General features: G+C 45.0%; 6 non-coding genes and 1 pseudogene across 6 annotated transcripts; 4 read left to right on the top strand and 3 right to left on the bottom strand.

Annotated features, from left to right (window-relative positions):
* Positions 1 to 3,272: 3,272 nt before the first annotated feature.
* On the top strand, positions 3,273 to 3,346 carry trnat-ugu (transfer RNA threonine (anticodon UGU)). The gene has a single exon. It is a non-coding gene; the product is annotated as a tRNA-Thr (tRNA).
* Positions 3,347 to 6,770: 3,424 nt separating this feature from the next.
* trnas-gcu (transfer RNA serine (anticodon GCU)) lies at positions 6,771 to 6,852 on the top strand. The gene has a single exon. It is a non-coding gene; the product is annotated as a tRNA-Ser (tRNA).
* Positions 6,853 to 11,875: 5,023 nt separating this feature from the next.
* Positions 11,876 to 11,964, bottom strand: trnap-agg (transfer RNA proline (anticodon AGG)). The gene is given in 2 exon segments: positions 11,876 to 11,911; positions 11,929 to 11,964. It is a non-coding gene; the product is annotated as a tRNA-Pro (tRNA).
* Positions 11,965 to 20,333: 8,369 nt separating this feature from the next.
* trnat-agu (transfer RNA threonine (anticodon AGU)) lies at positions 20,334 to 20,407 on the top strand. Its single transcript has one exon. It is a non-coding gene; the product is annotated as a tRNA-Thr (tRNA).
* Positions 20,408 to 25,683: 5,276 nt separating this feature from the next.
* On the bottom strand, positions 25,684 to 25,765 carry trnas-cga (transfer RNA serine (anticodon CGA)). Its single transcript has one exon. It is a non-coding gene; the product is annotated as a tRNA-Ser (tRNA).
* Positions 25,766 to 37,538: 11,773 nt separating this feature from the next.
* LOC137335581 (zinc finger protein 585A-like) lies at positions 37,539 to 54,860 on the bottom strand (annotated as a pseudogene).
* trnay-gua (transfer RNA tyrosine (anticodon GUA)) lies at positions 47,065 to 47,157 on the top strand. The gene is made up of 2 exons: positions 47,065 to 47,101; positions 47,122 to 47,157. It is a non-coding gene; the product is annotated as a tRNA-Tyr (tRNA).
* Positions 54,861 to 60,159: the final 5,299 nt, after the last annotated feature.

Genomic DNA, 60,159 nt, shown 5'->3' with positions numbered 1-60,159 from the left:
CGTGTCATGACTTGAAAGACCCACCAATTACCGACAGTATCTTTGAACGAGTTGTGTCAGCAAAGCCGTTATTGAAGCCGTTTTGCGTTTGTCAAACGTGTAGGGGACGATATTGGGATTGATAAAGGTCGATTTCAATTATTTGAAATATCACGATACGTCATGACCCGAAAATCGACTGTAAAATCGAGTTTTTCCTATCAGTCCTGAATTGAAGGGAAAGGCGCACCAATCAGATCAGGGAAACGAAGAGCAGAATAGGTGAATGAAACTTGCACGATTGAAAATCCCTGTTTGTCGGAAGATTCAGTCCCCAGTGGTGGAGAGGATTGGTATTTCGAGCAGTTATTCACCAGCCTCAATTTCAGTAATTTCCCGTTGCTGACAATGAGATGAGTCGAAATGAGCAGGTCCAACGAGCCGGTCTGTAACACAGGCTAATGACTCCGTGCAGCTCGTCACCCAGTCACTGGGCTCCATTATAGCCGCTCCTGTCAGCAACACTCAAAGAGAAATTGTAAATCTGAAACAGAAAGAGATAATGTATAAAACTTTATATCAACCACCAGGTTTTCCCTCTTTTCGGCTTTTAAAACAATCTGTTTCACAGTTTGTCAAACCCGAAACAGCCTCTGGGATTTGCTGATTGGAATTTCAATGGAAATTGCGAACGTCACTAATTATCGGAACAAATATACCCGCTGAGGTTTCGGGGTTGTTACTGGTTTATTTATATCAGTGAGTAACCGATTTTAAACTAGGTGAGGGTCTAAACATAAGGTAAGAGCCTGGGATAGACAAGCGATTCTTCAATGTATCAAGTTAAATTACACTGATTCCACCAACACTGTACATCACATCCCTTAAACATTGTTACCTGTTACTATATAAAACTGGTGAGGCTGGAAATGGAAAATAACTGAAAAAACCTTCATTGTATCAAACTTATTATTATTATACAAACAATGTACAGCCTATCCCATAAAAAAGACTCAATGTCAAACCAGTCGCCAGTTCCAAAGCTGCTGTGCCGGTTGTGTGATTTGCATCCGATTCTGACTGACTTATTATCAGACGCGCTCCCGTCCACAGTAAACGGATGGGGCCGGATCCATAAGAGAAAAATGAGGACCGAACTCCGCATAACCTGCCCTCATAATTTAACCATTTTAGCCCCGGTATCATTCTGGTCATTCTGCGCTGCACCCCCTCCAAGTCCAATATTTCCTTCCTGAGATGTGGTGCCCAGAACTGAATGCAATACTTTAAATGGGGTCTCAGCAGAGATTTCGATCTGTAACATTCTTCCCCCCTTTGAATACCAGCTTCCTTGAAATTAAGGCCAACATCCCATAAGACATTTAAATTAATTTTTCTTCCATTCCACTGGCTTTGAGCGATTTCTGTACTTGGACCCCTAAATCTCTCTGCTCCTCCACAGTTCCTAGCTTCTCACCATTTAGAAAATACTCTGATCTATCTTGCTTCAGTCCAAAGTAGATGAACTCACACTTCTCCATATTGAAAGTTTGAACAGACTGGGGCTCTTCTGTATAGAAAAGAGAAGGCTGAGGGGTGACCTGATGTAGGACTTTAAGATCATGCAAGGGTTTGATAGGTTAGACGTAGATAAGGTGTTTGCATTTGTGGAGGTGGGGACTCCAAATCATTGGGGCCATGAATATAAGGTAGTCACTATTTAATTCAATATGGCATTCAAGAGGAACACGTTTACCCAGAGAGTAGTTAGAATGTGCAATTCGCTCCCACAAGGAGTAGTTCAGGCGAATAGCATGGATTCGTTTGCAGCGAAGCTAGATAAACACATGTAGGAGAAAGGAATCTAAGGGTTTGCTCATAGGGTTAGATTAAATGGGGATGGCGGAGGCGTGTTTGCAGCATAAACACCGGCATTGTCCAGTTGGGCCGAATTGCCTGTTTCCGTGATGTACATTCTATGTAATTCTATGTTACTCCATCTGCCACAGTTTTGCAAACTCGCTTAATTTATCAAATAGCCTTGGCAACTTTATGCTTCCATCTACACGACTCACTGTGACACCTATCTTGGTGTCAGCGACACACTTGGATACACGGCTCTCTATTCCTTGGTCTACGTCATTTATATACCGGGTCTCTGTCTCCCACCTTCTAACCAACTCCCTGCCCATTTCATTAGGTTGCCTTAAATTCTACGCACTGTCATTGTCGTTAACAGTCTCTTATATGGTACCTTATCGAATACCTCTGGAAGTCAATATCATATAACAACCATGGACACTCCATTATATACCACGTTAGTTACATCTTCACAAAGCTCAACTAGTTTTGTTAGACTTGACTTACACTTTACAAATCCATGCTGGCTCTCCCTGATCAATTCATGTTTATCCAAGTGCTCAATCTCTCTTTCTCTAATAACGGATACTGGCAACTTCCCCACAACGGATGTCAGACTAATGGGTCTATAATTTCCAACATCATCTCTGCTACCCATCCCAAATAATGGAGTGACATTGAAATTGTTTCCATCGAAGGAACAATTCCTGAATCAAGAGAGTTTGAACGATCATGACTAACGCATGTACAATTTCCTCACCTAGTCCTCTCAGTCCCCTGGGATGGTAACCATCAGGTCCTGGAGATTTGTCTATCTTTAATCTAATTATTTTCTCCATTGCCATTATTTTACTTATACTGAAACCCCTTGATTTATTTACAGTTTTTCTCATATCTCTGATATGTTAGCCTCATTTATTTCTGTGACGAACGAAGCAAAGTAAATATTTAGCAACTCTACATTTCATGATTTTCAATTACAATATCACCTCCATCTGTCTTTAAGCGGCCCACATTACTCTCAGCCTCCCTTATTTCACTTAATATACTGGTAAAAATCTTGACTGTTGTCCTCATTTTCCCTAACAGGTTTATCTCCTTTTCCCTGTTTGGACCTCTTACGGTTTTTTATTTTAAGCACCAAAATAAACAAAGTAAAGTGCGTCTCAATAGTTCTTCACTTTCAGAGCGAGAATTGTCTAAACCGGTAATTTATTTAATGTAACAAACATAAGTACACATACTCATCCGTATATCAACGCATTGATGGAGACACAAAGAGAAACAAAACAAGATATGTCGGCAGCATCGGGATGCACAGGTGAACGGACAAACCAAACAGACAAAGATGAAACGGTCTGAACCCCAAACAGACAGTGACGTATCGCTGATAGATATTAGTGAGAGGAGGTGGGGCTGAGCTATCATGAATGGGCGCTGTGGCTTAGTTGGTTAAAGCATCTGTCTTGTAAACAGGAGATCCTGGGTTCAACTCCCAGCAGTGCCTTGCATAGCTAATTATTTTTACCTAATTTGTGGAATTAAGCGACAAAATGGCACTTTGGAATTGGTATTTGTTCAGGTTTGAGGAGGAAACTGATATCAGATTGACTCTTCTAAAACGCCCTTTCATTGTGCAGTCAGACCTCTCATAGAATGTGTCAGCAACGGGTTAACTTAAAGACACGTTCTCGTTTTTGGGCTCGTTGAGGTCAGGGTATAATTCACGATTTGAGGTTCAAACCCGGAAGTAGTCCTAATTTGGACCGAGACTTGTGATCTTGACCTGCGGTGAAAATCTTTGCAAAGAGGAAAATGAAGTCCGCAGATCACTCCACCTGAATCTCCCGACCCCGATGAAATATATCCCAGGCTGTTAACAGAAGCAAGGGAGCAAATAACGGAGGCTCTGGTCATCATTTTCCAATCCTCCCTGGTTCCAGGTGATATGCCGAAGGATTGGAGGACTGCTAAAGTTGTACTGTTGTATAAACAGGGAGAAAAGGATAGATCAAGTAATTACAGGCCAGTCAGCCTAACCTCGGTCAGGCTGAAGGTATTCTATTAAATCTACTCTGCACTTCCTCCACGGCCAATACAGGGAGGAGGGGACTCTTGACTGACAAGCCTCAGCTCCATCAGGAGAGGGAGACTGACCCACGCTTTCTCTTGCTTCTGGGATGTACCACTTTTGAAAAAAGAAGGTGAATTTCTCTATATCTTTAAACGCTCTGTCTCACTGCACATGGTTTAAAGTGTATTGTGGGACGCTGAGTGTCTCTGTTCCTGTAAACTCCCTGACTCACTGCACGGATGTTTAATGTGTACTGTAGGATAGTATGTAAGTATCTCTGTATCTTTAAACTCTCTGCCTCTCTGCACAGGTATTGAAAGTGTATTTTAGGATTGTGTGTGTGTCTTTATGCCTTTAAACTCTCTGTTTCACTGCACAGCATTGACAAGGTATTTTAGGATGGTGTGTGTGTCTTTATGCCTTTAAACTCTCTGTTTCACTGCACAACATTGACAGTGTATTGAAGGATGGTGTGAATGGGATGTGGGTCTGTGGGGCGAAGTGTAGCCGATTGGGAGCAGCGCCCGTTTGCGGGGTGAGTATTGCACGCTTGATTTTCTCTCTCCCTTCTATCTTTCTTTCTCTCTTTCTTTCTTTCACCTCCCTCTCTCCCATTCTTTCTTTCACTCTCTTTTCATTCCTCTTATTTCGTGCTTTGTCTTTCTGCCCCAGCACCTTTGTCTTTATCCTGTTTTTGTTCTCCATGTGTCTCTGCTGGATGATCCATAATTCAGACCTGCCGCTTCTTCCAGCTTTTCCTTCCTTCGACGATCATGGTCTATTTCATTGAGACTTCACTGCGGCCTTGCCGAATCTAACATTCACTTTCACATTCTTCCGGCTTTAAGTTTGCTCTCCATCGACCGCTGTTTCTCGGGGGCACATGTCCCGTTCGCATCAATGTTCATTTGTGCCTTGAAACCAGTCGATACATTTCGATCTGCTCCAGAGACAAGCTCTAAGAAAGCAGGGCTGGCATTCGGTCGGACAGCGCATACTTTTCCGTGAAATTTCCATGGGGTATCTTGTGACACGGGGGATGTTAACTGAAGAACTGGGTTTTGTTTTCATGGTCGTTGGCGCTTTTCCCCGAGCAGTTGATGTGCGGGAGAGACGGGCGGCGCTCCACAGCTGCGAAAGACGGCTGAAATGTGCATTTTTGGCAATCTGGGCGGTGCAGGAAAGTCGGAAATGTTCCGCTTGATCTTAATAGGTCTGTGGAAATGTCCGATTGAAAAGGAATGAGGAGAAATGAAAAGAGCGGCAATGGTGAAAAGGTGTCGATTACAGGAGGTTGGCCGTGAGCGAAAGGTCCTTTGAAAGCTCGGCGTGGAGGAGATTTAGTTCGGAAACCGCAGACTTTAAGCGCGTGAGGAAAGTAAAGTGCGAGCTGCGTCCTTGGGTCAAATTGGGTGTTTTCAGGAAAACAGCCATTGTGAAATCACGAAAATGAAAACAGAAAATGCTGAAAACGCTGAGCAGGTCAGGCAGCACCTGTGGTGAAAGAACCAGAGGAAACGTTTCAGCTGTATGAGCTTTGTCATCCGATCTCAATGGCTAACCATGTGCGTGAATAACTGCGCTGTCTCAGATGCTGGATTCCATCTCTGAATTATGAGGGTTCGAATCTCACTGCTGCCAGAATTTGTCGACCCTTCCATTTTCGCCGCCTCACCAAAAACCCTTCTTTGATCGGAAGTGCTTTTCCGCATTGCTGATTTACACCTGTTTGCACAATTCAGCTCAGTCTGGATTGCCACCCAACTGTTTCTTGGACGGAGGTGTTGGGACTGTCAGGTGTGATCTCGGTGAAGTATCAATCAATGTGCACAATGGCGCCCTGGTGAACCGAGTACCTCTTATAGTCAGTATAATATAAAATATATGGACCATAATTATGAATTTCTTCTTTTCATCACACTAGGATTTATTATCAGGGAATGGACATGAGCAGGTCGATTTACGTCACGCTCCGGTCGCTTCGCATCGCCTCCCACAAATAGAATAGAATCAAAGAAAGGTCACAGCACGAAAAGAGGCCATTCGGCACATCGAGTCCGTGCCGGCTCTCTGCAAGTGCAATCCAGACAGACCCAGTCCCCCACCCTTTCCCTGTCGACCTGTATTCTCTTTCGTTTCAAATACTTATCCAGTTCTTTATTGAAGACCATGATTGAATCTGCCTCCACCAACCCCTCGGGCGGTGTATTCCAGATCCTAAACACTCGCTGTGTCGAAAAGTTTTTCCTCATGTCACCTTTGGTTCTTTTGCCAAACACCTTAAATCTATGTTCTCTGGTCCTTGAACCTTCCGCCAATAGGAACAGTTTCTCTCTATCTACTCTGTCCAGATCCTTCATGATTTTGAATACCTCTTTCAAATCTCCTCGTAACCGTCTCTGTTCCAAGCAGAACAACCCCAGCTTCTCCAATCTATCTATGAAACTCAAACCCCTCATCCCTAGAATCTTTACAGTAAATCTCTTCTGTTGGGATTTGGCATTCACATCACCGAACCCCCACCATCAACATACTAGTGGTTATCATGAACCAGAAACATAACTGGACCAGCCACATACATACTGTGGTGACAAGAGCAGGTCAGAGGCTGGATATTCTGAGCCTAGTCACCCACCTTCTAATTCCCGAAAGCCGTTCAACCATCTACAAGGCGCAAGTTGAGTGAGTTGGAATACTCATGTGATGGTCATCGACCTGAAACGTTAACTCTGTTTCTATGTCAAAAGATTCTGCCTGATCTGCTGGGGAAAAACACATTCACAGTTTTCATTTCAGGTTGGCAACATAGCCAGTATTTTCATTTTGAATAAAGGAGCTTTTGCTTACTTCAGCATGCGACGCGATGGCCGAGAGGTTAAGGCGATGGACTGCTAATCCATTGTGCTCTGCACGCGTGGGTTCGAATCCCATCCTCGTCGTTCTTTTGTTTAAGTTTTCTTTCTCTCATTCAGTGCACCCAGAAGATCAGGTCGAAGTCCCATCCTTCTCGAAACGGCAGACGGTGGGTTTTGCATTGTTTGCTGAAATCAGCAACAGTTCCTTCCAGGAAGGTGTTGAGATTGTAAGATCGCGAAATATCAGAGTGTCCATTGGTGTCATTGTAAAAAGAGTAAATCTTATGGTCAACGTAAGAGAAACTGATGGACCACAATGAAGATTTATGACCGGATCATTCCGTGCCTGTGTCCGTTAAAAAGGGACGTACAGTTAGTCACGGATTATTCCGTATCTGTGTCTGTTTAAAAGGGGTGTGCTGTAAGTCCCGGATCATTCTGTGTGCGTTTTACCCGATTTTCTTGATACCTTTTTCCTTCTGAACTGAAATGACGATCCTCTCTCGAGAATAAGGTTCACCGCCTGCTTCGGGCAACTGGTAGGAAAAATAACAAAAACTGATGAGACCAAGTTCATTCTGCTGGGCTTCCATTCCAATCTCCGCACTCTATCCCCCATTCAGTCCCACCCCGCCTGGACATTGTAAGCTGCGATATTCATAAGGGAATGGAGAAGCCGAATATCACGGTTATAATTTCCTTGGTTGCTCAACACTGAATAGCATCAATTGCAATGATTCAGAAGGTAATCATAGAATCATAGAATCTTACAGCACAGAAGGAGCCCATTCGGCCGTCGTGCCAGTGTCGGCTTTTTCGAAGATCTGTCCAAATTCGACCCACACCCCAGATTTTTCCCCACAACACTGCAAATTAGTCCTCTTCAATTATGTCCAATTGCCTTTTAAATGATCGTATTGAATCTGCTTCCTCCATCCTTTCAGGAAGTGCGTTCCTGATCTTAACAACCCTCTGTGTGAAAATAATTCTTCTCAATTCCCCTCTTGTTCTTTTGCCAATTATTTTAAATCTGTGATCTCTGGTTACCGACCCACTTAACAGAGGAAACAGTTTCTCCCTACTTGCTCTTTCAAAACCCCTCATTATTTTGAATATCTCTATTAGGTCTCCCGTTAACCATCTTTGTTGTAAGGAGAACAATCCCAGCTTCTCCCATCTCTCCACATAACTGAAGTCCCTCATCACTGGTGTCATCCAGGTCAACCTGCTCTGAATCCTCTTCAATGCCTTTTCATCCTAAAGTGTGGTGCCCAGATCTGTACAATATACTTCAGCTGAGGCCTAACCACTGATTTGTAAGGATTAGTATGATTTCCTTTTTTTTTGTATTCAATGCCCCTGTTTACAAAGCCAAGTATCCCATACGCTTTCTGAACCACCTTATCAGCTTGCCTTGTTTTATGAATATGAACCCGCAGGCCCCTCTGCTCTTGAAACCCCCCATAAATTGTTCCATTGAGATTATACTACCTCTCCATGTTCTTCTTCCAAAAGTGCATCACTTCACACTGATCGGCGTTAAATCTGTCACGTGACCGCCCATTTCACCAGTCGATCCATCTCATCCTGAATTCTGCTATTATCTTGCTCACGATTTACGACGTTGCCAAGTTTTGTATCATCCGGAAACTTCGAAATTGTACTCCCCTTTCCCACATCCAAGTCATTTATATATAACAAGAAAAGCAATAATCCTAATACCGACCCCTGGGGGATTCCACTGCATTTTTCTCCCCATTCAGAAAAAAACATCCGTTCACCACTAATCTCTGCCTCCTATCCCTTAGCCAATTACTTGCCAACGTTAACACCGGCCCTTTAATCCCACGTGCTTCTAGTTTTCGAATAAGTCTGTTATGTGTAAATTTCTAAAATGTGTCCTGAAAATAACTGTAACCCTGTAATTTTATTTTTAAACAATGAGAATACAGATATTAAGACCGAACGATAGATCGGGTTCACTCCCATTACCCGAAGGTGTCGGGACCCGAGGAGGTGAAAACCCATCTGGGTTTATATTTCCCGAAAACGGAGACTGAAAATAGCAAAACGCATCCCATCGAAATCCAACAATTGGACGAAGAACCGACAGCCTTTTCCCATCCCGGGTTTCCAGACCTGGCCGTTGAAGGAAGCCTGATAAGTCCATTAGGGAGCAACACCGAAAGTGAAGAAACGCAGACAGAGATAGAGAGATACATGCAAAGAAAAATAGTCTAAATTTCCAATTCTGTGATTGAGCAGAATTTAAGCTGCAGCTTCAAGGAAATTCGTCGAATGTCGTGAAATATTAGAGGTGAACATAGGGCTGTATTATAACTTTATTTCTGAGAGAAGTAAACACTGCCTGGTAACTACAGCTCTTATTTATTTGACCATTTTACAGTGGCGGTGTGAAGTGATTTCGAATCTCAGTCAATTTCAAGACCATGCTTGACCCACTCGTTTGGTCACCCACAGGTAGCACGCGGTTGGAGACTGCGCAGGCTCATCACAGGAACTCTGCCAGATTGCATGTTCCAGACTTTTATCCAACGCTACACGTGCAAACTGCAGCCATGCGTGCATTGGTGGTTCAGTGTAGAACCCTCGCCTGCCGGTGGGAAACCAGGGGTTTGGTTGCAGTCCAATGCAGCATCCTTTACCTTTTTTATCTGTACCCATGAGATCACTCAATTGGGATAAATTCATGTGCCGGCTTCAATCTGTACAACTTATTGAAAGATTATCTTCATTTCATCCACGTGTCTTTCGTGGACAAACCCTCTGCATTCTGTCCTCTGGTGCTCAAACATGCTCTGCTGGAGATAAGTCAAATCTGCCTTCTGCACCGCTGAAAGGAAATGAGAAGCCAATTGGTGATCTTTGACTAAAAATGGGGACACAACGGGGCTCATTCGGGATTTGAACCAGTAAAACTCCTTGAGCGAGAATCAGACCCAAAGACCAACTCGCAACAGAGACGTGCAGCCACTGTAAAATTTCGCTGCGACGCAGCCGATCCGCCATCCTTTCAGAACACCATGTCCATACAATCCCGCTTTCTTGTACGATATAGAACAATGTCAGGTTCTGCACTAATTATATCATTTCAACAATATCAAATTCCTTTTGAATGTACGACTTGTATTATCAAGTAACACTTTACAGAATGAATTACTCTGAAACGACATTGTCGTCTGTCTCGGCATCGTCATAGTTTACACTCCACCATAAGTAAACTTTACTCAAATTGCTGCTTTCATTCACTATGAGAGTGAAGACCCATGAATGTGGATACATTAGCTACGAATTTATCAGCTGGGTTGCACCTTTACTTTTCCTACTGTCTCCGTCTTTTTTTTCTTTCACATTCTCTGATATTATTGCCGGTTAGATCAGCTCTCGCCGTTCAACGAAGCCTGAGAAGTCCATCGGGGACAACACAAAGAGACAAAAGACAGAGACAGGGCGAGATAGAGAGATGCAGGCAAAGAAAATGAAGAGTAGAAATGTCAGGTTTTGCAAACTAGCAGAATTTAAGTTCCTGATTGGGAGAGATTCCTTCTCGGGTCTTGAAATCTTGCAAGAGAAGATCTGACACTAATTAAAAGCACCGGCCACGCTGTCGAATCTCTCATTCTGGGAGAGAGATAAATGCGGTCAATTAACTCCAATTAATCTATTTCAGCACTGAAGTGATGTTTAAACAGTTGCTCTGCGAGCAGAATTCAAACCTGCGCAGGAAAACCTCAATTGAATTTTGAGTCCAACGCTTTAAACACTCGGCCACCGCAGCTGTAAACGGCATGTTCGTTCAGAACGGATTCCAAATGGACACTTGCCGCTATTAAGAACGCGCGCATTGGTTGTTCAGGGGTCGAATTCTCACCTCTGATGCGGGAGACTTTGGTTCGATTTCCGGCCAATGCAGAATCATTCTCACCAAATGAAGATCTGAAGAATATAAGTATGCCATTTCTCCCCTCGAGCCTGTTCCGCAATTCAAACACATCATGGCTGATATGTGACCGAACTCCAGATAATCGCTTTAGCCCCGTATCGCTTAATAACTTCAGTTAACAAAAATCGATCAATCTCAGGTATAAAATTAACAATTCATTTCGCATCAACTGCCGTTTGCGGAAGAGAGTTCCAAACTTCTACCTCCCTTTGCTTGCAGAGGTGTTTCCCAACTTCACTCCTGAAAGTCCTGACCCTAATGTTCAGGCGATGTCCCCAAGTCCTAGACTTCCCAACCGGCGGAAATAGTTTTTCTCTATCTACTCCATCAGTTCCGCTTAATATTTCGAAAAGTTCGATCAAATCAGCTCTTAATCTACTAAATTCGAGGTAAACCCGAGTTTATGTAATCTCTCCGCGTAATTTAACCCTTGGGGTTGAGGTAACATTCCAGTAAACCGAAGCTGCACTCGCTCCACAGCCAATATATCCTTCCTCAGGTGCGTTGCCCAGAACTGAATACAGTACTTCAGGTGTGGTCTAACCAGGGCTTTGTATACCTGTATCATAATCCCTATCCCCTTGTATTCTCGTCCTCTGGATATAAAGACCAACATTCCATTAACATTTTTGATTATTTTTTGTACCTGTCAATGACATTTTAATGATGTATGTAGATGGACACATCAGTCTTTTTGGACCTCCACTGTTTCGAACTTTTCACCATTTACAAAGTATTCTGATCTATCCGTTTTGGTCCAAAGTGGATGACCTCACACTTGACTAAATTGATATCGATTTGCCACAATTTTACCCATTCATTTATTATATTAATGCCTCTCTGTAATTTTATGTTTCCATCTGCACTGCTGAAAATGCTGCCCATCTTGGTGTCATCGGCAAACTTGGATATGTGACTTTCTATCCCGTCATCTAATATCCGCCAGAATTGGAAAATAATCCAAATTTAGCTTCAAACTCCTCATCATCTTGAGACATTTTATTTCCTTCACGTGTGTTGCGCCGACGATACTCCGGCATTGAGTCCACTGGAGCTCAAACATCCTCTGGAGAAAATTCAGTTCCACCAACAGCAACACTGAAAACATGTCAGAAGCCAATTGGTGACTTTTCACTAAAAGGAGGGCTTGTCCGGGATTTGAACCCGGGACCTCTCGCATATCACTCAATGAAACGCCCTAAGCGAGAATCATACCCCTAGACCAACGAGCCGCTGTTACTTCAGCTTTGCAGCCAGTGTAAAAGTTCGTTGCCTCCCACAGCCGATCGGCCATCCTTTCAGACCAGGTCTGTGCATCCAATCTCGTTTTCTGCTCCGGTGTCCAGCAATATCAAGTTGCACACCAAATATTTCCAATCACCAATATTAGTCTCCCTTTACCAAATTTGTTTCGAGTGTACGACTTGAGTTGTCAAGTGAGACGTTTCAGAATTATTTGCTCTTAAACTACATTGCTTGGGAGGATACTGAGAGGTGTGTCGATTTGCGGCATGCTCTGTTCCCTTTGCATCGCCTCATGCACATTGAGTTGAATCATGGAAAGGTTGCAGCACAGAATGAGGCCATTCGGCCCATCGAGTCCGTGCTCGCTCTCTGCAAGAGCAATCCAGCTAGAAACACTCCCCCGCCTTTCCCCGAAGCCCTGATTTTTTAGTGAATCAAGGTCCCTAGTGTAGTTAACATTCTCTAAATTGAGAACAATTTAAAGGAGTAAGCTCCTTAAAGGGAGTGGTAAGTAGTTTTTCTTTCCTTTTTTTTTCTCTTGACATTGTAGTTGTTCTTTAGCTAATTTAAGGGTTAAGTCATGGCAGGAGATCCCAGGGCCGTGTCATGTTCCTCTTGTGGGATGTGGGAATTCCGGGCTCCTTCCTGTATCCCTGATTCCTTAACCTGCGGGAAGTGTGTCCAGCTGCAGCTATTGTTTGACCGCCTGACGGCTCTGGAGCTGCGGATGGACTCACTTTGGAGCATCCGCGATGCTGAGAAAGTCGTGGATAGCACGTTCAGTGAGTTGGTCACACCGCAGATAAAAATTACTGAGGGAGATAGTGAATGGGTGACCAACAGACAGAGGAAGAGTAGGAAGGCAGTGCAGGGGTCCCCTGCGGTCATCTCCCTCCAAAACAGGTATACCGTTTTGGATACTGTTGGGGGAGATGGCTCACCAGAGGAAGGTGGCAGTGGCCAGGTTCATGGCACCGTGGCTGGCTCTGCTGCACAGGAGGGCAGGAAAAAGAGTGGCAGAGCTATAGTGATAGGGGACTCGATTGTAAGGGGAATAGACAGGCGTTTCTGCGGACGCAACCGAGACTCCAGGATGGTATGTTGCCTCCCTGGTGCAAGGGTCAAGGATGTCTCGGAGCGGCTGCAGGACATTCTGGAGGGGGAGGGTGAACAGCCAGTTGTCGTGGTGCATATAGGCACCAACGATATAGGTAAAAAACAGGATGAGGTCCTACAAGCTGAACTTAGGGAGTTAGGAGTTAAACTAAAGAGTAGGACCTCAAAGGTAGTAATCTCAGGATTGCTACCAGTGCCACGGGCTAGTCAGAGTAGGAATGACAGGATAGCTAGGATGAATACGTGGCTTGAGAGATGGTGCAAGAGGGAGGGATTCAAATTCCTGGGCCATTGGAACCGGTTCTGGGGGAGGTGGGACCAGTACAAATTGGACGGTCTGCATCTGGGCAGGACTGGAACCAATGTCCTAGGGGGAGTGTTTGCCAGTGCTGTTGGGGAGGGTTTAAACTAATGTGGCAGGGGGATGGGAACCGATGCAGGAAGTCAGTGGGAAATAAAGTGGTGACAGACACAAAAGGCAGTAAGGGAGAGTGTACAGAACATGACCGGACAGATGGTCTGAGAAAGCAGGGCAAAGACCAAGGGAAGTCTAGATTAAACTGCATTTATTTCAATGCAAGAAGTCTGATGGGCAAGGCAGATGAACTCAGGGCATGGATGGGTACATGGGACTGGGATGTTATAGCTATTACTGAAACATGGCTAAGGGAGGGGCAGGACTGGCAGCTCAATGTTCCAGGGTACAGATGCTATAGGAAAGATAGAGCAGGAGGTAAGAGAGGAGGGGGAGTTGCGTTCTTGATTCGGGAGAACATCACGGCAGTCGTGAGAGGGGATATATCCGAGGGTTCGCCCACTGAGTCTATATGGGTAGAACTGAAAAATAAGAAGGGAGAGATCACTTTGATAGGATTGTACTACAGACCCCCAAATAGTCAACGGGAAATTGAGGAGCAAATATGTAAGGAGATTACAGACAGCTGCAAGAAAAATAGGGTGGTAATAGTAGGGGACTTTAACTTTCCCAACATTGACTGGGACAGCCATAGCATTGGGGGCTTGGATGGAGAGAAATTTGTTGAGTGTATTCAGGAGGAATTTCTCATTCAGTATGTGGATGGCCCGATTAGAGAGGGGGCAAAACTTGACCTCCTCTTGGGAAATAAGGAAGGGCAGGTGACAGAAGTGTTAGTGAGGGATCACTTTGGGACCAGTGATCATAATTCCATTAGTTTTAAGATAGCTATGGAGAAGGATAGGTCTGGCCCAAAAGTTAAAATTCTAAATTGGGGAAAGGCCAATTTTGATGGTATTAGACAGGAACTTTCAGAAGTTGATTGGGAGAGTCTGTTGGCAGGCAAAGGGACGTCTGGTAAGTGGGAGGCTTTCAAAAGTGTGTTAACCAGGGTTCAGGGTAAGCACATTCCTTATAAAGTGAAGGGCAAGGCTGGTAGAAGTAGGGAACCTTGGATGACTCGGGAGATTGAGGCACTAGTCAAAAAGAAGAAGGAGGCATATGACATGCATAGGCAGCTGGGATCAAGTGGATCCCTTGAAGAGTATAGAGATTGCCGGAGTAGAGTTAAGAGAGAAATCAGGAGGGCAAAAAGGGGATATGAGATTGCTTTGGCAGATCAGGCAAAGGTGAATCCAAAGAGCTTCTACAAATACATAAAGGGCAAAAGGGTAACTAGGGAGAGAGTAGGGCCTTTTAAGGATCAACAAGGTCATCTATGTGCGGAACCACAAGAGATGGGTGAGATCCTGAATGAATATTTCACATCGGTATTTACGGTTGAGAAAGGCATGGATGTTAGGGAACTTGGGGAAATAAATAGTGATGTCTTGAGGAGTGTACATATTACAGAGAGGGAGGTGCTGGAAGTCTTAACGCGCATCAAGGTAGATAAATCTCCGGGACCTGATGAAATGTATCCCAGGACGTTATGGGAGGTTAGGGAGGAAATTGCGGGTCCCCTAGCAGAGATATTTGAATCATCGACAGCTACAGGTGAGGTGCCTGAAGATTGGAGGGTAGCAAATGTTGTGCCTTTGTTTAAGAAGGGCGGCAGGGAAAAGCCTGGGAACTGCAGACCAGTGAGCCTGACATCTGTAGTGGGTAAGTTGTTAGAGGGTATTCTGAGGGACAGGATCGACAGGCATTTGGAGAGGCAGGGACTAATTAGGAACAGTCAGCATGGTTTTGTGAGAGGAAAATCATGTCTCACGAATTTGATTGAGTTTTTTGAAGGGGTAACCAAGAAGATAGATGAGGGCTGTGCAGTAGACGTGGTCGACATGGACTTCAGCAAAGCATTTGACAAGGTACCGCATGGTAGGTTGTTACATAAGGTTAAATCTCATGGGATCCAAGGTGAGGTAGCCAATTGGATACAAAATTGGCTTGACGACAGAAGACAGAGGGTGGTTGTAGAGGGTTGTTTTTCAAACTGGATGCCTGTGTCCAGCGGTGTGCCTCAGGGATCGGTGCTGGGTCCGCTGTTATTTGTTATTTATATTAATGATTTGGATGAGAATTTAGGAGGCATGGTTAGTAAGTTTGCAGATGACACCAAGATTGGTGGCATTGTGGACAGTGAAGAAGGTTATCTAGGATTGCAACGGGATCTTGATAAATTGGGTCAGTGGGCCGATGAATGGCAGATGGAGTTTAATTTAGATAAATGTGAGGTGATGCATTTTGGTAGATCGAATCGGGCCAGGACCTACTCCGTTAATGGTAGGGCGTTGGGGAGAGTTATAGAACAAAGAGATCTGGGAGTACAGATTCATAGCTCCTTGAAAGTGGAGTCACAGGTGGATAGGGTAGTGAAGAAGGCATTCAGCATGCTTGGTTTCATTGGTCAGAACATTGAATGCAGGAGTTGGGATGTCTTGTTGAAGTTGTACAGGGCATTGGTGAGGCCACACTTGGAGTACTGTGTACAGTTCTGGTCACCCTATTATAGAAAGGATATTATTAAACTAGAAAGAGTGCAGAAAAGATTTACTAGGATGCTACCGGGACTTGATGGTTTGACTTACAGGGAGAGGTTAGACAGACTGGGACTTTTTTCCCTGGAGAGCAGGAGGTTAAGGGGTGATCTTATCGAAGTCTATAAAATAATGAGGGGCATAGATAAGGTCGATAGTCAAAATCTTTTCCCAAAGGTAGGGGAGTCTATAACGAGGGGGCATAGATTTAAGGTGAGAGGGGAGAGATACAAAAGGGTCCAGAGGGGCAATATTTCCACTCAAAGGGTGGTGAGTGTCTGGAACGAGCTGCCAGAGGCAGTAGTAGAGGCGGGTACAATTTTGTCTTTTAAAAAGCATTTAGACAGTTACATGGGTAAGATGGGTATGGAGGGATATGGGCCAAGTGCAGGCAATTGGGACTAGCTTAGTGGTATAAACTGGGCGACATGGACATGTTGGGCCGAAGGGCCTGTTTCCATGTTCTAACTTCTATGATTCTATGATTCTATAACCATCGAGTCCGTGCTAGCTCTCTGCAAGAGCAATCCAGCTAGAAACACTCCCCCGCCTTTCCCCGAAGCCCTGCATTTTTTTTCCTTTCAAGTACTTATCCAGTTCCCTTTTGAAGGCCATGATTGAATCTGCCTCCATCACACCCTCGGGCAGTGCATTCCAGATCCGAGCCTCTTGCTGTGTGAAAAAGCTTTTCCTCATGTCACCTTTGGTTATTTTGCCAATCACTTGAAACCGATGTCCTCTAGTTCTTGACCCTTCCGCCAATGGGAACAGTTTCTCTCCATCTTCTACGTCGAGATCCTTCATGATTTTGAATACCTCTATCAAATCTCTACAAAACCGTCTCTTTTCCGAGGAGAACAACCTCAGATTCTCCAGTCTAACCACGTAACGAAAGTCCCTCATCCCTGCAATTATGCTGGTAATTTTTTTCTGCTCCCCCTCCAAGGCCTTCACATCTTTCCTGAAGTGCGGTGTCCCGAACCGGACACAATACTTCAGTTGTGTTCGAACCAGTGTGTTATAATGTTTCATCCTGACTTCGAAACTTTTGCACTCGAAACATCTATTTATAAAGCCCAGGACCCCGAATGCTTTTTAACCGCTTTCTCAACCTGCCCTGCCACATTCAACTATTTGTACACATGAACCTCTCTTTGTTCCTGGATCGCTTTCACATTTGTGCCCTGGAGTTTATATTGCCTCTCCTCGTTCTTCCAACCGAAATGTATCACTTCGCATTTTTCAGCGTTAAATTTCATCTGCCACGTCTCCGCCCATGCCACCAGCCTGTCTATGTCATTTGAAGTCTATCACTGTCCATAACACTGTTTACTACCCTTCCAAGGTTTGTTTCATCTGCAAATTTTGAAATTGTGCCCTGTGCACTCAAGTCCAAGTCATTGATATATATCAAGAAAAGCAGTGGTCCGAGCACTGATCCCTGGGGAACACCACTTTACAACTCTCTCCAGTTCGAAAATGAACCGTTCCCCAGTAATCTCTGTTTCCTGTCCCTTTCTTGATGATAAGCCTGCCATGCAGCACTTATTCAAACACCTTTTGAAAGTCTATATACACCGCATCAACTGAATTGCCTTCATCTATCCTCTCTGTTACCTCATCAAAAACTCTTACAGGTTAGTTAAGCACGATTTGTATTTAACAAATCCGTGCTGGCTTTCCCTAATCAATTCACCCTCGACCAAGTGACTGTTAATTCTGTCCCGGATTATCGTTTCTAAAAGTTTCCCCACCACTGAGGTTAAACTGACTGGCCTATATTCGCTGGGTTTATCCGTGCACCCATTTCTGAACAAGGGTGTAACCTTTGCAATTCTCCAGTCCTCTGGCACCACCCACATATCTAAGGATGTTGATAGATTATGGCCAGTACCTCTGCAATTTCCACCCTTACTTCCCTCAGCAACCTCGCATGCATCCCATCCGGAACAGGTGATTTACCTACTTTAAGTACAGCCAGCCGTTCAAGTGCCTCTTCTTTATCAATTTTTAGACCATCCAGTATCTCAACTATAAGTTCCTTTGCTGAGACTCTGGCAGCATCTTCTTCCTTGGTAAAGACAGATGCAAAGTACTCATTTGGTACCTCGGCCATCCCCTCTGCCTCCATGAGCAGATCTCCTTGATCGGGCCGAATCCGCCTCTCGCCTCCGCTTACTACCCGTTTACTGTTTACATGCCTGCAGAAGTCTTTTGGATTCCCTTTTATGTTGGCCGTCAGTCCATAGTCATATTTCTATTTGCCTCTCATTTCCCTTTTCTCTTCCCCTCTGAACTCCCTAATTTCGGCCTGGTGAATGAGAGCATAAAAAAGTTAGCATTTCATTCAGCCGGAAACAGAAAGTTACTGGTTGATTAATGGCGATTTGAACAAGCATTCGTCTTTTTTACAGAGTTTAATGAGTGTTGCGAAATTAATACAGTGAACTAGAATTCCTGATGGGGAACCGCTTCAGACAACACATTACTGCCCACACTGGGAAAAAGGATACTTCCGAAACTTTGACAACACATCGCAGGTCTCGCTGCAAAGTCACAGCTTGCCAGCTATTCCGAAATTTGGAGCCTGGACAGGGAGTTAAACGCTGGACCTTCAGCTCACTGCCCACTTTAAAAGTCTGATACTCTACCGACTGAGCTACCCAGGCTCGATACTACATAAGCTCCCATCGTGCATATTCATGGGAGGCCTCTGAATCATCCCTGCAGCCGGCGAGCAAGGGTGAGGTCCGTTTTATAAAATTCTCAGCAACGTGTTGAGGAGAATCCTTGTTCCTGTTGAACACTTTACCCAGCGGCACAAAAGTGAACTCGTGAGTTTACAATTCTTCTTGTTTGTGCCAAATGTCTTGTCATTCGTTAGCACCAATTAAAATAACACTTTACCCAGCGGCACAAAAGCTGAACTTGTCCCACACGGGAGCTGGAAAAGGCCTCTCGACCTTTCAGCCTATTAACATCTGTAAGCTGAATAATTTCTCCCGTTACAGAGTGATACCAGGCAGCATATTTCCCTTCAAAATGTTGCCAACACGAAACTTCCAACCGATGAATATCGGCTTAACGAAAAGAAGAATTGTTTGTTTGGTTCTTTAGATTTAAAGTTCTCGTACCGGCCCCTTTGCCATATGAGCTGCCGCTAAAAGTCCCCTCTCCCCCTATGAACAAGTAAACTGGCACCTGCTATTGCAAGACGGTAGGCCAGAGGAACCCAAGAGCCCACATGGGAACACTAAGAAGTAGATGCGTTATTGAACATACCAGTTGTACCTTGAACTCCAGTCAAAATGTTCGGAGGAAAAGGTTTGATTGTTTTAGAAGACGCTCGAACTCACAACCTGGTCATTTCTGGAGCCCATACTGCTATAAATAAGTCACGCACGCTCAATAATTGTGCAACACGCGAGCAGCGAACAACCGACAGCATCAGCGGTCCTGCCAAACAGCTTTATTTTCGGTCTCTCAATTATCACTTCGAGATCTTTCTCAAACAGAAGCCTCCAATCAAGATGCGCTTCATTAAATAACAATTCTTAAATCAAGAGAGTTTTGATCGATCATGACTAAAGCATGTACAATTTCCTCACCTGTTCCTTTTAATCCCTGGGATGGTAAACAACAGGTCGTGGAGATTTGTCTATCTTTAGCCTAATTATTTTCTCCATTGCCATTATTTTACTAAAACGAAACCCCTTGATTTATTAACAGTTTTCCTCGTGTCTCTGGTATGTTAGCCTCATCCATTTCTGTGACGACCGATGCAAAGTAAAAATTTAGCAACTCTGCCATTTCCTGATTTTCAATTGCAATATCACCTCCATCTGTCTTCAAGCGGCCCACATTACTCCAAGCCTCCCTTCGTTCTCTTAATATATTTGGAAAAACCTTGAGAGTTGTCCTCATTTTCCCTCACACGTTTTTCTCCTTTTCCCTTTTTGCTCCTCTTACGCTTTTTTTAGTTTCAGCACCACAATAAACAACACTTCGCTGTAAAGTTCGGCTCAAGAGTTCTCCAATGTCAGAGCGAGAATTGTCTTATCCCCGAATTTATTTAATGTAACAAATACAATCACACATAATCATCCGTGTATCAACGCACTGATGGATACACAAAGATAAACACAGCGAGAAATCCAGTCAGTGTCGGAATGCACAGGTGAACTGACAAGCGAAATGGACAGAGAAAAAACGGCCTGAACCCCCAACAGTGAAGTGTCGCTGATAGATATTAATGAGAGTAGGTGGAGACAAAGTGTCATCAATTGGCGCTGTGGCTTAGTTGGTGAAAGCGTCTGTCTAGTAAACAGAAGATCCTGGGTTCAACTCCCAGCAGTGCCTTGTGCAGTTGGTTGTTTTACCTAATTTGTGGAATTGAGTGACAAAATGACACTGTGGTATTTGTTCAGGAGGAAACGGAAAACCGAATGACTGTTCAAAAACGCCCTTTCATTGAACAGACAGACCTCTCATGGAATGTGCTGTAACACGTTAATTTAAAGACACGTTCTTGTTTCTGGGCTCGTTGGGGTCGGGGTATATTTCGCGATTTGAGGTTCAAACACGGAAGTCGTCCTAATTTGGATCAAGACTTGTGATCTTGACCTGCGGTGCAAACGTTTGCAAAGAGGGAAAGGAAGTGCCCAAATCACTCCACCTGAATCGCCAGGCCCGGATGAAATACATCCCAGGCTGTTAACAGAAGCAAGGAAGGAAATATCGGAGGCTCTGACCATCATTTTCCAATCCTCCGTGGCTGCAGGTGTGATGCCGGAGGATTGGAGGACTGCTGAAGTTGTACCGTTGTTTAAAAAGGGAGAAAGGAAGAGATCGAATTATTGCAGGCCAGTCAGCCTAACCTCGGTATTGAGCACAATTCTGGGGGAAAGTATTAATCTTCATTTAGAAAGGGACGGATTAATGAAGGGCAGTCAGCATGGATTTGTTAAGGGAAGGTCGTTTGAATTGAATTTTTTTGGAGGTATCAAGGAAGGTGGATGAGGGTAGTGCGATTTTTGTAGTCTACATAGATTTTCGCGAGGCTTTTGACAAAGTCCTACATGGCAGATTGGTCAAAAGTGTAAAAGCCCATTGGATCCAAGGGAAATTGTCAAGTTGATCCAAAATTGACCGAGTGGCAGGAAGCAATGGTCGACGGGTGTTTTTGTGACTGCAAGGCTGTCTCGAGTGGGGTTCCGCAGGGATCCGTACTAGGTCGCTGCTTTTCGTAGCACAGATCATTGATTTGGATTTAAATGTACGGGGTATTATTAACAATTTTGCAGAAGATGCAAAAATTGGTCGTGTGGTTGATGGTGAGGAGGGAAGCTGAGGACTGCAGTAAGATATCAGTGGACTGGACAGGTGGATAGAATAGTGGCAAATGCAATTCAATCTGGAGAATGAGGTAATGCATTTAGGGAGGGCAAACAAGGCAAGGGAATACACAATAAATATTGAAACTAATTTGCCATTTACACGCCCATTTTGCAAGTTTACTGACGTCTTCCTGTATTTTTCGCATTTTTCCTTTGTATTAACTACAGCTGCCAATTATGTGCTGACTGTCAATTTTGAAATTGTATTTCCGATTCCGATGACTAAATCATCAATGTAAGTTGTGAACAACAGTGGTCCCATCACCGATAAATTGTGAACAACAGTTGTCCCACCACCGATAAATTGTGAACAACAGTTGTCCCACCACCGATAAATTGTGAACAACAGTGGTCCCAGCACCGACAAATTGAGAACAACAGTGGACCCAGCACCGACAAATTGAGAACAACAGTGGTCCCAGCACCGATAAATTGTGAACAACTGTGAACCCAGCACCGATAAATTGTGAACAACCGTGAACCTGACGATACCGGATTTCTTTACCCTTAGTCTGGTTCAGCAATAACTGATGAGAATAAAACTTGAAAGTTTAACACAATTTATTAGCTGCAGCTGACCTTATCGATAGAATTGATTTCAACTCTTGACAGAGTCTGGTCAATCTCATAGAGCAGGCAAAATTACATAGGCAGATCCACACAATTATACATTTTCAGAGTGGGGAGGGACATGAGTAGCAAGGGGTTAAAACCAATCATAAGCTGAGTCTTGGCAAGCCATGCTAACTGACATAATGACCGACCACTCACAGGTAATACTTGTTCATGCGTATGCCAAGGAAAAGGGAGGCTACCTTATCTCTGGCTTGGGATGTGTTTTGACCTTGCCTGCAAAGGGAGATCCATTCATTAATGCAGCTGCATGACAACTCCTTATACTAGAATTCAACTTTATCATATCTCTTTGCTTGATTAACACAAGGCAGGCTTATACATAAAGAAAATCAATAACGTAAACAGGTGGTCAAAGAAGAAGCTCATTGTTTCTAATTCTAGCTAGCAAAATGGGCTACTTATATTAACCATTGGTTCACCACACTGCTACTTCGCTATGGAGGTATCTCACTATAAACCACTAAAAGCTTACCCCATATGCATTTTTATTAAAAGGGCGCCCCGTATGCATTCTCAAACCCAGCACTGATAAATTGTGAACAACAGTAATCCCAGCACCGATAAATTGTGAACAACAATGGTCCCAGCACCGATAAATTGTGAACAACAATGGTCGCAGCACCGACAAATTGTGAACAACAGTGATCCCAGAACCGATAAATTGTGAACAACAATGGTCGCAGCACCGACAAATTGTGAACAACAGTGGTCCCAGCACCGATAAATTGTGAACAACAATGGTCGCAGCACCGACAAATTGTGAACAAAAGTGGTCCCAGCATCGATAAATTGTGAACAACAATGGTCGCAGCACCGACAAATTGTGAACAACAGTGGTCCCAGCACCGATAAATTGTGAACAACAATGGTCCCAGCACTGGTAAATTGTGAACAACAGTGATCCGAGAACCGATAAATTGCGAACAACAATGGTCGCAGCACCGGTAAATTGTAAACAACAGTGGTCCCAACACCGATAAATTGCGAACAACAGTGGTCCCAGCACCGGTAAATTGTGAACAACAGTGTTCCCAGGACCTTTGACCTTGAACTGCATTTGAAACTTCTGCATAAAATGAAATGAAGTCCCCAAATCGCCCCACGTGGCTCTCAAACGCAATGTGAAGAAGTTCAATGCGAACAATCAGGAATTTAAAGGCAACTCAACGACCTGCACTTTCTTTGAATAAGTTTTGTTAGCCATTATATTTGACCGTGAAATCGCTCTCGGCTTTCATCTTGCTGAAGCAGAGTGTTGCCGCTTTGTATCTGCGAGCATGTCGGTGACGTGGTGAGCTTTGACACTGATCGCTTCCAATTTGTAAAATTTCACCAAGCGTCAGCCAAAAGAAACCGAGAATCGAATTGTAAGTGATGAATTGAAGGGATTGGTGCTCCAAGCAGATCTGGAAAATGCACAGTGCAATCGGTCAGGAGTTCGAAATCCACCCTCCAGCCACTCACCAATCATATTAACTGAGCTTTACTCTGGCCCAGTGTCACCGCACTGAAAGCGAGTATTTCTCCGGCATGTTTTTCTTCATAGTTGCTGGTTTAAGAGTGAAGACCGGCTGTTTGGATTTTCATTCCTACAAGCTTCAACCATTCATTTTGGACTGACTGTAGACAGTTGTTATATTGGTCGCTGCAAACTCAAAGTTTAGCCCAATTAATTATTGGTTTAGCAGGTGACCTCTTCACCTGTCTGGTTGGTGCTGTCGGTTTGCACGGAAGTTTGATGGTTCGAGCTCTTATTTGATTTTTCCTCAGGATTCTTCGCCTCAAAGTTCCAGGGTTTCAATGTATGTTTTGGAAGCAAGAAAATCACAATTCTCCTTGGCAGACAAGCCCAGGAAAGGCCAGAAGGGAGGCCGCACTTGCTGCAGGAGAGCTGGTTCGCTGTGACATGGAGATTTCTGTCGTGAGCGAGACCAGACTGTTCCTATGTTCAGAGAATAAATGTCACACCTTTTATGTTGGAAAAGCAAAACGGTGGGGATTTTTGTATCAGATGTTGCTCGTTGCGTTACTTTCATCTTGATCGTAGAACCGGTTTGGGCGTTCCTGTGATCAACGGCGACAATTGCCTATTCATTTTAAATTTAACAACAGCTGCACTGAGCTTTTAATCATACCCTTAAGATACAGTCTGTAAAATGATGAAATTTGATCATCTGCAAAGCATAAAAATCTGATTAAAGTTTTGACTGTCTCTCGGTCACCACGTCAACATCTCCTTCAGTATGAAATAGAAAGTTATCGTTTGATTAATGGTGAATAAAACAGTCATTCATCTACCAACAGGGTTTAATTAGTTTCATGTAATTAATTTAATAACTTTTGCTAAAGTTAATTCGCTGACTTGGAATCGAACTCATGCGTTGGTGGGAGCATTAAATTCTCACCATCAGTCCATCGGGGAGCGCCCAAGATTGCGCACGGAACACAGCAGAACTGGTAAGATTTACTTTTCTTTCACTCTTGCGTGATTCATTCAGCTCTGTGTTTATTTTCCGGCCTCTTATCTCTCCCTTCTTTTCAGCTTCTGATTGCGGATATTCTTGTGGTTAAATATGAATAATATAGAATATCTCACAGCCCCAGTATATGTGCTCCTTCTCTGTACAGTTCTGTACAAAATCAAACTGTACTTTTATAACGACGGTGTCTCTCCTTCACCCCCGACAGAAGCAGGAGGAGATGCCACTTTAAACTGCCAGTTGCTTCAAATGATTCATGATGGACCTGCGTGGCCTTGCAGTTTTCCCAGGAGCTGCATTCAGGTTCGTGAATTTTGGAAATGGAAACATGTCCATCAGCAGCTTGTGGGAGTATTTTACCTCACTTTCCATTTCATGTGCATGCCTAGTTGCACTTGGTGCTGTCATTGCCTGAACATCACCTTCTGTCGCGATAGTAGTTTGAACAGAAAATGCCATTTTTTTGCGAGCAGCTTGTCTCGCACGATAATGACCTGAATTACAAAGAGGCAAGTGGGAAAGGCCGCGTTGGGCTGCTTGTTCGCACCAAAGAATTTTCAGCGTTTCTTTGTGGTCTAGTGTTTAGATTCGATCATCACCATGGCAACGGTTCGATTGTTGTATGTCTCAACACTCGCATTTAAACACTCTACCATAAGTGCACTGTACTCAAATTGCTGATTTTTTTCACTGTGAGGTCGAAGAGACATAAATGTGTGGACAATAGCTCCGAATACATCAACTGGGTTGCACCTTTGCTTCTCCCCCCGTCTCAGTCTTTCCATCTTTACCCTTCTCTGCTGGTGTTGCAGGTTCGATCATCCTTGGCCGTTCAAGAAAACCTGAGAAGTCCATCAGGGGAAAATTCAGAGAGTCAAGAGACAGGGACAGGGAGAGATTAAAGTATAGAAACAAATCGGATAAATATCAAGCTTTGCGAACGAGCAGAATTTAAGATGGAGCTTGGTAGAGATTATTTCACGTGCCGTGCAACTCTGCAAGAGACCATTGGCTCCGAATTAAAAGCATTTGCCACGCTGGATCATCTCTCTGAGGGAGGGAACACGGTGCGTCAACTCCAGTCCTGATTTGTTTGATCATTGAACAAATCTATAAGAAATAGCGCTGCGAGCAGGATTCGAACCTGCGCAGGAAAACCCCATTAGATTTCGAGTCTAACGCCTTAACCACTCGGCCATCGCAGCTATACAAAAACAGAACAGCTACTGCTACCAAAAGGGTGCAACCAGTGCAGAATTCGGTGCAACCCATCGCCGATCGGCCATCCTGCGATCCATCCAATCACTTTTTCTATTCCGATGTACAGCAATGTGAAGTTGTTCACTAACTATTTCATATCAACAATATTAACCTCTCTTTACCACATTCGTTTTGAATGTGCGACTTGTCATGCCAAGTGAGACTTTTCAGAATTAATTTCTCGAAAGTTACATTGTTGTCTCCCTCGGCATCCGCAGATTATCCACTCGACCACAAGTATAACATTGACGACACTTCAAAAATACCTCATTGGCTGTATAGCGCTTTGGGAGGTCTTGAGGTCTTGAAAAGCGCTTTATAAAGACAAGACTTTCTTTCTTTTTATACTGGAATAAAATTACTGATGTTTTCACTATGAGGACGAAGAGACATTAATGTGTAGATATTATCTGCGAGTTCATCATCTGGGTTGGATTTTTAGTTTTCCTCCCGTCTCAGTCTTTCGATCTTTACCGTTCTCTGCTGGTGTCGCAGCTTCGATCAGCTTTGGCCGTTCAAGGCTGCCTGAGAAGTCCATCAGGGGGAAACACAGAGAGACAGAGACAGAGAGAGATAGAGAGATAAAAGTATCGAAAAAACCTAACGTCAAGTTAGCAGCATTTACGATGGAGATTGGGAGATATAGAATCATAGAATCGTCACTGCACAGAAGGAGGCCATTCGGCCCATCGAGCCTGTGCCAGCTCTCTTTCAGTGCAATCCAGATCGTCCCATTACCCGTTCTTTCCACGTATACCTGCAAATATTTTCCCTTCAAATACTTATCCAATTCCTCTTAGAAACAAGGATTAAATCTGCTTCCACCACCCTTTCAGGCGATGCATTCCAGATTATATCCACTCGCGAGTTTAAGAAGTTTTTCCTTTTCTCGCCTTTGGTTCTTTTGTCAACCACCGTAAATCTGCGTCCTCTGGTTCTCGACCCTTCCGCCAACGGGAGCAGTTTTTTTTTATTTACTTTATCTAAACCCGTCATGATTTGAACACTTCTATCAAATCTCCACTCAACTTTCTCTGCTCGAAGGGAACAACTCCAGCTTCTCCAGTCTACCCACGTAACTGAAGACCTCATCCCTGGAACCATTCCAGTAAATATTTCTGCACCCTGTCTGACGCCTTCACATCCTTTATAAAGTGCGGTGCCCAGTTTTGGACAGTTGTGGAATATTGTGAAGTTCCCTTCACGTATCTTGATATTTTGCAAGTGACCACTGGGCTCCCAGTTAAAATGATCTGCCGCGGTGGAGTATCTCTCTGAGGGAAGGAATTGCAGCCCGTTATCTCCAGTTCATATTTATTTGAGCATTGAACAAAACTTTACACAATAGCGCCGATAGCACGATTCCAACTTCTGCCGGAATACCCCATTGGGTTTCAGATCTAACGTCTGAACCACGCGACTACCGCAGCTGCGAGCGCCTTTGATGCACGGCTGTAAATCAGAATGAACAGGGTACTCACAGGAGATTTGTGAGACTATATGTTCTTTCAGACAGGTTTCCAACTGGACACATGCAGCCGCGACCGTCCGGACGTTGCTGTTTCACTGGTAGAATTCTCACCTGCCACCCTAGGAGACGGGGATTGATTCCCGGCCGATGAAGGAGCATTTTCTTTCTGCACCCCTGAAAAGAGATAGATTCACATTCAGCTTCAATCTGCACACCACGTTGAGACATTTTCCTTTCCCTATGTGGTGTTGCGTCGACAAATCCTCTGCATTCGAGCCACGAAACGTCAAACATGCTCTGGAATTAAGTCAATCCTGTATTCTGCAACGCTGAAAAGATGTGAAAAAGAAATGAATGAATTTCCACTGAAAATAGTGACACAGGAGGGCTCGTCCAGGAATTTGAACCCCGGACCTCTCACATATCAATTAGTGAAACGCCCAAAGTGAAAACCATAATCCGAGACCAACGAGCCGTCAGTAACACAGCCGTGCAACCAGTCGAAAGTTTCCCTGCTCCCCACAACCGATCGCCTATCCTATTAGACCGCTCTGTCCATCCAATCATCGAATCATAGAATGGTTACAGCACAGAAGGAAGTCAATTCGGCCCATCCAGACCGTGCCATCTCTTTGTAAGAGGAATCCAGTTAGCCTCATTCCCCCGCTCTTTCCACGTGGCCCTGCAAATGTTTCCCTTCAAGTAGTTATCCAATTCCTTTTTGAAAGCCACGATTGAATCTGCTTCCACCGTTTCAGGCAGCACGTTCCAGATCATAACCACTCGCTGCGTAAAAAAGTTTTACTCATTTCGCCTTTGTTTTTTTTTTGCCAATCACCTTAAATCTGTGTCCTCTGGTTCTCAACCCTTCAGCCAATGGGAACAGCTTCTCTTTATTTACTTTTTCTAAACCCTTCATGATTTTGATCACTTCTATCAAATCTCCTCTCAACCGACTCTGCTCTAAGAACAATCCCAACTTCTCCAGTCTGTCCACATAACTGAAGTCCCTCATCCCTGGAACCATTCGAGTAAATCTTTTCTGCATGCTCTCCACGGCCTTCACATCCTTCCAAAAATGCGGGGCCCAGAATTGGACACAATACTCTGGTTGTAGCCGAACGAGTGTTTTATAAATGTTCAACATAACTTTTTTGATTTTGTACTCTATGCCTCTATTTATAAAGCCCAGGACCACGTTCTCAGCCTGTACTGCCACCTTCAAAGATATGGTCACATATGCCCCCAGGACTCTCTATTCCCGCACTTCATTTAGAATTTTATTATTTAGTTTATATTGCCTCTCCTCATTCTTCCTGCCAAAATATATCACTTTGCAATTCTCTGCGTTAAATTTCATCTGCCATGTGTCCGCCCATTCCACTAGATTATCTGTGTCCTCTTGAAGACTATTATTATCCTCTTCACTGTTTACTAGTTTTGTGTTATCTGCAATTTTTGAAATTGTTCCTGTGCACACAAGTCCAAGTTATTAATATATATCAAAAAGCAGTGGTCCCAGTCCAGTCCCATGGAAAACAACACTGTCTACCTTCCTCCAGTCCGAAAAAAAATACCTTCACCACGACTCTCTGTTTCCTGTCATTTATCCAATTTGGTATCCATGCTTTTCTTCCATGGACTTCAATTTTGCTGACAAGCCTATTTTGTGGCACTTTACTTCATCGAAAAACTCAATCAAGTTAGTTAAACACGATTTGCCTTCAACACATTCGTGCTGGCTTTCCTTTATTAATCTACACTTGTAGAACTGGCTGTTATTTTTATCCCGTATTTATCGTTTCTAAAAGCTTCCCTACCACTGAGGTTAAACTGACTGGCCTGTAGTTGCTGGGTTTATCCTTGCACACGTTTTTAAAAAGGGAGTAACATTTGAGATTTTCTAGTCGTCTGGCACCACCCCCATATCTAAGGACGATTGGAGATTATGGCCAGCAACTCTGAAATTTTCACCCTGACTTCCCTCAGCAACCAAGGATGCATCCGATCCGGACCGTGTGACTTACACACTTTAAGTACAGCCAGCCTTTCTAGTACCTTTTCTTTATCAATTTTTATCCAATCCAGCATCTCCACGACCTCCGCTTTTACTGACTCTGGCAGCTTCTTCTTCCTTGGTGAAGACAGATACAAAGTACTCATTTAATACTTCAGCCTTGCCCTCTGCCTCCGTGCATGCATGTGCTTTTCTGGCCCCGAATCTCAATTTGGATTCCGATGTGGTGCAATGTCAAGGAGCACACTAACTATTTCAAGTCAACAATATTAGTCACTTTTCATCAAATTCATTTATGGTGCATTTTCTTACAGTGAAAACACGCATTGAAATCCAGGATATTGTATCGTCCCTTGGGGTCATCGAACCACCAAATTTTGGGTTAAGAGCCGAACGCGCTGAATGATTGTGCCAGATAAAAACATCACATTGCATGGTTAACAACATTAATATTTCATCGAGCTCAAGCTTGTGGTTGTAGTGACCAATGAACGTTATTAAATTAATTAATGAAACTAATGAAATTCTGTGAAAGGTGAATAATTGTTGTAACCGATAACTTTATGCTGCTGACTCACGGAAATACTAACATGGATAGTGAAACTTTAAATATGTTTTTGTGCTTTGTGTCTGATGCACTTTCACCATTTTCCACTTTCCAGACTGCATTTTAAGGGTCTGGTTTCAAATGTTGATAGTTGATGACACCTGGAATTTGGTACAGCCGTTGTTAAAGTTAACAGGAAGGAACAATAATTGTCCCTTCTCTCAGCACAAGTTGACGCCTGGAGGTTTATCCGAAGCAAGTTCCTCAAAACTAGAGCTTTTTCACGTAAAAGGCGAACATGACAAGCACGACACTACGGAAACCTCAGCACACAATTTTCGCAGTACCTCAGGGTCCTGCCCACTGGTTCAACAGCGGGACAGTGTTTCAGGGGTGGGCCCTTCACTGTTCAGAACATAATTATTACCAGAATTAAATTTGTCGCATTAAAGTGCTCCTTATCTGTTAATTTCGATTTACACCCTTGCCAGTTTTATGCAGAAACAAGTAACAATGTTTAAGGGATGTGGTGTGTTCAATGTTCGTGCAATAACCGTATTACGCAGTGTGAGAAGTAAAACACAGAAAATCCAACGCGTGCCCCAAACTGATGGCCGTAAGAAAAATAAAAGGCCGGTTAGCTCAGTTGGTTAAAGCGTGATGCTAATAACACCAAGGTCACGGGTTCGTTCCCCATACGAGTTATCAGTAATGCATTACGTTATTTTAGTAACTTTGAAAATCCAGACTTTGCAAACAAGGAAATTCACGCAAAAAGTCAGAGGGAATAGTTTTTAGAATAGCATTCATTACAATGTTTGATATATCTTTGCCCCTGGGGCGGAGAAACGCATCTTTCTTTTCATTCTTCATTTATCCTTCTTTTCTCACTCACCTTTCTGTGTCTCCATCTCTTTCTATCTGCCTCTTTTCCTATCTCTCTATTTCTTTCCATTTCCGGAACCATTTTTCCAGGTATGTTTACTGACAAACATTACAACCTGTGTCACTCAGTATCCCGGTATATTTACTGACACACATTACAATCCGTGTCACGCAGTATCTGGGTATGTTTACTGAAAAACATTACAATCTGTGTCACTCAGTATCCAGGAATGTTCACTGAAAAACATGACAACCTGTGTCACTCAGCATCTGGGTCGGTTTGCTGAAAAACATTACAATCCGTGTCACTCAGTATCCGGGTATGTTTGCTGACACACATTACAATCCGTGTCATTCAGTATCCAGGTATGTTTACTGAAAAAACATTACAATCTGTGTCACTCAGTATCCGGGTATATTTACTGACACACATTGCAATCTGAGTCACTGAGTATCTAACAATATGAAGCAATGAGTTATATTCCCGCTGTAATATCGCTTTGTCGGTTTGCTGATAAACGTTTAACTCGGGGCTTGTGCCCTTTAATGGTCACAAGCAGTATCAAACAGACAGAGCGTGTCTGGCCGCCCGGAGATGAGGAAAAGGCATCACTTTAGGAATCATAATGCTTCAAATCAAATGTTCGCCGGCGCTGAGAGAGGCAAAAAACAGAGAAAAATGCAGAAAGAAATAAAGCTAAGTAAAGATGCTATCAATATTTCTCTTCCTTGATGCTTCTCGACTCCTTCCCCAAGCCTCCAACGCCGGTTAAAATTTCACGGTAAATTAATGCGAGATTCGACCCAAAGAACGACAGCAAAACAACCAAATTCTGCTGAAATTCGGAATTGAACGAGGGACTTTCAAATTTTCGCATTCTCAACTGAGCTATTTCGGCTCCATCCCAAGTTGGACTGTGTGGCGTTGCTTTGGAAAAAAAACATAAACCGGGTGGAATTGCCTCTCCCGCTCATTCCTTACTTCGGGGGAATGGGACCGACCAGATCTCGGAGCTCAGGTTATGTTAATGTTCTGCTGATGGTATCTTAATATTATCTTGTGTTTGGCCACTTTTAACCAGGTTCGTGGACACATTCTTCCATCATCCCGTCTCCCACATCGCGCCTCTCTCTCATTCATTCTTTCATCCATTCAATCCATCAGGGAGTGGGAATCAGAGCTCACCCTCAAACCCACTACACACAAACACCCGGTCAATAATGTACACTCTTTATAAACACAAAATACAAATACACCAGGGGAGACCTCACAGTGTTGGACACGGAACGAAATACACTTGTGTTTATAAATACAGAAAGCGGACACACCAGGGGAGAACTCAAAATTTTGGATGCGGAGTGAAAAATACTGAAGTGTTTATGAAAAGTTACAGAACACATTATGTGTGTAAAATTCTCCGTCTTTTTCTCGGCACTGATGGGCTGTGAACGGAGAGACGGGCCCAAAGCCTCTCTGATGGGCTGTGAAGGGAGAGACGGGCCCAAAGCCTCTCTGAAGGGCTGTGAAGGGAGAGACCGGCCCAAAGCCCCTCAAATCCGCACTGACTCCGAGCTGCGGGTGAAATGAAATAAAGTTCAATCTGCAGCAGCGAGCGGTTGGAGAGAGATGAAGGTCCAGAATCAAGGAGGACATTTTTGATACTGCCCTTGAATCTAGTTTATACAAAATACTCCTTCAACTTTCTGCCACAGGAATTTCGAACTGGGGATCGCTTGTGAAATCAGCATAAAAATTAAAGCACAAACCACCCAAAGTGGGGCTCGAACCAACAACCCTGAGAACAGCTAACTCCGCACAGGCCTGGGACTGAGCCTGGGCGTTTCCTGCTCTGTGGGGCTCAGTACCATTCTGGGTGAGATCAGGTAACAGACCCCAGACCGGAAACTGTGCTTTTCCTGTTATGTGTGGAGCAGGTGAACGGCCTCTCCCCGATGTGACTGTGTCGATGAGTTTCAAGCTCAGACAGATAATTGAATCCCTTCCCACAGTCCCCACATTTCCAAGGTTTCTCCGTGGTGCGGGTGTCTTTGTGTCTCTCCGGGTTGGATGATCAGTCGAAGCCTCGTCCACACACAGAACACGTGTACGGTTTCTCCCCGCTGTGAATGGTGCAATGTTTTTTCAGGCTGTGTAACTGGTAAAAGCTCTTTCCACAGTCAGTGCACTGGAACACTCTCACTCGGGTGTGTGTGTCTCGGTGCTTTTCCACTCACACTGATGTTTGCAAATCCTCACCTTCTCGTACCCTGGAAAAGGAGTTTACAAAAGTCATCACTGTAAATACAGGATCGAAATTCAGAACAGACAATTCTATTCTCTGTGGAACATTCTTTCCTCTCTTGTTCCCCAAAGCTGTAAATCCCCGTCCCAGACACTCTCCCTCCTCCCTGTGCTGAAATCCAAACCCATCCCACCATCTCCAATATTTCTTCCCTCCACCCCCAGTTTTCTCCCTCCCTCTCCTCTGATTGGGTTCAGTTCTACACCCGCTGTGGGCAGAGTGAGAATAAAATAAATGAGGCACTGGGACCCTGAAGCCCCGCCCACTCTTTGTTCCCGGTCACTGGGACCCTGAAGCCCCGCCCACTCTTTGTTCCCGGTCACTGGGACCCTGAAGTCCCGCCCACTCTTTGTTCCTGGTCACTGGGACCCTGATGCCCCGCCCACTCTTTGTTCCTGGTCACTGGGACCCTGATGCCCCGCCCACTCTTTGTTTCCGGTCACTGGGACCCTGAAGCCCCGCCCACTCTTTGTTTCCGGTCACTGGGACCCTGAAGCCCCGCCCACTCTTTGTTCCCGGTCACTGGGACCCTGAAGCCCCGCCCACTCTTTGTTCCCGGTCACTGGGACCCTGAAGCCCCGCCCACTCTTTGTTCCCGGTCACTGGGACCCTGAAGCCCCGCCCACTCTTTGTTCCCGGTCACTGGGACCCTGAAGCCCCGCCCTCTCTTTGTTCCCGATCACTGGGACCCTGAAGCCCCGCCCACTCTTTGTTCCCGGTCACTGGGACCCTGAAGCCCCGCCCACTCTTTGTTTCCGGTCACTGGGACCCTGAAGCCCCGCCCACTGTCTGCTCCTGTACCAAGATGGCCGCGCACGCGCCATAATTCCACCATGACTTCCTCTCGCACGATGGCGGCCAATCACACTGGTGATCGGGGCGGCCGCCGGACGAGCCTCTAACCGAATTGCCAACACGGGGCATTTTACTCTTATTTCTGGCCTCAAGCCGCCTCCAGGTGTTTGTGAAATTTCCACGCCCACTCACAGATCCAATTCCTCCCCGGCCTCCGACTCGACTGTTTCCACCACTCGCACTGCGCATGCTCATATCGCAGTCCAGTCCTGCCCCTGCGCACTGGCCTCCTGTCGTCATTGATAGGGCACATTCTGAACCGCGAGGGATTCTGGGGAAATACCCCGCCATTGCAAGCCGGAATTGCTGAACAGATAATTAATTATTGCCATCCCATCGAGGTTGGCGCCATGGAGGCAACAAACAAAATAATTAAATAAATTGTACAGAAACCCGAGTGCTCGGGCCCTCCCCCGTGGTGCCGCCACCTTTCCGTTACTAATTCGCACCCCAGGCCCGCCCCGCCCAATCTGGTTCAATTGCTCAATGTTCTCAAACTTGAATTCAGACCTGTCATTCTCAGGGAAACTTAGGAGGTCACATTTTTTCTATGCCCTACCCGAGAGCCGGTTAATGGCTTTAATAAGCTGGTAACAATTTTTGTAAAGGTGGAAAGAGGAGAAAAATACCACGAGCGATGCCTCAAAACACAAGGGATCACTTACACTGTGACACCAAATCAAGGGACCACTGACACTGGGACACCAAATCCGGGGACCAATTACACTGGGACACCAAATCCGGGGACCAATTACACTGGGACACGAAATCAAGGGACCACTTCACTGGGACACCAAATCCGGGGACCAATTACACTGGGACACCAAATCCGGGGACCAATTACACTGGGACACCAAATCCGGGGACCACTTGCACTGGGGCACCAAATTAAGGGGCCACTTGCACTGGGACACCAAATCCAGGGACCACTTACACTGAGACACCAAATTAAGGGACCACTTACACTGAGACACCAAATTAAGGGACCACTTACACTGAGACACCAAATTAAGGGACCACTTACACTGAGACACCAAGTCCAGGGACCACTTGCACTGGGACACCAAATTAAGGGACCACTTACACTGAGACACCAAGTCCAGGGACGACTTCCATTGGGACACCAAGTACAGGGAAAACGAAGATGGTGACATCCATTAGAATCCTTTTTTTGCACCTTCTCCAGTGCCTCTATATCCTTTTTTTAATATGGAGAACAAAACTTTTCACAGTACACCACGTGCAGTCTAATCAAGGTTCTATACAAGTTGAAGATAACTTCTCTGCTTTTCAACTATGCTCCAGAAATGAACCCCAGTGCTTGGTTTGCTTTTTTGTGGCCTTTTCAACATGTGTCACTACTTTTAGTGATTTGTGTTTCTGTGCCCCTAGAACTCTTTGCTCTTCTAACCCCCTTTTAGACTTATTATCCATGCATTATGTGGCCTCCTTGTTCTTGTTACCAAAATGCTCGACTTCTCACTCATCTTTTCAAAATTCCTTTGCCAATTACATCCCCATTCTGCAAGTTTATTATTGTCTTCTTGTATTTTGTCTTAGTCTTCATCAGTATTAATTATACCCACCCCGCCAATCAGGTGTCATCTGCTAAATTTTTTAATTGTAAATTCGACTCCCGAGTCCAAATCGTTTATATAAATTGTGAACAGTGGTCCCAGCATCGATCATTGTGAAACACCACTTTCCACCTATTAACAGTCTGAGTAGCTACCCTTACCCCAGCTGTCTGTTTTGGAGTGGTGATCAAGAGAAACTTCTTGACAGAGGGAGTTGTGAGACTGGAATTCACTTCCAAAGTTCTGTCATGACAAGTTCTCATGTTTTTATCCAAAGCAGGCCTCAGCCCAGTCATTTACTCCAAATGTTGATGCAATGGTTCAAGCTAAGAGGTGCCAGGTATCGGGAGCAGCAGTAACTAAAATCTAAATGTAAGCAAGTACAAATAGAGTTCATCTTAATCTATTTCTAGTTCAATACCTTTTGCTGAATGTGGCCCAGGCCAAGTGCCAGGATATCGGGTCAGGTTCACCATAGAAAGTGAGTTTGACACCCCTGAGAGAGACAATGTGAACCAGATTACCCTCATCCACTAACCCAGCAACTTCTTCAAAAAACTCAAGCAAGTTTGAAAGACATAAACTTCTTTTCCAGAAGCCGTGTTGAATATCTCTAATGGTCCCTTCTCTTTCCCCATGATCATAAACAGCATCTCTTAGGATCCCTTCAAGCATCTTCCCTCTGATCGAGGTCACACTGAAGGGCCTGTCATTCCCCGGCTCTGACTTATCCCCTTTCGTGAAAATGGGAACTACGTGAGCTACCTTCCAATCTCAGAGGACAATCCCTGACTCGATTGAGCTGTTGAAGATACAGGCATGGGGCTCACAGAGCACCCATCCCATCTCTTTAAACACCCGTGGGTGGATATCATCTAGACCTGGAATATAAAGTATTTTCAGATTTCATATTTTATCCAAGATGACATCCCTTTCTATTTTAATATTTATGATGTAATTGTCGACAGCACATCCCACAGCTGGAATCTGAGTCTCATCGACAGGAGTGTAGGCTGATGAGAAATAGTCATTTAACAGCTCTGCCATAGCCCGGGAATCTGTCATGAACTGTCTTTCAGTGGCCCGAAAACCTCTTTAATGGTCTTCTGACTCTTGACGTTGCTGGAAAGACGTTTGCTATTATTCCCACAATTGTGCACCATCTTCTTTTCCAAAGATCTCTGAGCTTCTACAATAGCTGCATGTGTCTCCCTCGATTGTGGGTGATATTTGTCCCAATTCTCCTGTGAACTGAGTTCATCCTGTTCCGACCTGAGTTAAATGTAAGACAGTTCAGGGAGTCGGGAATCATTCACCCCGAGACCTACACTGACAGGTAAAACCCCAGACGGTTCCTTAGTAAGGATTCCTCTGGTTCCTCGGCATATATTTGTCAGGATACTGAAACCCAGCTTTCTTACAGTCCACTCCTGGAGGCCCCACTCCCTGAGTCTGCAACCTTCAGCAGGGTCAGTGGTGGAGTTCCGCAGTGGGAGTGATCCCAGAGTAACTGTCGGGATCGCTCCCGCCCTGTGGATGGTCAGGGTTGTGTATTTTTAGTGATCCTGGTGTCTAACACGCACACAGCAATAAAACCGTGAATTCTGGAAACACACTGCAGGTCCTTCTTTATCTGGAGATCGAATGACTATTGTATAATTGTACCAGCAGTTAACAGGCTCCTGTGAACTCCTCCCTCTGCTATTTTAATGCAGACTTTAACCCATTTATTTTTAACGGGTTTATTTTAAATGAGTTAACGCCTGCCTTAAATGGTAGACTCAGGACTGTCACTCAAACAGGTTAAATCTCCATAGAATAATTACCACAGTCATTTTCAGACTGGACGCCGTACGGTGACTTTGCTGTCAGTGAAGAGAGACGAGAAAGACCAAAGTGCCGTTTGCCCCTCTCAGTGTGCCCTGAAGGACTGTGTCCAGGCTGAAGTTCTGTTCCCACCGGACGATCCTCCCCCCAGATTGTCCTTTCTGAGCTCCAGTCAGGTGATGCTAAACACTCAGGTGGGAAAGACCAAAATCTACAACAAGGTGTTTAAAATAAAGCTGATTTATTTGACAGATATCCAGAATATTAAACTCCAGCCCAGTTATTGGGATTATTAACATCTGGGGAAACAAACCCCAACTGTCAGAATGAACATGGTTCAGTCCTGGATGTGATTAACAGCAGAATCCAACCCCTGCAGTCACATGTGAACTCACTGGTGTCTCAGCACGTCTGATGACTGAGTGAATCCCTTCCCACACACGGAGCAGGTGAACAGTCTCTCCCCAATGGGTGTGCGTTGATGTGTCAGCAGTTCATTTTTGCTTTTAAAGCTCTCCTCACTGTCAGAACAATTAAAGGTCTCTCCCCAGGGTGAGTACGTTGGTGTGTCAGAAGGTGGGATGACCGAGTAAATCTCTTCTTACACACAGAGCAGATAAACGGCCTCTCCCCAGTGTGAGTGCGTTGGTGTCTCAGCAGTTCGTTTTTGCTTTTAAACCTCTTCTCACAGTCAGAACATTTAAAAGGTCTCTCATCAGAGTGAACTTGTTGGTGTGCCAGAAGATGGGATGACCGAGTGAATCTCTTCTTACACAAGGAGCAGGTGAACGGTCTCTCCCTCGTGTGAGTGCGTTGGTGTCTCCACAGTTCGTATATGCTTTTAAAGCTTTTCTCACAGTCAGAACATTTAAAAGGTCTCTCATCAGAGTGAACTCGCTGGTGTGTCAGAAGGTGGGATGACCGAGTGAATCTCTTCTTACACACGGAGCAGGTGAACGGCCTCTCCCCAGTGTGAGTGCGATGGTGTCTCAGCAGTTCGTTTCTGCTTTTAAATCTCTTCCCACAGTCAGAACATTGAAAAGGTCTCTCCCCAGTGTGAACTCGTTGGTGTGTCAGCAGATTCCTTTTGCTTTTAAACCTCTTTGCACAGTCAGTACATTTAAAAGGTCTCTCATCAGAGTGAACTCGCTGGTGTGACAGAAGGTGGGATGACTGAGTGAATCTCTTCTTACACACGGAGCAGGTGAACGGTCTCTCCCCAGTGTGAACTCGTTGGTGTGTCAGCAGGGTGGATGACCGAGTGAATCTCTTCTTATGCTGAGAGCGGGTGAACGGCCTCTCCCCAGTGTGAGTGCGTTGGTGTCTCAGCAGATTAATTTTGCTATTAAAGCTCTTCTCACAGTCAGAATATTTAAAATGTCTCTCCCCAGTGTGAACTCGCTGGTGTGTCAGAAGGCTGGATGACTGAGTGAATCTCTTCCCACACACAGAGCAGGAGAACGGCCTCTCCCCAGTGTGAACTCGCTGGTGTGTCAGAAGGTTGGTTGACTGAGTGAATCTCTTCCCACACACAGAGCAGGAGAACGGCCTCTCTCCAGTGTGAGTGCGTTGGTGTGTCAGCAGTTCATTTCTGCTTTTAAATCTCTTCTCACAGTCAGAGCATTTAAAAGGTCTCTCCCCAGTGTGAATTCGCTGGTGTGACAGCAGGGTGGATGAAGAAGTGCATCCCTTTCCACACACGGAGCAGGTGAACGGCCTCTCCTCAGTGTGAACTCGCTGGTGTGTCAGAAGGTTGGATAACTGAATGAATCTCTTCCCACACACAGAGCAGGTAAACGGCTTCTCCCCAGTGTGTGTGCGTTGGTGTGTGAGCAGATTACTTTTGCTTTTAAACCTCTTCTCACAGTCAGAACATTTAAAAGGCCTCTCCCCCGTGTGAACTCGCTGGTGCATCAAGAGGCCGTCTGACTGAGCGAATCCCTTCCCACACACGGAGCAGGAGAACGGCCTCTCCCCGGTGTGACTGCGTCGATGAATTTCCAGCTGTGACGGGCAATTGAATCCCTTCCCACAGTCCCCACATTTCCACGGTTTCTCCGTGGTCCGGGTGACCTTGTGTCTCTCCAGGTTGGATGATCAGTTGAAGCCTCGTCCACACACACGGTTTCTCCCCGCTGTGAATGGTGCGGTGTTTTTTCAGGCTGTGTAACTGGTTAAATCTCTTTCCACAGTCAGTGCACTGGGACACTCTCACTCAGGTGTTTGAAATCTTCTCCCACAGACAGAATAAACAAACATTTCTCCTTCTATATTCAAAGGCCGATGATATTCAGGTCCTGATCATTCGAGTGACTCAGTCAGATCTTAACATGATCTTTGGTTTGAGTTTCCTGTCTGCAAATCCTCCCATTCCAATACCCTGCAAAAAGAGTTTACAAAAGTCATCACTGTAAATACACGATCGAAATTCAGAACAGACAATTCTAGTTTCTATGGAACATTCTTTCATCTCTTGTTCCCCAAAGCTGTAAATCCCCGTCCCACACACTCTCCCTCCTCCCTGTGCTGAAATCCAAACCCATCCCATCATCTTTCAGTGGCCCTAAACCATGAGTGAACGTGAGAGAGTGAATGTGAGAGAGTGAGAAAGTGAATGTGAGAGAGTGAATGTGAGAGTGCGTTAGAGAGTGAATGTGAGTACAGCAGTGGGCTGGGTGTGGAGAATGAAGTGGGGCAGGTGGAGCATGTTTCAGTGGGGCAGCAGTGATCATAATCTCATTAGGTTTAGAATCGTTATGGAAAAGGACAAGGAACAAACAAATATGAAAATACTTAACTGGAGGAGGGCTAATTCCAGTGAATTAAAAAGGAAACTTGTCCAGGTGGATTGGAATCAAAAATCCAGGCAGAACAGTAATTGAACAATGGGAGGCCTTGAAGGAGGAGTTGGTTCAGGTACAGAGCAGACAGATCCCCACGGGGGAGAAAGGAAGGGCATCCAAAGCTAGAGCTCCCTGGATGACTAAAGAGATAGAGATTAAAATGAAACAGAAAAAGGAGGCTTATGACGAATGTAAGGTTCATAATACAGTAGTGAACCAGGCTGAACAAAGAAAGTACAGAGGAGATCTAAAAAAGGGAATAAGAGGTGCAAAGAGAGAGTATGAGAATAGATTGGTGGTTAACATAAAAGGGAATCCAAAAGTCTTTTATAAACATACAAACAGTAAAAGGGGAGTCAAAGGAAGGGTGGGTCGATTTGGGACAAAAAAGGAGATCTTCTTGTGGAGGCAGAGGGCATGGCTGAGGCACTAAATGAATACTTTACATCCGTCTTCACCAGAGAAGAGGATTCTGCCATTGTACAGTAAAGGAGGAGGTAGTAGTGATATTGGAGACAATAAAAATAGATAAAGAGGAGGTACTTAAAAGATTGGCAGTGCTCAAAGTAAAAAAGATTTTCGGTCCAGATGTGATGCCTCCTAGATTACTGAGGGCAGTAAGGGTGCAGATAGCGGAGGCTCTGACCACAATCTTCCAATCCTCCTTGGATATGGGAGTGATGTCTGAGGACTGGAGGATTGCAAGTGTTACACCCCTGTTCAAGAATATGGGAGAGGGATAAACCCGGCAATTACAGGCCAGTCAGCCTAACGTTGGTGGTGGGAAACTTCGAGAGACTAGAATCGGGGACAAAATTAATTCTCACTTGGAACAACGTGAGTTAATAAATGACAGTCAATATAGATTTGTTAAAAGTAAAATCACGTCTGACTAATTTGATTGAGTACGTCAGTGAAATAACGGAGAGGGTTGATGAAGGTAGTGACTCGATGTTGTGTCCATGGACATTTAAAAGGCGTTTGGTAAAGTACCACCGAATGGACCTGTTGGTAAAATTGAAGCCCATGGCAGCATGGATACAAAATTGGCGGAGAGACAGAATGCAGAGAGCAGTGGGGAACAATTGTTTCACAGACTGGAAGGAAGTATTCAGTGAAGTTCCGCAGGGATTGGTATTAGGACCATGCCTCTTTTTGATATATATTAATGACCGAGACGTGTAACTGGTGGGGTGCTGCAAGGATCAGTGCTTGGGCCTCAGCTATTTACAATATATATCATTGACTTCGATGATGGGACCGAGTGTAAAGTATCCAAGTTTGCTGATGATATAAAGCTAGATGGGAAAGTAAGCTGTGAGGAGGACACAAAGAGTCTGCAAAGGGATACAGACAGGTTAAGTGAGTGGGCAAGAAGGTGGCAGATAGAGTATAATGTGGGGAAATGTGAGGTTACTCACTTTGGTAGGAAGAATAGAAAAACAGAATTTTTTTTAAATGGTGAGAAATGATTAAATGTTGGTGTTCAGAGAGATTGGATGTCCTCGTACAAGAAACACCGAAAGATAACATGCAGGTACAGCAAGCAATTCGGAAGGCAAATGGAATGTTGGAATTTATTGCAAGGGGGTTGGAGTAGAAGAATAAGGAAGTCTTGTTGCAATTGTACAGGGCTTTGGTGAGACCACACCTGGAGTACTGTGTACAGTTGTGCTCTCCTTATCTAAGGAAGGATATACTTGCCTTGGAGCCGGTGCAGCAAAGGTTCACTAGATTGATTCCTGGGATTCGAGGGTTGTCCTATGAGGAGAGATTGAGTAAAATGGGCTAATTCATTCTCTCTGGAGTTTGGAAGAATGAGACGTGATTTCATTGAAACTTCTCAGATTCGGAGAGGGCTTGAGAGGGTAGATACTGAGAGGATGTTTCCCCTGGCTGGACAGTGTCGAACTAGGGGCATAGTCTCAGGATAAGGGGTCGGCCATTTAGGACTGAGAAGAGGAGGAATTTCTTCACTCAGAGGGTTGTAAATCTTTGGAATTCTCTACCTCAAAGGGCTGTGAATGGTCAGTCGTTGAGTATTTGCAAGGCTGAGATCGATAGATTTTTGGACTCGAAGGGAATCAAGGGATATGGGGATCGGGCAGTAAAGTGGAGTTGAGGTCGAAGATCAGCCTTGATCTTGTTGAATGGCAGAGCAGGCTCAAGGGGGCGTACGGCCTACTCCTGCTCCTATTTCTTATGTTCTTATGAACCGTCATGTTTTCTTCCTCATTTACAGACTCTCCCTGACATTCAACATTTCTCCTTCATTTACAAACAATTCCTGACCAATCACCATTTCTCCTACATTTGCAGATGCTTCCTGACCGATCACCAGTTCCCCTTCATTTGCAGACTCCCTGACCTTCACCATTTCTCTTTCATTTACAGATGCTCCCTGACCGATCCACATTTCTCCATCATTTGCAGACGATGCCTGACTGATCACCATTTCTCCTTCATTTACCGACGTGCCCTAACTGATCTCCATTTCTCTCTCATTTACAGACGCTCCCTGACCGATCACCATTTCTCCTTCATTTCGAGACGCTCCCTGACCGATCACCATTTCTCCTTCATCGACAGACACTCCCCCACCGATCACCATTTCTCCTTCATTTACAGACGCTCCCTGAACGATCACCATTTCTCCTTCATTTCGAGACGCTCCCTGACCGATCACCATTTCTCCTTCATCGACAGACACTCCCCCACCGATCACCATTTCTCCTTCATCTACAGACGCTCCCTGAACGATCACCATTTCTCCTTCATCGACAGACGCTCCCTGACCGGTCACCATTTCTCCTTCATTTACAGATGCTCCCTGACCGAGCACCACTTCTCCTTCATTTACAGACGCTCCCTGACCGATCTCCATTGTTCCTTCATTTACAGACGCTCCCTGACTGATCTCCATTGTTCCTTCATTTCCAGACGCTCCCTGACCGTTCAACATTTCTCCTTCATTTACAGACGCTCCCTGACCGTTCACCATTTCTCCTTCATTTCCAGACGCTCCCTGACCGTTCACGATTTCTCCTTCATTTACAGACGCTCCCTGACCGTTCACCATTACTCCTTCATTTACAGACGCTCCCTGACCGATCACCATTTCCCCTTCATTTACAGACGCTCCCTGACCGTTCACCATTACTCCTTCATTTACAGACGCTCCCTGACCGATCACCATTTCCCCTTCATTTACAGACGCTCCCTGACCGATCACCACTTCCCCTTCATTTACAGACGCTCCCTGACCGATCACCATTTCCCCTTCATTTACAGACGCTCCCTGACCGATCACCATTTCCCCTTCATTTACAGACGCTCCCTGACCGATCACCATTTCCCCTTCATTTACAGACGCTCCCTGACCGATCACCATTTCTCCTTCATTTACAGACGCTCCCTGACCGATCACGATTTCTCCTTCATTTACAGACGCTCCCTGACCGATCACCATTTCTCCTTCATTTACAGACGCTCCCTGATTCAATGAGTCACGAGGTTTGACGCTGACACTGCGCATGCTCGGAGGCCGCGGGCCGTGTGTTGAGTTTCGGGTCTGATCTAAACCGGAGCCCCCGGAGTGTAGAGAGAGAGAGGAGAATGTTCACTGTTTGATATTCGGGCCCGGGGCCGCACTCGGGGTTTGTGAAGCCCCCGCCCCCTCCCCCGGGGTTTATTAACCCGCTCCCCCCGCCCATCTCTCACCTGTTGCGGACACGATCTCGGCCTCACTCCCCGCCCGCCGCGCATGCTCAGCTCACACTGCCCGGGTGATTGACGGGAGCTCCGGACCAATAGGAAGAGCGGAGAGGGACTGGAGGACCGAGCGGGCGGTTGGTCCTCCAACCAATGGGAGTGTGTGAGGGGCGGGACTTGCGGCACCGAGTGGGCGGGGCTGAGCCCGGATCTCCCTCATTGGCTGAAACTCTGCCTCATTTTGAAAGCTGATTGGTGTGAAACTCTTGGGGAAAACTGGCCCTTTGTGTTGTGGAGAAAAACCGATGGAACCGAGTGGGTGGAGCAAAGATTTCAACATTGGGAATGAAATGGATTAATTCAGGACAGACAGCAGGGATTATTGGAGGGAATAACACAGTGTGGGGATAAAATGCAATGGAGGTTGTGAAGATGGATTGTTAAAAAGTGTTTGAGAAGATGCCGGACAGGAGGCTTGTTGATCAGATTAAAGCTCCAGATCCCTTTCAACCCTCACACAACACAAACCCATCAATCTCAATATTGAACATTTCAATCGAGCCCCAGCATCCACAGCCTTTCGGGGAAGTGAGTTTATGATTTCCACCACCATTTGTGTGAAAAATTACTATCTTATTTTGCTCATAAATGACCTCGCTCTAATGTTAAGATCATCAAGAAGTTGGCAGATGGAGTATCATGTGGGGAAATGTGAAATTATTCACTTTGGTGGGAAGAATAGAAAAGCAGAATATTTTTTTAACAGGTGAGAGACTAAGAAATGCTGTTGTTCAGAGGGTTTTGGGTGTCCTTGTACACGGATCACAGGAAGTTAATACGCAGGTACAGCAAACAATTAGGAAAGCAAATGGTATGTTGGCCTTTATTGCAAGGGGGTTGGAGTATAAGAGTAAGGAAGTCTTGCTGCAGTTATATGGGGCTTTGGTGAGACCACACCTGGAGTACTGTGTACAGTTTTGGTCTCCTGACCGGAGGAAGGATATACTTGCCTTCGAGGGGGTGCCACAAAGGTTCACTGGATTGATTCCTGGGATGAGATGGTTGTTGTGTGAGGAGAGATTGAACAGAATGGCCCTATAATCTCTGGAATTTAGAAGAATGAGAGGTGATCTAATTGACACGTCTAAAATTCTTAGAGGGCTTGACAGGGTAGATGCTGAGAGGCTGTTTCCCCTGGCTGGAGAGTCTCGAACTAGGAGGCATAGTCTCAGGATAAGGGATCTGCCATTTAGGACAGAGATAAGGAAAAATTTCTTCACTCAGAAGGTGGTGAATTTTTGGAATTCTCCACCCCAGAGGGCTGTGGACGCTCAGACGTTGAATATATACAAGAATGAGATCGAGAGATTTTTGGACACAGAAGGACTCAAGGAATCAGGCAGGAAAGTGGAGTTAAGGTAGAAGATCAGCCATGTACTTACTGAATGGCAGAGCAGGCTCGAGGGGCCGTATGGCCCACTCATGCTCCTATTTCTTATGCCCTCTTGTTCAGGATTCCCCCTCCAGATTAAATCATTTCTCTGTATCTACCTTATTGAATCCCTTTATTATTTTAAACATCTCGATGAGATCACATCTCAATGTTTTAAACTCATTGGAATAAAAACCAAGTTTATGCAACCCGTCCTCATAATTTAATCCTTTTAACCCCTGTGTCATTCTGGTGAATCTGCACTGTATCTTTCCCAAGGCCGATTTATCTCTCCTTGGGTTCGGTGCCCTGTTCTCCAGATGGGGTCTGACCAAGGTTCTTTACAACTGAAGCATCACTTCTGTATTCCAACCCCACTCAAGATAAAGATCAACATTAAATTAGACTTGTTGATTATTGTCAAGATTTGAAAGGTATTTGCAAAGGATTCGAGGGGATCTTAGAGTTGGGATTTTTCTTTTGTCTGTCCACTCAAGGAGTTTGATAACAGACTGACTCCTTTGAATTTAGTGCTGGATTATTGGGCCATGATGTGTTTACTTGTTTGTATTTTGTTAAATACATTTGCAGAGTGGATTTAAATTGAAGACGAGATTTCCAGGCCTGATGCTCTATTCACACATCGAAGGTGAGAGAGATGCTGTGGGACACACGATAAGTCCAGTAGCTGAAAGTGATTCACAGACTGGGTTTTGTGTTTAGTGATCCCGGGTACATTACCGATACCTTCCCTGGCTCCCAAGGCTGGGAGAGGCACTCGGGAAGGACCGGGGAACTGGGACTTGGCCATGAGAGTAATTGAAGGTATGAGAACTGAATTAATCTACAGTGAGAAAGGAGAAAAGGCATAATAATCGGTAATTAGGACATCAATTAGTCTCTTACCTTGAATTCATCAAGTAATTGACCCATTCTGTTTGAAATAAAGTTGATTTATTTGACATAGATCCAGAATATTGAATTTCAGCCCAGTTATAGCGATTATTAACATCAGCAGAAACAAATCTCAACTGCCAGATTGATGTTCTGCTGCTGAAACCCTCATCCGTGCCTTTGTTTATCTCTAGACTCGACTATTCCAATGCTCTCCAGGCCCGGCCTTCCACTTTACACCCTCCGTAAACTTAAACCCACAATATCCAGATCAATAATCAGTCACATTATTCATTGTGTCACTGGCCCAGGCTGTGGAGAACACGGAGCAGCTCACACTTCCACAGCGCTGCGGTATGAGCAGGTACCGAGTCAGCCTCAGTCATGAGCACTGGAATCCACGAGTCCGGGTGTGTCAAAGGTGCACGGTGAACAATCACCAAAGTGAAATATTTTTGCTGCTTCCCATTGATATCTCAGCTGTCAGAGTGACAAGACTGTCGTAGAAAATAAGACAAAGGCACCCTTACATCATTTGTTCAATTCCTCCTCGAAGGAGTACGCGTGATTTTGCAATAAGCAGCAATTAGTTCAAGGTCGCTCTCTTAACTTTACAGGCAACTTACAGATTAACATGTTGACATGAAGGCACAGGACGCCTCTTTTCCTTTCTCAAGCCGCAAAACTTTTTGTGTCTGCCCAAACAAGGCTGTTTTGCCTCTGCTCACCAGCAGGGAGTGCTTTTGAGCAGCAATACTTCAAAACACTCAGCTCTCGCTTTCAGGTGAAAGAAGTCTTCGATCAGCACTGGAGTCCATGAGTCTGAACATGTCAACAGGCGCACGGTGAACAATCACCAAAGACAATTTTTTGTATCACTTCCCTTGGATAGCTCAGCTGGTAGAGCGGAGGACTGTAGTGAATTAAACAATTGAAGTAATCCTTAGGTCGCTGGTTCAATTCCGGCTCGAAGGAGTGAGTGTGCTTTTGGAATAAGCAGCAATTACCTCAAGGTCGCTCTCTGAACTTTAACGGCAGTTTCCAGATTAACATGTTGCCACTGAGTCACAGGACACCACTTTTCCTTTCTCAAACCTTAAAGCTTTCTGTTTCTGCCCGAGCACGGCTGTTTCACTCGAGCATTTCCCTCTGCTCACCAGCAGGGAGTGCCTTTGAGCAGCAACACTTCAAATCGCCCTCAATTTCAGGCAAAAAGATCTTCGATCAGTCAGTCAGACAGGGCTGACGCTGCTCCCTCAAGCTCGGGCGGCCGTTGCTTTCCGGTGACCTCGTCTTCCTTCCGAAGGCTCGGGCTCTTCTCAGCATCATTCATGATTACTGTGGCTTCCCGTTCTGCTGTTCCTCACTTGCTGATGCTCGATACCGCCGATTGGAGCAAAGTATTTAATATATTCAAGGAGCGGCAACCCAAATCAAGATTTCTCTGCTGGTCGTGGAGCAGCTTGGAGGCGAGTGCGAGGCGGGAACTGTGAAGGGCGATTTACAAACAGCAAATGAGGAATTAGCTCAACTGGTGGAGCGCTCACTTGGCATGTGAGAAGTAGCGGGATCGTTGATTATATTCTCCACTCGCCGTTTGTCTTGGGACAATTATACAGAAACAAGAGTGTTGTCAGTGATTCCATAGCCCATGAACTTCCTAAACTTCACTGTGTGTTTGGGTACAGAGAGGTCAAGGGGCAGCAAATCTTTTGATGTGCTGCAGTAAGCAAAAGTTCTTGATTTTGCTTTGCAGCAAAGATGGAAAGATGAGGTGAGAGATGGAAAAAAAAGCATCGTAATCCTTGATGCCTTCTCTGAAGATTGAATTCAGGACTTTCAGATTATGGCACTGAACCACTGCTTGCTGCACTGAGAAGGCACTTACCAGGTATGGAGCCAGGCAGCACCACCAAGTGGAACAGCTTGCAAGGTATTGAAAGCCATAAAATAATGCAGTTTGCATTAAAAAAACTCCCAAGCCAAGTAGGAATCGAACATATCGTCTGCTGAGCCATAGTCAGATGCGTTATCCATTGCACCACTAACCCCAGTTATAGTGAGGAAGTGGCAGTGGGAGACAGTGGGCATGGCTGAGGTACTAAATAAATACTTTGCATCTGTCTTTGCCAAGGAAGAAAATGCTGCCAGAATGTCAGTAAAGGAAGATGTAGTTAAGATACTGGATTGGCTAGAAATTCATAAAGAGGAGGTACTTGAAAGGCTGGCTGGACTTAAAGTAGAAACGTCACCTGGTCCGGATGGGATGTATCCTCGGTTAGTGAGGGAAGTAACGGTGGAAATTGCAGAGGTACTGGCCATAATCTTCCAAACATCCTTAGATATGGGGGTGATGCCAGAGGACTGGGGAATTGCAAATGTTACACCATTGTTCAAGAAAGGGTGAAAGATAAAACCCAGCATCGACAGACCAGTCAATTTAACCTCGGTAGTGGGGAAAGTTCCAGCAACGATAACCCGGGCACAATTAGCAGCCACTTGGACAAGGATTAGGGAAAGCCAGCACGGATTTGTTAAAGGCAAATCGTGTTTAACTAACTTGATACAGTTTTTTGATAAGGTAACAGAGAGAGTCGATGAGGACAATTCGGTTGATGTGGTGTGTATGGACTTCCAAAAGGCGTTTGATATAATGCCGCATAATAGGCTTGTCATCAAGATTGAAGCCCATGGAATAAAAGGGACAGTAGCAGCATTGATACAGAATTGGCTGAATAACATGAAGCAGAGAGTCGTGGTGAATGACTGATTTTCGGAATGGAGGGAGGTGTACAGTGGTGTTCCCCAGGGGTCGGTGCTGGGACCACTGCTTTTCTTGATATATATTACTGACTTGGACTTGGGTATAGAATCATAGAATCATAGAATCATAGAAGTTACAACATGGAAACAGGCCCTTCGGCCCAACATGTCCATGTCGCCCAGTTTATACCACTAAGCTAGTCCCAATTGCCTGCACTTGGCCCATATCCCTCTATACCCATCTTACCCATGTAACTGTCCAAATGCTTTTTAAAAGACAAAATTGTACCCGCCTCTACTACTGCCTCTGGCAGCTCGTTCCAGACACTCTTTGAGTGAAAAAATTGCCCCTCTGGACCCTTTTGTATCTCTCCCCTCTCACCTTAAATCTGTACCCCCTCGTTATAGACTCCCCTACCTTTGGGAAAAGATTTTGACTATCTACCTTATCGATGCCCCTCATTATTTTATAGACTTCTATAAGATCACCCCTTAACCTCCTACTCTCCAGGGAAAAAAGTCCTAGTCTGTCTAACCTCTCCCTGTAAGTCAAACCATCAAGTCCCGGTAGCATCCTAGTAAATCTTTTCTGCACTCTTTCTAGTTTAATAATATCCTTTCTATAATAGGGTGACCAGAACTGTACACAGTACTCCAAGTGTGGCCTCACCAATGCCCTGTACAACTTCAACAAGACATCCCAACTCCTGCATTCAATGATCTGACCAATGAAACCAAGCATGCTGAATGCCTTCTTCACCACCCTATCCACCTGTGACTCCACTTTCAAGGAGCTAAACAGGGCACAATTTCCAAATTCTTGCCCCCAAAATGCTCCACTCCACTGTCATCTGCATTAAACACCCATTTTGCAAGTTTATTAATGTATTATGTATTTGGTCGCAATCTTCATCAATATTATCTAAACTCCACCCCACCTGCCAATCTGGTGTCATCTGTGAATTTTGAAATTGTACTTCCGATTCCCGAGTCCAAATCGTTTATGTGAATTGTGAACAGTGGTCCCAGAACCAATCCTTGTGGAACATCACTTTCCACCTTACACAGTGTGAGTCGCTACAATTAACCCCTGCTATCTGTTTTAGAGCAGTATTCAAGAGAAACTTCTTTACATAGGGAGTAGGCAGTCTGTGGAATTCACTTCCACGGTTAGTGTTTGGGGCACACAGTTCTGTAATGACAAGTGGTCCTCATGTTTTTATCCAAGACAGGCCTCAGCCCAGTCATTTACTCCAAATGTTGGTGCAATAGTTCAAGCTAAGAGGCGCCAGGTATCGGGAGCAGCAGTAGCAGTAAACAACATCTAAATGTACGTAAGTAACAATATAGTTCATCTTCATCTATTTCCAGTTTAATAACTTTTGCTGAATGTGGCCCAGGCCAAGTGTCAGGATATCGGATCAGGTTCACCAAAGGAAATGAGTTTGACACCCCTGAGATAGACAATGTGAACCGGATTACCCTCATCCACTGACCCAGCAACTTCTTCAAAAAACTCAAGCAAGTTTGTGAGACACGACCTTCTTTCCCAGAAGCCGTGTTGAGTATCTCTAATGGCCCCTTCTCTTTCCCCGTGATGATAAACAGCATCTCTTAGGATCCCTTCAAGCATCTTCCCTCTGATCGAGGTCACACTGATGGGCTTGTCCTACCCCGGCTCTGATTTGTCCCCTTTAATGAAAATGGGAACTACGTGAGCTACCTTCCAATCTCAGGGGACAATCCCTGACTCTATTGAGCTGTTGAAGATACAGGCAAGGGGCTCACAGAGCACCCGTCCCATCTCTTTAAACACCCAGGGGTGGATATCATCTGGACCTGGAGCACAATGCATTTTGAGAGTTCATATTTTATCCAAAGTGACATCCCTTTCTATTTTAATATTTATGATGTTATTGTTGACAGCACATCCCACAGCTGGAATCTGAGCATCATCCACAGGAGTGGAGGCTGATGAGAAATAGTCATTTAACAGCTCTGCCATAGCCCGGGAATCTGTCCTGAACTGTCTTTGAGTGGCCCTAAACCATCTTTAATGAACATAAGAACATAAGAACATAAGAAATTGGAGCAGGAGTAGGCCAATCGGCCACTTGAGCCTGCTCCGCCATTCAATAAGATCATGGCTGATCTGATCCCAACCACAAATCTAAAGAACACAAGAAGTCGGAGCAGGACCCGACCACATAGCCCCTGGGCCCTCTCCGCCACCCACAGGGCATTGACCGATCCGAACTCAGCTTCATGTCCAATTTCCTGCCCGCTCCCCATAACCCCTAATTCCCTTTACTTCTAGGAAACTGTCTATTTCTGTTTTAAATTTATCTAATGATGTAGCTACCACAGCTTCCTGGGGCAGCAAATTCCACAGACCTACCACCCTCTGAGTGAAGAAGTTTCTCCTCATCTCAGTTTTGAAAGAGCAGCCCCTTATTCTAAGATTATGCCCCCTAGTTCTAGTTTCACCCATCTTTGGGAACATCCTTACTGCATCCACCCGATCAAGACCCTTCACAATCTTATATGTTTCAATAAGATTGCCTCTCATTCTTCTGAACTCCAATGAGTAGAGTCCCAATCTACTCAACCTCTCCTCATATGTCCGCCCCCTCATCCCCGGGTAACAAATGTCAGAAATGGTCTTCTGACTCCTGATGTAGCTGGAAAGACATTTGCTATTATTCCCACAATTGTGCACCATCTTCTTTTCCAAAGATCTCTGAGCTTCTCCAATGGCTGCTTTTGTCTCCCTCGATTGTGGGTGATATTTGTCCCAATTCTCCTGTAAACTGAATTGATCCTGATCCGATCTGGGTTAAATGTAAGACAGTTCGGGGACTCAGGAATCATTCACCGCTAGACCCACACTGAGAGGTAAAATCCCAGACGGTTCCTTAGTAAGGATTCCTCTGGTACCTCAGCATATATTTGTCAGGATACTGAAACCCAGCTTTCTCACAGTCCACTCCTGGAGGCCCCACTCCCTGAGCCTGCAACCTTCAGCAGGGTCAGTGGTGGAGTTCCGCAGTGGGAGTGATCCCAGAGTAACTGTCGGGATCGCCCCCACCCTGTGGATGGTCCGGGTCGTGTATTTTTAGTGATCCTGGTGTCTAACACGCACACATCAATAAAACCATGAATTCTGGAAACACACTGCAGGTCCTTCTTTATCTGGAGATCGAATGACTGTTGTATAATTGTACCAGCAGTTAACAGGCTCCTGTGAACTCCTCCCTCTGCTATTTTAATGCAGACTTTAACTCATTTATTTTTAACGGGTTTATTTTAAATGAGTTAACGCCTGCCTTAAATGGTAGACTCAGGACTGTCACTCAAACAGGTGAAATCTTCATAGAATAATTACCACAGTCATTTTCAGACTGGATGCCGCACGGTGACTTTACTGTCAGAGAAGGGAGACGAGAAAGACCAAAGTGCCGTTTATCCCTCTCAGTGTGGCCCTGAAGGACTGTGTCCAGGCTGAAGTTCTGTTCCCACCGGACGATCCTCCCCGCAGATTGTCCTTTCTGAGCTCCAGTCAGGTGATGCTAAACACTCAGGTGGGAAAGACTAAAATCTACAACAAGGTGTTTAAAACAAATCTGATTTATTTTACAGATATCCAGATTATTAAACTCCAGCCCAGTTATAGGGGTTATTGACATCAGCAGAAACAAACCCCAACTGTCAGAATGAACATGGTTCAGTCCTGGATGGGATTAACAGCAGAATCCGACCCCTGCAGTCATATGTGAACTCGCTGGTGTCTCAGCACGTGTGATGACTGAGTGAATCCCTTCCCACACACGGAGCAGGTGAACAGTCTCTCCCCAATGGGCGTGAGTTGATGTGTCAGCAGTTCATTTCTGCTTTTAAAGCTCTTCTCACAGTCAGTGAATTAACAGGTCACTCAATAGTGTGAACAAGTTGATGTTTCAGAAGGTGGGATGAATTAGTGAATCCCTTCCCACACACGGAGCAGGAGAACAGTCTCTCCCCAGTGTGAGTGCGTCGATGTCTCAGCAGTTCGTTTCTGATTTTAAATCTCTTCCCAAAGTCAGAACATTTAAAGGTCTTTCATCAGTGTGAACTCGCTGGTGTCTCAGCAGGGTGGATGACCGGGTAAATCTCTTCTCACAGAAGGAACAGGTGAACGGCCTCTCCCCAGTGTGAGTGCGTTGGTGTGTCAGCAGATCAATTTTGCTTTTAAATCTCTTCTCACAGTCAGAACATTTAAAAGGTCTCTCATCGGAGTGAACTCGCTGGTGTGACAGAAGGTTGGATGACCGAGTAAATCTCTTCTCACACAAGGAACAGGTGAACGGTCTCTCCCCAGTGTGGGTGCGTTGGTGTCTCACCATTTCGTTTCTGATTTTAAATCTCTTCTCACAGTCAGGACACTTAAAAGGTCTCTCATCAGAGTGAACTCGCTGGTGTGACAGGAGGTGTGATGATTGAGTGAATCTCTTCTTACACACAGAGCAGGTGAATGGCCTCTCCCCAGTGTGAGCTCGCTGGTGTGTCAGCAGAGTGGATGACCGAGTGAATCCCTTCCCACACACAGAGCAGGTGAACGGCCTCTCCCCAGTATGGGTGCGTTGGTGCATCAACAGGGTGGATGACCGAGTGAATCCCTTCCCACATGCAGTGCAGGTGAACGGCCACTCCCCAGTGTGACTGCGTTGGTGTGACAGCAGATCAATTTTGCTGTTGAATCTCTTCTCACAGTCAGAACATTTAAAAGGTCTCTCCCCAGTGTGAACTCGCTGGTGTGACAGAAGGTGGGATGACCGAGTAAATCTCTTCCCACACAAGGAGCAGGTGAACAGCCTCTCCCCAGTGTGAGTGCGTTGGTGTCTCAATAGTTCAATTCTGATTTTAAATCTCTTCCCACAGTCAGAACATTTAAAAGGTCTCTCATCAGAGTGAACTTGCTGGTGTTGCAGAAGGTGGGATGACTGAGTGAATCTCTTCTTACACACGGAGCAGGTGAACGGCCTCTCCCCAGTGTGAACTCGCTGGTGTGTCAGCAGGATGGATGACCGAGTGAATCCCTTCCCACACACTGAGCAGGTGAACGGCCTCTCCCCAGTGTGAGTGCATTGGTGTGTCAGCAGATTCCTTTTGCTTTTAAACCTCTTCTCACAGTCAGAACATTTAAAAGGTCTCTCATCAGAGTGAACTCGCTGGTGTGACAGAAGGTGGGATGACTGAGTGAATCTCTTCTTACACACGGAGCAGGTGAACGGGCTCTCCCGAGTGTGAACTCGCTGGTGTGTCAGCAGGGTGGATGAACCAGTGAATCCCTTCCCACACACGGAGCAGGAGAACGGCCTCTCCTCAGTGTGAACTCGCTGGTGTGACAGAAGCTGAGATGACCGAGTGAATCCCTTCCCACACACGGTGCAGGTGAACGGCCTCTCCCCGGTGTGAATGCGTTGGTGTGTCAGCAGGTTACTTTTGCTTTTAAACCTCTTTTCACAATTCGAACACTTAAAAGGTCGCTTATCAGAGTGAAATCGCTGGTGCATCAGGAGGCTGTATGACTGAGTGAATCCCTTGCCACACACGGAGCAGGTGAACGGCCTCTCCCCGGTGTGATTGCGTCGATGAGTTTCCAGCAGTGAAGGGTAATTGAATCCCTTCCCACAGTCCCCACATTTCCACGGTTTCTCCGTGGTCCGGGTGTCCTTGTGTCTCTCCAGGTTGGACGATCAGTTGAAGCCTCGTCCACACACAGAACACGTGTACGGTTTCTCCCCGCTGTGAATGGTGTGATGTTTTTTCAGGCTATGTAACTGGTTAAAGCTCTTTCCACAGTCAGTGCACTGGAACACTCTCACTCGGGTGTGTGTGTCTCGGTGCTTTTCCACTCACACTGATGTTTGAAATCTTCTCCCAGAGACAGAACAGAGAAACATTTCTCCTTCCACATTCAAAGGCCGATGATCTTCAAGTCCTGATGAATCAAATGACTCTGTCAGATCTTGACGTGATCTTTGGTTTGAGTTTCCTGTCTGCAAATCCTCCCCTTCTAATACCCTGTAAAAGGAGTTTATAAAAGTTATCACTGTAAGTACAGGATAAAAATTCAGATCAGATAACTCGACGTTCTATGGAACATTCTTTCCTCTCTTATTCCTCAAAGCTGTAAATCCCCGTCCCACACACTCTCCCTCCTCCCTGTGCTGAAATCCAAACACATCGCATCATCTTTGAGTGGCCCTAAACCATGAGTGAAAGGGTGAGAGAGTGAATGTGAGAGAGTGAGTGTGAGAGAGTGAGTGTGAGAGAGTGAATGTGATTACAGCAGTGGGCTCGGTGTGGAGAATGAAGTGGGGCAGGTGGAGCATGTTTCAATGGGGCAGCAGTGATCATAATCTCATTAGGTTTAGAACAGTTATGGAAAAGGACAGGGGACAGTCAAATGTGAAAATTCTTAACTGGAGGAGGGCTAATTTCATGAGTTAAAAAGGGATCTTGTCCAGGTGAATTGGTATCAAAAATTGGCAACAAAACAGTAATTGAACAATGGGAGGCCTTCGAGGAGGAGTGGGTTTGGTAGAGAGTAGACCGATTCCCACGAGGAGGAAAGGAACAGCATCCAAAGCTCGAGCTCCCTGGATGACTGAAGAAAAAGAGATCACCATTTCTCCTTCATTTACCGATGCTCCCTGACTGATCACCATTTCTCCTTCATTTACAGACTCCCCCTGACTGATCACCATTTCTCCTTCATTTGCAGATTCCCCCTGACTGATCACCATTTCTCCTTCATTTACAGACGCTCCCTGACCGATCACCATTTCTCCTTCATTTACCGATGCTCCCTGACTGATCACCATTTCTCCTTCATTTACAGACGCTCCCTGACCGATCACCATTTCTCCTTCATTTACAGACGCTCCCTGAGAATTCCCAGATTACACCGCGCATGCGCGGGGCCGCGGCCTTTTGTTGAGAGTTGGTCCGGAGCGAAACGGGAGAAACCGGAAACCGGCGGGTAGTGAGGGGGGATAATGTTCACTGTTTTATATTCGGGTCTGGGGCCGCACTCGGGGTTTGTGAAGCCTGAGCCTGGGCCTGAGCCCGGACCCGGGCCCCGGGGTTTATTGATCCTCTTGCTCCGATCCTCTCACCTGCACCGAACGCGCTCCTCCCGCAGCCTCGAATGGCCGCGCATGCTCAGGACACACTGACCGATAATGAGTCACTACTGCGCCTGCGCTCTGTGCTCCACTGATTCAAATAGGGCACAATCTGTACCGCGCTGCATGCTGGGTGATGCCGCCGCCATTGCTGGTCTTAACATCTTGCTGAGAAGCAAATACATTGGAAGAAGCGAGAGCGCGTTTGGACCAAGGAAAATAAAATTAACTGAAACCCCAGCTCTTCGTGCCATTTAAACTGGCACAAACACACAGCGCAGACGCTCCACCACTTTGGTAAACTCCAGAAAATATTTTTTACGGTAACTTTTATTAATTTCGTTTTATTAAATGTTGCAACTGACGGGTTCAATTAAGGTTTATTTTCGAACTGCACCTCAGGATGTCAGTGTCAACACTAATCCCACCATGGTGATGAAGGAGAGTTCCGTATCAATAGGAGGAGCGGAAATTGACTGGAGGGGTGAGCGGGTGAGTTGTTCCTCCAATCAATCGGAGTGTGTGAGGGGCGAGAGTTGCGGCACAGAATGGGCGGGTCTAAGCCCAGATGCCCGTCATTGTCTTAAACATAATTTTTAAAATCTAATTTATCTTAAACTCCAGAAGACGACTTGATCTTTCTGTTGCGTTTTAAAACAGATCAAAGCAGATGAGGTGGAGCAAGCATTTCAACATTTGTTAGAAAAACACATTAATTAAGAACAGCCAACATGGATCATTTGAGAGAACTCAAGTCTACTGATAAAGGGAATGTAGTGGATATTGTGTACATTGATTGTGAAAGGGTGTTTGGTAAGATGCCGGACAGGAGGCTTGTTGATAAAATTAATACTGCCCTTATTATCGGGAATGAGGCAGTGTGGATAGGAAGTTGTGTAAAGGGCAGAAAACAGAGAGTAGTGGTTAATGGATGTTCTTCAGACTGGAGGGATATTAATAGTGGTGTGCCCCAGGGTCAGTGTTACCATGGCTCTTCTCAATATAGAGAATGATCTGAGCTTGGATATGTGGGACACAAGGTGAAAATTTCTAGATGACGCCAAAATTGGCACCTTGGGCAATTGTGACGTCCACGGGTTAGTAAATGGGGCAGGTGAAATTTAATGCAGAGAAATGTGACGGGATGCATTTTGAGAGGAAGAAAAATGAGATGAAATGTAAACTAAATGGTCAAAGTCTTAAAGTCGAGCAGCAAAGAGACTTAGGTGTGGAAGGTTTTAACTGATGCATTGTCTTATTTATTAACAAGTCTGAGAGTCAGCAACTTTAATACCTCATTAAGAAATATATGAGCAAATTCTCTTGCCTCTACCGTTCCAGAGTAAACATGCAAATCCCCCGTGTAGACGAGATCAGTCCTCTGGATGGAACGACGGACGCCCTGAGCTTGATCTCCGGTGTCTCCAGTCCCAACTGCCCCTTACATCAGTATCCCCTCATTTTTATACCCTGTTGTGATCCATCTGTCACTGGAGCTGCAACTTCCCTAATCTGTGGTTTACAAGGACACATTGCTTGGTTCCCAGCAGTTACTTTTCTTCAGTAGTGTTCTCCTGATCCCTGAACTACCCTGCTTACTGTTAATTAGAATCATAGAATCATAGAAAATTTACGGCACAGAAGGAGGCCATTCGTCCCATCCAGCCTAATCATACTTTCCAGCACTTGGTCCATAGCCTTTTCGGTCACAGCACTTCAGGTGCATATCCGGGTACCTTTTAAATGAGTTCAGGGTTTCTGCCTCGACCACCCTTTCAGGCAGTGAGTTCCAGACACCTATCACCCTCTGGGTGAAAAATGTTTTCCTCAGCTCCTCAATAATCCTACTACCAATCACTTTAAATCTATGCCCTGCCCTTTGTTTATTGACTTCTCTGCTAAGGGAAATCGGTCCTTGCTACCCAGCCTATCACGGCCACACATAATTTTGTACACCTCAATGAAATTACTCCTCAGCCTCCTCTGTTTCAAAGAGAACAATCCCAGCCTATCCAATCTTTCCTCGTGCATAAAACTATCCAGTCCTGGCAACATCCTCGTAAATCTCCCCTGTACCCAATCAAGTGAAATTACACCCTTCCTGTATTGTGGTGACCAGAACTGTACACAGTACTCAAGTTGTGGCCTAACCAGTGTTATATACAGTTCCAGCAAAACCTCCCTGGTCTATGCCGTGGCTAGTAAAGGAAAGAATTCCATATGCCTTGTAAACCACCTTATCTCCCTATCCTGCTACCTTCAGGGATCTGTGGACATGCATTCCAAGGTCCCTCACTTCTTCTACACCGTTCAGTATCCTCCCATTTATTGTGTATTCCCTTGCCTTATTTGCTGGCCCCAAATTCATTACCTCACACTTCTCCGGATTTAATTCCATTTACCACTTTTATGCCCACCTGACCAGTCCATTGATATCTTCCTGCACTCTACAGCTTCCTCCTCACTATCAACCATGCGGCCAATTTTGTATCACCTGCAAACTTCTTGATCAAGCCCCCTACATTTAAGTCCAAATCATTCATATACATCACAAAAAGCAAGGGACCGAGTACTGAGCTCTGCGGAACCACACTGGAAACAGCCTTCCAGTCATAAAAACACCAGTCGATCATCACCCTTTTCTTCCTGCCACTGAGCCAATTTTGGATCTAACTTGCAACTCTCCCTTGGATCCCATGGGATTGTACCTTTTTGACCAGTCTGCCATGTGCAATCTTGTCAAAACTCTTGCTAAAATCCATGTAGACTACATCAAATGCATTACCCTCATCGACTCTCCTTGTTACCTCCTCAAAAAATTCAATCAAGTTAGTCAGACACGACCTTCCCATAACAAATCCACGCTGACTGTCCTTGATTACTCCGTGCCTTTCTAAGTGATGGTTTATCATGTCCCTCAGAATTGATTCTTAAACTTGCCCACCACCAAAGTTAGACTAACTGGCCTGTAATTACTCGGTCTGTCCCTCGCTCCCTTTTTAAACAATAGTACAACATTAGCAGTCCTCCAATCCTCCAGCACCACGCCTGTATCCACTGAGAATTGGAAAATGATGGTTCGGGCCTCCGTTATTTCCTCCCTTGCATCTTGTAACACCCTGTGATACATTTCATCCGGCCCTGGTGATTTATCTACTTTCAAAGATGCTAAACCCCTTAATGCTGCTTCTCTCACTAAGTTTATCGCACCCAATATTTCACACACCTTCTCCTTAACTACAATGTCTGCACCATCCCTCTCTTTTGTGAAGACGGAAGCAAAGTATTCATTAAGAACCAGACCTACATCTTCTGCCTCGACACATAGGTTCATTTTTTGGTCTCTAAAAGGCCCTACCCTTTCCTTCATTTTCCTCTTGCTCTTAATGTATTCATAAAACATCTTTGGATTTTCCTTGATTATATTTGCCAATATTTTTTGATGCTCTCTCTTTGGTTTCCTAATTTCCTTTTTAATTTCACCCCTGCACTTTTTATACTCCTCTCGGCTTTCTGTATTATTGAGCTCTCGGTGTCTGACATAAGCTTTCCTTTTCTGCCTTATCTTACCCTGTATGCTACTTAACATCAGGAGATAACATTTCATATTCATTAAATAAGCATCACACATTACAATCTAATCTACTATATTGCTCACTCTGGTTCAGGTTTATATTATGGTTAATAACAGACGAATTCCTGTTCCTTCCCCTTATCGGATTAGAGATTCCAACCAGCCGATTCTGTGGAATGGAATGGCTGATTTGTGTTGCCATGACGACCTGCCTGCAGTCAAGCGCCTGTTTGAGTTTCTAACTCAGATTAAACTTCTCTTTCCCATAATACACATTATATCAGATATTTAATGTCAATGTATTGTAGCCATGTTATGTTAATATCTCTAAACCTGCAAAGTGTTCAGATACACAAACCTTTAAAAGTGGGAGGTCAAGTTGATAAAGTGGTTGAAAAATACATGTGATCCTCGGTTTTACAAATAGGGGTATAGAGTACAAAAGGACAGAGGCCATGTAAACCTGTACAA

This window comes from Heptranchias perlo, chromosome 20 (genome assembly GCF_035084215.1).
Source record: "Heptranchias perlo isolate sHepPer1 chromosome 20, sHepPer1.hap1, whole genome shotgun sequence".
Lineage (NCBI taxonomy): Eukaryota > Metazoa > Chordata > Chondrichthyes > Hexanchiformes > Hexanchidae > Heptranchias > Heptranchias perlo.
The sequence above is the reverse complement of the archived record's forward strand: the minus strand, read 5'-3'. Positions and strand labels throughout refer to the sequence as shown.